The 72,089-nt window shown below is 42.6% G+C and overlaps 1 protein-coding gene and 1 pseudogene across 1 annotated transcript; both read left to right on the forward strand.

Moving 5' to 3' along the window:
* The first annotated feature begins 924 nt into the window (after positions 1–924).
* Positions 925–33,214, forward strand: LOC120063515 (annotated as a pseudogene).
* A 2,448-nt stretch (positions 33,215–35,662) lies between these two features.
* LOC120062666 (aquaporin-3-like) lies at positions 35,663–44,429 on the forward strand. The gene is made up of 6 exons (XM_039012711.1): positions 35,663–35,770; positions 42,876–43,002; positions 43,175–43,312; positions 43,457–43,572; positions 43,679–43,896; positions 44,180–44,429. Exons 1-6 carry the CDS (start codon positions 35,663–35,665, stop codon positions 44,367–44,369), a joined length of 897 nt encoding a protein of 298 aa, XP_038868639.1. The 3' UTR covers positions 44,370–44,429.
* Positions 44,430–72,089: the final 27,660 nt, after the last annotated feature.

Genomic DNA, 72,089 nt, shown 5'->3' on the forward strand with positions numbered 1-72,089 from the left:
CAGTTTGATTGCATAATTTCTTTACATTTTTTATTTATTTATTTGCCAAGTATATTATTTATTCGATGACATCCTCAAATTAATTGTGAGAGCCTATAATATAATTTCCCTCAAATGCAGTTTTGGAGCGAAATGCAATAATAAATAGTCAAGATAGGCAGAGTAGGCTCTTTCAACAATGAGACCAACGTTGAGGAAGGTGGTCTTGATCGCGCTGTTGGGCCGGGACCAGCCCCGCCGAAAGCTAGCTAACGCTAACTAGCCACATCTAGCACAAGCTCACTACTAAACTGACCTGGCAATCCTACTATCGTGGACACTTGTCTCCAAGCAGCATTTTTTGTGTTTATGTCCCTGTAGCTGTCAGCAGTTGTGTCAAAAAGACACGGTTTTGAGGATACTGCGAAAATGATTCTCTCCTCCCTGTGTCCAACCGCATGCGACCATTTGCAAAAGGTACCTGCATCAGTATAGTTGCCTAGCTGCGCAAAATGTTATGCAGCAGTGATGCAATGACGCAGTCGGTGTGTTCGAAGCGTAACGGTCCTATCCCGCCAAAATGCGAATGCCTTCAAATCAAAAGGCACTCCTTCCATATAAAGTTGTTTTTGACACAAATGAAAACGTGTTAGTTTGTCACTTTCACGAGGTTGGAGTAATAACATGTTCAACTACTTAAGACATTGGCTCGAATCTAGGATGCGCTTTTAGATTTCGAGAAAACTAACAACTAAGGAAGAATTGTAATATTTGTCAATCCCAGCCTGGGCTGTTTGGTCTGTTTCGCAAGTGTTCCCGGAAGTCCCGCGATATTAGTCCTCTGGCTTTAAAAACTCTGCATCAACCCAAGGTTTATGGGAGGAGTTACATAGAAACGAGCCAATGTTAAAGCTGTGTTGCGCTGACGTTTGACTGGCCCTGTCTACATGTGATAATTGTGCCGACAACCAAATGTTGTCATATGCATTGAATTAAAGCTATTTCTTATTGTCTGAACTACCAATTACGAAAGAAAAATGAAATCAACAGTAGAGGAGCAGGTACGTTACCTTATGTACTTTTTCTTCTTTGGCATGTGGGTAATGGCAACGTTAGTTGGCTAACTAACGGGTACATAGCTAGCTACCTGCACATACTTAGCCTAATACATCACTTTTATATCAATACTTGATATATAGTCTGAAACATAGCAATGCAAATCAAGTCTTCTTTACAAGCCAGAATGTTAAACGCAATTAAATTTCAAATTACTTTGCCGTTTGTCTGTGCGGTTGGTCTTTCAGTGTATGACATTTGAGACAAAATATCGATAGGAAAGTATTGTTTACCCGACTTTAGAGCACCGTTACTGCCATTCAAATGTATATCACATGTGCAAAACCTTGTAAACGCCTGCAGACTTCGGTTACATGCATGTTATTCCGTCTTGTGCATATGGTCACAAGCAAACCATCTTGACGAGCACTTTGAAGTCGGGATAATTGTTCCTAATTAATGTGCACTGTAAACACTTAACGGGTGTTAACATTATCTGTCTAGTCTATATAACTGTTTGCTGAATATTAAATACATGAGTTATCTTTAGTATTTTAAAGGCTGTTGGAATTTGGGTTATGACAGTATTCAGTGGTGTTAAGTACTTAAGTAAAAATACTAACCTTAAATGATATTGTCAAAACTATACGATATATTTTCAAACAATATCCCAATGAGTAACTATCGAACCCCCCCCCCCCCCCCCCCCCCCCCCCCCCAAATCACTATACCATACCAAATGTAATATATCAAAATAATTTGAGTGTCCCGTTTACCTTGTTACGTCTACCCTTTAGTCCAGGTTGAACTACTCAACTCCACGATTTACGATGAAGTTGAGCAGCGACTAGTGTGGGCAGACTGGAGATCCGACTTCACATAACTATGTTATTTCAACATCCAAAGAATAGCACGCAATTTCTGAAATCTGTAGTCTTTCATAAATTCTATGTAATGGGACGTCGAAGCTCCAGTCCGGCTCACCGTAAATCGTGAAGTTGAGCAAAGTTGGCTAGCTTGCTATATTTTACACCACAGCATAATCAATATGTGTGTTGTATTAATCTTACACATCATGTTTCTCACGTTTTTAAAGATGGAGCAATCTGAGTCTAACCATTGTGAGGAAGATGAGGGCCAAAAGGGGTAAGCCCGAGGTGGTCCAGGAAGGGGACTGGTTCCTCAGTCCCGTGTGGTGATCTGTACAAACCTCCCACCGCAGAGGAACTGAACCAACTGAAGGAGGCAGAGAGCCTCTTCCACTGCAGCCTGCTCAAGATGCAGGTGAAACCAGGGTTGCAGTCGGGTGGGAGTGTAAGGAATTGTATTAGATATTGGTAACTTGTTTTAACAACTTCTCAACATTAGCTATGGTTGACACAATATACACACTCCCTTTTATATTGGACATAAGCTGGACTCATTGGACAAATGCACGACACCCACAACTCCCCTCCCCCATGACAATCACTCAGACACACACAACTCAGGGTTGGAGCTCCAGACAAAGAACTACCTCAGGAACCAATGGAACGTGGACACCAGGCCTGTACAGGACTACCCAAGACCCAGATCGTCCAATCGGAAGGCCAGACTCGCAGATCAACCTACTTTGCTTGTTGTCTATATATAAAACTGTACTACTGTGGAAACTCTCTCTTTTCCTGACGACCCCATACGGATCAGATAGAAAGAGCCGTGCTGCACGCTTTGCATAATATTTTTACACTTGAATAAACCTGCCTTATTATAAAATTATCCACCTCGTCCTATGTCTCCACTTGGTCTCCTGTCTCAAGTAAAACGAATTATCAACAGACTTGGTAGCAGAGGATGGTTAAAACATATTTGAATTCGGCCCAATAGAAAATTCATCGGACAGGAGACGAGAGGGAGAAAGATTCAAGAAGGAGAGGTGACCCGCTCGAGGGAGACGTCGGCGATTCAACTCACCCAGGAAACTGATCAAAGAGCTCGAAAATATTAAGGTAAGCAGAGCCGGTTTAATCAAAATCTGCATATTGTATTATAGCCAATATCTAAATTTAATGATCAGAAGTACTGAGGTGAGTGAATTGTTGCTAAATTTATGTGGAATTGTTTAGAATCTAAGGCATTGTGTAAAGATATTTGCGAAGTATAAAATCAAGTCGAATTAGTAATCTGGAACTAGTTGAATTATTCTTCAACTAGGAGTATCGGGGATAAATCTAAGCTTGAGGCTGATCAAGTCGAATTAGTAATCTGGAACTAGTTGAATTGTTCTTCAACTAGGAGTATCGGGGATAAACCTAAGCTTGACGCCGTTCAAGTCGAATTAGTAATCTGGGACTAGTGGACATGGCACACCACTAGGAGCATCGGGGATAAATCTAAGCTTGATATAGGAGTAATGGTATTAAACTTGAAACTCAAAGTGTTGAAATGTAATGTAGCCTGTTCAAGTCGTATTAGTAATCTGAGGCTAGTGGATATGGCACTCCACTAGAGGCATCGGTGATAAATCTAAGCTTGGCGTATTGGGATTCAAGTCGCATTAGTAATCTGGGACTAGTCGAAATATTCTTCAACTAGGAGCATCGGTGATAAATCTAAGCTTGAAATAGGAGTAAGGGTATTAAACCTGAAACTCTCCAAATTAATGAGAGTGATTGAACGTTCCACGAGACCGATTGCTACTAATTAGCCATATGCTAGGTTGAGGCTGTGTTTAAGTGACCGCCGAGTGATGTTGTTTAATGATGGGGTTAGTGTACAGGCCACAATCTCATAAGTCTCGTGGAACGCGCCAATCAAATGTATGTGCAGGTTTGAAGTTGATTTGGGTTAAAGTCCTGCCCCTGGCGTTGCTGGCCATGATAGCCTCTCCAGGTGCAGGCACCCATCTCTCTCCTCATGAGACAATGGCTGGAGGAGTCATGCTGGGTTCACCAAGGAAGGGAGGTCATATGCCCGCCCTTGATGTACAACAAATTGTAATGTTTGATAATTGACGGAACTTTCTGCAGCTCTCTCCACACAGATTCACAAGGTCCAACGGGGAAGCAGAAGGGAGATCTGGCACACGGAAGGTAAAAATTGGTGACTGGGTGGGGTTAATGTCCACAAGAGAAAGTGGCTAGAACCCAGGTGGACTGGACTGTACGAAGTGGGGGAGGTTACTTCACACTCAGTCCAGGTCAAAGGTAAATCAGGCGCACCTTGGCACCACCTCACACATTGCACTCCAGCCCCAATCCCTTCTAGAACACTGACAGAAGTCAGAGCTGATTTAAACAGCTTAAATTCGATTCCAAAGGAAGACATTCCTGACTCAGGTGATGCGGAATCAAACTCCGTCTCCCCTGATAAAGGAACCTCGCCCAGTTAGAGGGATATTTCTCCCTCCCTGGGCAAGGCTAGGGATATCTGGCCCCTTATTTGTGATATTCCTACTGATATTTGGGGTGTCCCTGGGCACTTTCACATGGTTAATAGAATAACTATAACCGGATCCCCATGGATGTATGTCACGGACACTCTAGTCTAACTAGGTAATAATAGATTAAAAAATTAAAAAAAATTAAAAAATTTAGAAAACAATAGTTAAAATAAGAAACTAAAATGGCTCAAATTGAGAAGGTTGAATAAGAGTGGGTGGAGAGCTGTGCAGAGAATGGACAGAAGATGGCAGTATTGCAGCACCCAATGGTCTCCCAGCCGACTGGTTGAATGCTGGTGACATAATTTTGTTTTTTGGAGTAAACATTAAGGTTAAGGGTTTCCGTGTACCCAGAGATAAGATATCTTAAAAGAATACACTCATATGGGAATAGGAGTTTTACTTTCTGAGTTTTATTTAGGCAAGGGACTTTGAGAAGATAAAGGGTTCTTTTGGTATGTTTAGATATGGAACACGAATGTAGGTGTAACATTTTGACCTGTTTTCTGTTTCCATTGCATTTTCCGGCGACTTGATCACTCGCGGGGAAATGTGGTGAGAATAATGAGATTGTGTCATTTGGGATACTAGTTTTGAGGTAAATTGATTATAATAGAGTTTATAACTCTTGACCATAAGGTAAGCATTTGTATTGGCCATTAGAAGATAGAGATAGGTTAATTAAGGTTATGTTAGGACTTTAAAGGTTGACACTATAAGACCTGTTGTTATTTTTAAATCCATGCAGATAAAGTCAAAACAGTGAGACACTTAGTTAATATTGTAAAGGAACACATAGAAAAAGGCAGACAGATGGGTCTACCCCGCACTGTTGAGACCTTGAAGGTTTGAGAGCAGAGTGGGGAGGGTGGACCAGGAAATGAGCAAGGTGGGCTGTGAAATAAGATAGGAGGGAAATGGGTTAACATATATAAGCAGCACAGATACATTTCAAAGTAGAAAGGTCACTTGACAGAGAATTGGAAAAGAATAGATATGGATGTGCGCCCAGGGGAGAATTGGATATGCGGGGAATAGAAGGGACGTTCCTATAATATGATGTACAAGGTTATTATTTAGAGTAGGTAAGGTTGATACCTGGCCAGAGCCAGGTATCAAACGAAGGAGGGTACATTGTGGACTGGGAAAGGATGGGGCCCATTGGATAATAAACTTATTTAAAATTAAACATTTATAGCTAAAAAATTAGGCATAGAAGTTAAATATATAATCAGAAAGAACAAATGAGGAACTGTTTGTTAACCAAACCTGTATGTCCAAGAGTTTATACATTGCAGGTGAATCAAGGGAGAAGGTGAATCACTCGACCTGGGGGCATATCGCACTTGGAGGGTGAGACACACTGACACTGCCGAATGAACACAGAGTTAAGGAGAAGAACCGTTGCTAATAGAGCTCGGGGATCAACTCCTTAATGAAGAATCCCTGACCCTGACCTCTCAACCCTGTGTACGTTCATAGAAGTGAAAGTGTTGCTTGATCTCTGGCTGATGATGTGTTCTCTGGGAGAGGGTGGGGTTTTACAGGACTGCTTGTAGTCCTGAGCTGTTTGATCAGGATACGATGGGGATGTTACCATCGCGGTGCTGCCAGAACCACCACCAGTTCCAACGGACCAGGGTTCAGCCGGTCTCCTCCACCACTTCAAGACCAAGTCCCACGCCATCACCTAAGCTCTCCAATCTGGTACAGATAATAAATATAAAAGACATTTCAGATAGTGAACATTTGGGGACTGAAACTGGTTATGAGGAAAGGGAGAATATGTGGTTGGCCTACAAAACACTTAATAGAAAGGACTGTGTCGTATGTGGACATGCCAGACCTATTCTGGCTGCTCACCCATTTGTCCTAAGTAATGGGGAAGGTTGGATGTGCATATTGGAAAAGTTCAAGCCAAATTCAACCCTGTGTAAGACTCTGAGTCTTGTGTTCCCAGTGGTCCCTCCCCAGAAGGTACCGTGGGGAGTTAAGGCATATGGGGGACATAACAGCTGTATCACTGGTACAGGTAGAGGTATAGACTATGGAAGGCTCCCTGCTACTACCTGCATCACTAATACCACTATTAACTAGAGGTGTTGCTGATGTATGGTGGATGTGTGGACCTGCCAGGCGGTTGACCCTATTTTTGAAAGGAAATTGTCGTTGCTCATGTGTTTTGGCCAGTCTGATACCACCATTGCCTATTATTATAGCTAATCAACTTCTGGGAGCTACACAGGACACAGAGGCTTGGGACCAACCCAGGAGACGGCAGAAACGTGACGCTCCTTGGTCCGAGGGTACAGATAACATGCACACCAACCTGTTGGGGGTCCCAATAGGGGTCCCCCACGAATTCCAGACATTAACCAGGAATGATGGCCTGTGGCATCTGATGCCCATCATTGGCCCAGGTATTGTTGATGCTAAAACAAAAGGTCTGGATCAATTATATCTACTATAATTAATGATGATTTGTCAAACACACCCACACAGGACTTACAGGGATGGCTGAACAATTGGATGCTGCCTCACAAACCAGTAGACACAATAGACTAACACTGGACATAAGTCTGGCCAACAAGGGAGGTGTAACAGTGTTGCACGTTTGTTCCTAACAATACTAGTCCGGATGGGAGCATTTCAAAAGCTCTGAGTGGGTTGGCAAGGTTATCAGTGGAGATGAAGGGTCTTGCAGGTGTGGAGGAGAGTGGACTGTTCCCCTGGCTGGGTGGTTGTTTTGGTAAGTACACTGCAAGGACGATTACTGGATTTCTGACACTAGTTGTGGTTTTTCATTTCTGTGTTGCCTGTATCATACCTTGTTTGAAGAAGTTTGTTACAGATGTGTAAGGGGCCTCTGGTTGATGCTCCAGTTGGAGAGGCTGATACGAAAACGAGCCTCCGCAGGAGAGTGGGCTGACAGAGGAGGACCCTTGGTTTGCTGTAGATGATGTTGTTGAATGAATAAAAAGTGATGTTTGTCCTCCCTGTTGTGAAGGTTTGAAGTTCCCGGGTGGCGACGAGCCCACCTGGTACAGGTTGTATAGAGGGATGGACCGGAGGGTTTAACATATTCTCGTTTTTTGGTTTACTAATGTGTGGTTGGCCACTCCAGGGGTAGTTATTGGAGTGGTCTCCTTTTTGGTCCTTGCTCATTTACGACTCAACTTACATTGATGCTATTGGTGTCCCTAGGGGGTGCCAGATGAATATAAACTGGTGGACCAAGTGAAAGCTGGGTTTGAATCTTCTGTCTGTTGGTGGTGAACAGTTAATAAAAATGTGGACAGAATTAACTACATTCATTTTAATGTCCAGAAACTGGGCAATTGGACTCAACAAGGCTTCGAGGCGGTCCATGGACAATTGGCAGCTACGTCCCTGATGGCATTTCAAAATAGAATCGCGGTTGATATGTTATTGGCTGAACGGGGGGGGGTCTGTGCAAATGTTTGGTGAACAGTGTTGTACTTTCATTCCCAATAACACAGCTACGGATGGGAGTCTGACTGTAGCATTGGAGGGACTTCGTACCCTTAATGGTAAGATGAAACAGCATTCTGGAGTGGACACTACTATGTGGGACTCATGGATGGATGCTTTTGGTAAATATAAGACGCTGGTTTCCTCCATCCTAGTTTGTGGATGCTGTTGCATTCCATGTGCGCGCACGCTTGCTAGCCGTGTTATAACTGCAGCCATAGACCCTATTCAGGAAAGGGCCCAAATGTTCCCATTGCTTGATGATGGGGAAGCTGGACCTGTCTATCTATTTGAGGACTAAGATACTTTTATGTCACGTCTCTTGTGAGACGTGAAGAGAGGGAATTAAAAAATTTGTCTTCTGACAAATTTTATCCCTTAGCTTTGTCTTTTTATATACTTTTATGTCACGTCTCTTGTGAGACGTGAAGAGAGGGAATCAAAAATTTGTCTTCTGACAAATTTTATCCTTTAGTTTTGTCTTTTTATATACTTTATGTCACGTCTCTGGTGAGACGTGAAGAGGGGGATTTGTAAGGAATTGTATTAGATATTGGTAACTTGTTTTAACAACTTCTCAACATTAGCTATGGTTGACACAATATACACACTCCCTTTTATATTGGACATAAGCTGGACTCATTGGACAAATGCACGACACCCACAACTCCCCTCCCCCATGACAATCACTCAGACACACACAACTCAGGGTTGGAGCTCCAGACAAAGAACTACCTCAGGAACCAATGGAACGTGGACACCAGGCCTGTACAGGACTACCCAAGACCCAGATCGTCCAATCGGAAGGCCAGACTCGCAGATCAACCTACTTTGCTTGTTGTCTATATATAAAACTGTACTACTGTGGAAACTCTCTCTTTTCCTGACGACCCCATACGGATCAGATAGAAAGAGCCGTGCTGCACGCTTTGCATAATATTTTTACACTTGAATAAACCTGCCTTATTATAAAATTATCCACCTCGTCCTATGTCTCCACTTGGTCTCCTGTCTCAAGTAAAACGAATTATCAACAGGAGTCATGTTTTTTTGTGTGTGTTCAGGCATGCATGATCAAATCAAATGTTATCCGTCATGTACACAGTTTACAGACGGTATAAAAGGTGCAGTGAAATGCTAGCGTGCTAGCTCCCTCATCATTTCAGTACAATGTTAATCAAAAATAACAAGTCATTAAATGAAGTTGGTATGCACAGTATAAATGATGAATGTGCTATATCAAATATGACTTTGTTACAAATATAAAGTTAGTGTCTTGGTCGAACAGTTGAATAAATATTATTTAATAGAACAATAGACACAAGCACACACAGTTAACGCTAAGGGTTGAATGTATGGAGAGTCAGTGAAAACAGTTGTCCATGCCTGTATTTACACACGCCAGCAAATTTCGGGTCACTGAAATGTGACAGCTACCACAATGGTTCTATGCATATACATGTGTTAAAGGGCTACTGCACTTCCTGTTTTGGCCTCGTTTTAGATTTGGTTCATTATGAAATTCTAGCTGACAGGACTGAATTCAAACGTAAGTGTGGTTTGATGTGGGTGTCTATTGTGTGTTCACAGGTGGGAAGAGTTGGCCAAATTATTTAGCCAATTAGCTTCAGCCGACTAGTGTGACATGGCAAAGTTGGTTTAACTTTGGATAGCATATATCCGGGCTAGTTATGCACCGTCAATAAATTGCACAATGTAAATTAGATTATTTTAGTTTGCTCATTAAATGCTTTCAATATTTGTATTTGCATTTTTACAGTTTATAGTTGTTTTGGGGTTAAGCCATTGAAATTTGGAGCTATTGGAGTTTTTACATAGTCCATTGTATATTGTGTAATTTATTGATGGTCCCTAACTAGCCACATGGGGATATCCAAAGTCAACCCAATTTTACCACGGGCATTGCGATTGGGTCACGTGCCGCTGCACTCCAAATTGATGATTACTTGTGTGCTGCCAGCTGTGGGCAGGATTCAAACCAACCCAATCTTCCCAAATGTCACAACCACAAAACTCTGTTTTGGGGCGAGACTGACTTTATGACCAAATGAGAAGTTTAGGGGCAGTAATCTCCATCTTGTCTCTTCGCCAATGCCAACAGATGGAGGAACTGCAGATGGAAGAACTGCTGAAGGAGGTTATCTTGAGTGAGCGCAGGAAGCATCTGATCGACTCTTTTGTCCAGAAAGTCACTGAGCAGCTCCACACTGTACCACAGACTCCTGAGGTGTAGGAGGTATGTTAGTGACACTGTTGTCCAGGGGATTAGAACTAATGGCAACGTGTTGTATTTGGTCTGAACTCAGTGACCTCCATAAATGTTTCAATGCTAATCTTTCTTTATCTCCAGCTGAGGGACCTGTCATGGTTGTCAGGAGGAGTAAAGGTCTCCTTTCTCCTGGTGCCAAAGGCAGACAAAGGCAAGTTCCACATGGCACCCCCCATCTCTGTTACCATCATGGGCATCTACCCACTGGGGACTTGCACCAAACCAGACATCTCAGTCGATCTGGCAGTCACTATTCCTGCTGTACGTAACTCCACACTATTTACTCTGAAACATGGCAGTCATAATTCGATCATACAACAATAATAACATGCATCTATTCATGTTTTCCTTCCAGGATGTCCTGCACCCTAAAGATGCCCTAAACCAGAGGTACCCACGGAAGAGGGCACTTTACCTGGCAGGGCTGGCACAGCATCTTGCCTCCTCTCGCGACGTTGGGACCATGCGGTTTTCATGTCTCCATGGCAACCACATCCGCCCCTTCCTGTTGCTTACCCCTCCAGGTACCTAGCAACATACTGTAGTACTACACTGTAGCATCTGTTACAGAAGGGTGGTATAGGAATGGAGCCAAGTCATGTAGTCTATTTCACTGTTTTCGTTAACTCAAAGTCTAGGTTTGTTGGCTTTTGCATGCAACCCATATGTTTGTTAGCAAGTACCTATTCAGTTAATTGGTTGTGTGTCAATGATGATTCAATGATATGACTATTTCTCCATGGAAAGACTCCTCCAGTTTCCTCTTGAGGCTCCAACCCTGCCGTCCTCCGGGCTTCTTCAAGCCCAGCCGCTTCCACCCCCAGAGGAACAACATCCGCACTGACTGATACACTGGCTTGGAGAGCTCTCAGCCAGGTGAGGGGCACTACCCAAAGCCAAGCAGCTTCGATATATTGTTTCCTGTTACAGTTCCATTCTGATCTGGAACGTTAATGTACACAGATGGTTACGGGATGAAAGCTCCTTGTTGATGGAGAGTATTCCTTTTCTGTGTGTTTGTGTAGATACGAGTGAGCCGACCACTCCCCACTACAACAGCTCTGTTCTGGGGGACATGCTCCCCAGGAACCACCTGCTGTTCCTGACTGCTGTGAGCTGCCAGTGTACTGCCTTTGCAGAGCGAGTAGCCCTGCTCAAAGTGTGGCTCAGACAGAGGGAACTGGACCAGGTTTGGGCCCCTGCGCCATCCGCTCCCTCTTTATCAACACCGTTTTATCAGGCTGAACCCAGCTCTTACACTACTCTCTCTCCCGTCCCCAGGGAGCAGGGTGTTTCAGTGGTTTCCTAGGCTCCATGTTGCTGTTCTATCTCCTCTCCTCCCGCAGAGTCAGCAACACTGTGACCGCCTACCAGCTGCTCCTCAACAGCTTGCACTTCCTGGGTAAGACGCATGAGGTCTCAACCTACCTGTCTGTTTGCTCCTACAGTTGGAGTAACATTGCATGTACCATAAATACTGTGCCAGACTAAGGAGGAAACAAAAACAAGAATGGAAAAGAGGTTGATGTGTATAATTGAGTCTGTGGGGGGGTGGGCTTTAGGAGGGAGTGAAACATGGTGATGAACTCTGAGTCACGGATGGCTGCAGGGAGAGAGTTCCAAAGTCTTGGAGCAACTTTGGAGAAGGGCCTGTTGCTGACGCTCTGAAGGGTAGACCTGGGAACGGCAAGTTGGCCTGCTGAGTGAGCTTGTGGGTTGGTAGGGGAGACGAAGGTAAGAGGGGGCAAGGTGGTGGGTGGTGGAGAGCTTTGTAGGTCAGTAGGAGGTTTTGATGCGGTGGGAGCCAGTGGAGTTCACCTAGGATGGGTTTGATGTGCTGCCAGATCTTAGTGTGGTCATGTCATTATGTTTCTATCTTTTCTCCCCTCTCATTTGTCATCCCTTCTCTTCCTCAGCTTCCACCGACCTGACGGAGAATGGAATTACCCTCGCTGAAGACCCAGATTCAGCAGCGGTGAGCCAGGCTTAATCCAAATGTCCTTAATGGGGGGATGAGTGCGCAATTTCTCCATTATGGATCACAATCACATTTTATTCCTTTCTTTCCCTCAGCCCTCTCTCGCCGAGTTCCACAGTGCTTTCCAGGTTGTGTTTGTCGACCCCTCTGGATACCTCAACATGTGCGCCGACATGACCAGCTGCACCTACAATCAGGTGAGCGCCCTGTGCCAAGATGGCTTCAGATTGGCTGGTTGGCAGTAATGTTTCCTCTGATTGGTTAACTGTACCCTATTTGGCTCTCAGGATCAGTACGAGGCGTCGCTGTCGCTGCAGTTTTGGGACGACCCCACTGTGGATGGATTCCACGCCCTACTCATGACCGCCAAGCCCATGATTAGGACCAGTGACCATGTCTTCCAGTAAGTACATTGTTCAGATTCACACACTTATCGTTCTCTCCTCTTATGCGTCAACTTTCTATATATTTTTTTTTCACTCCTGTGTCGGTGATCAGGCTGTGTGTGCTGGTGAAACTGCAGTCCTGCTGTAAGAAGCTCGACCTCCTCAGTGAACTCATGGAACACAGCGGAAACTACGTCCTCACTGCGCTCCCCTTTATCCTCTCCTTCCTGCAACAAGTACTAGGCCAAAGGGTCCGCCTCCTCTCCCACTCCCTGACCCCTGAGGTGAGCATTCTCCTGCCTGTAGGGCTGTTGACTGGAACAGGCCGATTCAGTACTTTTTAGAGAACTGTTTTCTTGATAAAACTCTTGAGTGGGTATTCTGGCCAACGTGTGTAACAGTGGTCGGTAAAGCTCTGAAGCACAAGGCCCAGCCACCCCTGTCCTTTGGCCTGCTGCTCAACCCAGAACAGAATGCCTCTGTACTGGAGAGAGGACACCCCCAGCTGGCAGCTGTACGTACCTCAACTCCTAATCACTGATCTGGGATCAGATCAAATTGTGTGTTGTGGAAATTCATTGTGAGCTATTCATCAACATTTCTGCATCTACACTTTTTGAATGTAAAGCCTCTTTGGTAAATGTCCGCTATCTCTACCTTATACGATGTACTGTTTAAAAATGTTTGTTTTTATTAGCCGTATGGACGTGGATACACACGGTATACACCATCCAACGACATGCTTGCTTGTAGGTTTCTTCTCAACAATATGGACATAATAAAATATAAGAATGCGAACATAAAGTAAATGGTACAATATAATAAACATTTTAGCATAAGTATAATACAATTTTTACACATGTTTTGTGGAAGGGGGGTTTGGAGGACAAGTGTTTTTAAATTATGCAGTATTTCGCGACCATAATAAGAGTCTGGTAGCATCAGTAGTAATGTGGCTGTCATGACATTTTGTCAGCCAGTGATTTTCTTTCAAATAACTGACGGTCTCATGGTAATTTATCGATTTTAATAAACATAAACAGGTTGAGCAATTCCGGCTTCCACGCATAGCCTACAAGCCACTGATGAGGACATTTGGAACATCTACGTTTTGATTCTAAAGAATCAATTTAATATAGCCTACACCATCACAATAAATCCATTATTTTAGGCAGGTCTAAAGATACATTATGATATGACATGTAGCTTATTTCAGAAGAATGGAATAGCACTTTCTGAGTCGTGTATTCGGACCCAGCAGTCAGACCACCTTGACTGTTTGCACATTTTGTTATGTTACAGCCTTGTTCTAAGTGATTAAATCTATACACTTACCCCATGATGACAAAGCAAAAACAGATTTTTAGGAATGTTTGCAAAGACTGAAATATTACATTTACATAAGTATTCAGACCCTTCACTCAGCACTTTGTTGAAGCACCTTTGGAAGCGGTTACAGCCTTGAGTCTTCTTGGGTATGACGCTACAAGCTTGGCACACCTGTATTTGGGGAGTTTTTCATATTCTTTTCTGAAGATCCCGTCGCTCTGTCAGGTTGGATTGGGAGCGTCGCTGCACTGCTACTTTCAGGTCTCTCCAGAGATGTTCAATTCCAGGCTCTGGCTGGGCCACTCAAGGACATTCAGAGACTTGTCCCCAAGCCACACCTGCGTTGTCTTGGCTGTGTGCTTAAGGTTGTTGTCCTATTGGAAGGTGAACCTTCGCCCCAGTCTGAGGTCCTGGGCGCTCTGGAGCAGGTTTTCATTAAGGATCTCTCTGTACTTTGCTCCGTTCATCTTTCCCTTGATCCTGACTAGTCTCCCATTCCCTGCCGCTGAAAACGATCCCTACAGCATGATGCTACCACTACCATGCTTCTCCATAGGAATGGTGCCAGGTTTCCTACAGATGTGACGCTTGGCATTCAGGCCCAAAAAAGTTCAATCTTGGTTTCATCAGACCAGAGAATCTTGTATCTCATGGTCTGAGAGTCCTTTAAGTGCTTTTTTTAGCAAGCGGGCTCTACCATAAAGGCCTGATTGGTAGAGTGCTGCAGAGATGGTTGTCCTTCTGTAAGATTTTCCCATCTCCACATAGGAACTCTGGAGCCATGTCAGAGTGACCATCGGGTTCATGGTCACCTCCCTGACCAAGGCCCTTCTCCCCCGATTGCTTAGTTTGGCCCGGCGGCCAGCTCTAGGAAGAGTCTTGGTGGTTCCAAACTTCTTCAATTTAAGAATGATGGAGGCCACTGTGTTCTTGGGGACCTTCAATGCAGCAGACATGTTTTGGTAACCTTCCCCAGATCTGTGCCTCAATACAATCCTGTCTCGGAGCCCTTCGGACAATTCCTTCGACCTCATGGTTTGGTTCACTGTCAACTGTGGGACCTTTTTATATAGACCGGTGTGTGTCTTTCCATATCATATCCAATCAATTGAATTTACCACAGGTGGACTCCAATCAAGTTGAAGAAACTTCTTTGGTGGGAAAAACGGTTTTCGCTTTGTCATTATGGGGTATTGTGTATAGATTCATATTTATTTAAAACATTTTAGAATAAGGCGGTAGCATAACAATGTGGAAAAAAGGGAAGGGGTCTCAATACTTTTCGAATGCGCTGTATACGCTTAATTTAGTCATTTATGCAACTTTAGTTGTGATACAAACGTTAGCCTATATGTTTAGATTTTTAATACCTTCCGAGGTTGCATGATGTGACTAAGGATGATTTGATAAGAGGTGCACAAAAGGCAAGCGTTCTGCTCTATTTCTTGCGCATGCTGCACACACTTCGTTCACAATATGACAAGCACTTGAAAATATTCTCATCCATCAGACTAGTCTCAATTTAATCTGGTTTTTACATAAGCCTGCTAATACGTGTGGAATTTTTATTTCATTTAGAATGGCGTCATGTCTGGAATGGCAAACGGAGGTTACGTGCAGTTACGTTTTTAATATGCCAGGTAGGCTACACTGCTTGTAAAGCAGATGAATGTGTTTTTAATTTAGAAAGAGTTGAGCAATAAATATAGCAGCACGACAAGGTCGTATCCTCTTTTTATTTTTTATTTTTTATAGTGGCTGGCCAAAAATCTGTGTTCACACGTGATTGTGCAATGACTGGGTTTATAAGAACACATGTTTCACTAGGCTATGGACTATCCAACTGTGTTCCAGGGGTCTTGGATCTTTAGACTATAGGTTATTTGGCCACTTTAGTTGTGGTACAATCCTTATCAAAACATTTAGGCCTACGGGCTAGGCTACATGATGCATGCGGCTATGATTTGAAAAAGTCCCCCCAAAAAATGCATGTTCTGTTTTTTGCTGGGCATCATTCACAGTTGATATTCTCACCTGTCAGACTATCATTTTAGTCTTCTCTTTACATATACTAAATAATATGTGTGAGAATTTTGTTTTGATTTACATTGGCCATTATGCACCTGTTGGAACTTGGGCAGGGTTAAAAAAAATCAAACATGGCATCCATATGCACTTGAATAGCGACTGGAGGACGGTTTTCCCGCGTTTCATTTTCATGCCAGTCAGGTAGGCTACTCTGATTTGGTAAAACAAAGCAATGTGCTTAATTATTAGGACATTTTGAGACATAAATATAGAAAGCGGATTGAGATCCTCTTTTTAATAGAGGCCATCATCTGTTTTCTCATGCAATTGCATAGCCTATAGAAACACTTTTTTATTTAATTCCATGAGGAGCTGGCTCTTGCTGCACAACAGGCAGTGGTGGAAAAAGTAGCCAAATGTTATACTTGAGTAAAAGTGTAGATTCCTTATATACACATATTCCTAAAATAGAAAGTTACTCAGTAAAATACTACTTGAGTAAAAGTATTTGGTTCTAAATATACTTAAGTATAAATAATTTCAAATTCCTTACTAATCAAAGCGGACGGCGCCATTTTCTTGTTTAAATTTGTTACGGATATCAGTGGAACGCTCCAACACTCAAACGATGCATTTGTGTTTAGTGAGTCCGCCAGATCAGCGGCAGTAGGGATGACCACGTGTTCTCTTGATAAGTGTGTGAATTGGAATATTTTCCTGTCCTGCTAAGCATTCCAACTGTAACGAGTTCTTTTGGGTGTCAAGGAAAATGTAGGGTGTAAAAAGTACAGATACCCCAAAAAATGATTTAAGTAGTACTTTTTAAAGTATTTCTACTTAAGTACTTTATGCAACTGACAACAGGTGATCCTATTCCACTCAAACTCTGAATGCCAGGGCTCTCATGAAATGTTTGATTTGCTTTTTGATTTGCATATGCATTGATGTCAGTGATTTAGAGGGACATTATAAACGGGGTGGTTCGAGCCTTGAATGCTGATTGGCTGACAGCCATGGTATATCAGACCATATACCACGGGTATGACAACATGTATTTAGACTGCTCTAATTACAGTGGTAACCAGTTTATAATAGAAATAAGGCACCTTGGGGGTTTGTGGTATATGGCCAATATACCACACCTCCTCGTGCCTTATTGCTAAAATAGAGCACTGAGAACTGGCCATTAGCAACTGGCAGCAAGTTTGGTAGGCTACTAATGACCATCAGCGGCATCAGAGCACAGTTTTGGAGAAGCCTAGTTACCGTTACTCAACGGCCACGTGGAATTTGACTGGTTATGATTTGTAACAGGCTCCTTTCTCCTCTCCTCAGCCATGCAGATATACCAGAAACCTGTGTGAGGTACATTGTAAGGATGCTGGATGAAGTCCTCAAAGTAGGACATGAGGTTGGTCAGTTTTTCTGTAGTAGTGTGTCTTACCAGCAGAGGATGCTGGTGTGGTTTGACGACTCCCTCCATCCAAACCGTATCTGAAACCTAAAGCTGTGTTTGTGTGTTTTGTGTTCGTGTTCCCCAGGTGTGCAGGAGGAGAGTCTGAAAGTGGGGCAGTCCTATGATGACTTGAGCAGGAAGCTGTGGAGGCTGGAGGGGCTGACTCTGTCCATCACCTCAGTGCAGGGGTCCCACCCAGCCCTTCGCTACACCCAGGTGACCCCCCATTTAGACACACTCCGGGGTGTAGTTTCCCCTAAGTACAGATCTAGGATCACTGGATTGGTCACTCAGTCCTAACCGTGATGGTGGGGGGAAATGCAAAACTGACCCAGGATCAACTTCAGACACAATCTACAGGCCTCATCTCCTCTTCAGCTTCATACAGGAGATGGTCCATCATTTAAACGTTTGTTTTGTACATTCTTCCTCCATCACACAGGTGTTCCCCCCGAGTGCCCCTGAAGCTGGATTATTCGTTCTTTGACAGAGAAAAGTTGTCCTGGTTGCTGGTGCCCCAGGAGGGCAAACCATGCCCTGTGTACATCGCAGTTGTCAAAGGTACCTCACCCCATGGCTTGTCTGCTCCACCAGTGTGTGTTCTGTGCTATACAGGCCAAATAGAAATGTGTTGTTGTGGATCCAGATAAGGTATACTTCTGTTTTTTTTTTTGTGTGTGTGTGTTTTCTACTATGAGCCCCTCTCTCGTCGTCTCCTGTTGTAGTGATCTTCCACATGGAGGGCAATGAGAAGTGGCCTCATGACCGGGTGGCCGTCCGTCACATTAAAGCAGCCTTCCACATCGGCCTGGGAGAACTGCTGACCAAACACCACCAGTCCAGCCCCACACACCTGGACGTGTGGAAGGTAGGGGCCCTGCTTTCTGTCTGTCGGGGTGGGAGCTGGCCTCGACATTAACGCTTTTCCGGGACAAGTAAATAGTCTGAACAGAAGAATATAGATTCAAGTTGTCAGGGACTGGACAAGTAAAAAAATATATCATCACAATCTTCAACAATTACTCTGCTCAGAATTGGATCAGAGAGGCCAACATTGTAAATAGATTTGAATATTATTCCAAAGTACATAAATGAAAAAAGCCGAAATGTGAAGGTGATATGCATAGGCCTGTTGGCTACAGCCTCATGTATAAACTGATGCTGACATGAGGGAGGTGCCAGAAAATGTAGCCAAACGTTAATGGGACTATTAATCACATAAAAATAGACTAATCGGAGAGGGTTGTGACCATTTGCGCATCGCACATCACCCACCTTGAATCTGAGCGGAGGCGGTAAGCATTTTGAAATTATTTAACCATAAACTTGGTTGTTTAAAACAAGTTTTATGTAATTTTATGAAGCATGTTTTAGCAGTACCTCGTTTTAAAGTGGCCTAGCCAAAATACGACCACAGAAATGTTAAGATACTTATTCATATACTATTGAAACTAGTTATTTTTTTCAATGTTATTTTATTGTCCAGCAGCCAAAGGCCAAGTCCTAGTCAAATTAGTAGTAACCCATGTTAGTTGATGCATCTTTAGATCTCCCTGATTTCTTCATTTCTAAAACCGCTCGCTTGTGCAGTTCGCTTTTGAGAACGATGTTTTCACGCTATTTGCATTTTGGAACATTTGCGTGTAGCTTACAGCCATGTGCACATCGCTGAGTTTATACTTATTAAGAGGGGGAACTTTATCAACATTTTAAGCTAAATTGTTTGATCTGCCTCATTGCTTTAATTTGTGCAGCGGCTTTCTGTGGAGGGAATTATTTTTTAGACTTAAATAGTATTTGGTTGTAATTGTAATGTTACAATATTTTATAGGCTACCAAGGGTGGCCAACCATCCTCCGGGAGAGTCTTTTTAAAGGGGCGTTGTTGTATTTTGAGTAATTGTTGTCTGATTCTCTATGGTAAAAACGATAGTAATGCATTTTATTTTGTGAAATGGTTCCTTGCGTCATACAATGATGTAAAAATGGTGTTACTTGAGCTTGAGAAAAAAATGGTCCTACTGGTCCGACAGACAAGTGGCTAAAAAGTTAGTCAACCACTAGGGTCTGGGTGTATTGTTAGAGGTGATGTTCATTCATGACTAGTATAGGTAAAGGAAAGCATAGGCCTAATGGACAAAAATGGATGGCAACTTATTGCCAATGGGCGAACCATATACACAATCGCAAATACCACTCAAATGGGCTGCAGATGGTGCAAAACATATTGCTAATGGAACATGGCCAATGCCGGGTGTAATAAACCAAAAATCCAAAAGGTGGCGATCGCGCTCCACCGTCTAAAAACCATGTCCAGATGGCTTATATGATGACCAAATTATATAAACTCAGCAAAAAAATAAATGTCCCTTTTTCAGGACCCTGAATTTCAAAGATAATTTGTACAAATCTAATTAACTTCACATATCTTCATTGTAAAGGGTTTAAACACTGTTTCCCATGCTTGTTCAATGAACCATAAACAATTAATGAACACGCACCTATGGAACGGTCATTAAGACACTAACAGCTTACAAGAAGTAGGCAATTATGATCACAGTTAAGAAATCTTAGGACACTAAAGAGGCCTTTCTACTGACTCTGAAAAACACAAAGAAAAGGCATGCTGCAAGGAGGCATGAGGACTGCAGATGTGGCCAGGGAAATGAATTGCAATGTTCGTACTGTGACACGCCTAAAACAGCGCTACAGGGAGACGGGACAGACAGCTGATCGTCCTCGCAGCGGCAGACCACGTGTAGCAACACCTGCACAGGATCGGTACATCCGAACATCACACCTGCGGGACAGGTACAGGACGGCAACAACTGCCTGAGTTACACCAGGTACGCACATTCCCTCCATCAGTGCTCAGACTGTCCGCAATAGGCTGAGAGAGGCTGGACTGAGGGCTTGTAGGCCTGTTGTAAGGCAGTTCCTAACCAGACATCACCGGCAACGACGCCGCCTATGGGCACAACCCACCGTCGCTGGACCAGACAGGACTGGCAAAAAGTGCTCTTCACTGACGAGTCGCGGTTTTGTCTCACCAGGGGTGATGGTCAGATTCGGGTTTATCGTCGATGGAATGAACGTTACACCGAGTCCTGTACCCTGGAGCGGGATCGATTTGGGGGTGTAGGGTTCGTTATGGTCTGGGGCGGTGTGTCACAGCATCATCGGACTGAGCTTGTTGCCATTGCAGGCAATCTCAACGCTGTGCGTTACAGGGAAGACGACCTCCTCCCTCGTGTTACCCTTCCTGCAGGCTCATCCTGACATAACCCTCCAGCATGACAATGCCACCAGCCATACTGCTCGTTCTGTGCAAGACAGGAATGTCAGTGTTCTGCCATGGCCAGCGAAGAGCACGGATCTCAATCCCATTGAACACGTCTGGGACCTGTTGGATCGGAGGGTGAGGGCAGGGCCATTTCACCCCGAAATGTCTGGGAACTTGCAGGTGCCTTGGTGGAAGAGTGGGGTAACATCTCACAGCAAGAACTAGCAAATCTGGTGCAGTCCTTGAGGAGGAGATGCACTGCAGTACTTAATGCAGCTGGTGGCCACACCAGATACCAACTGTTACTTTTGAGTTTGACCCCCCCCCCTCTTGTTCAGGGACACATTATAACATTTATGTTAGTCACATGTCTGTGGAACTTGTTCAGTTTATGTCTCAGTTGTTGAATCATGTTATGTTCATACAAATATTTACACATGTTAGGTTTGCTGAAAATAAACGCAGTTGACAGTGAGAGGATCTTTCTTTTTTTGCTAAGTTTATATCACTGTGTTAAGCCCTGAATCAACCTAGAAGGTCTATTTGTCATGTTTGATTATTGGAAGTCAGAATTGTTTTGTTGGGGTTGGTTCTGCATGTCCATTTCGTAATGGGAGGTCCTTATTGATATACAGTTGAACTCGAAAGTTTACATACACCTTAGCCAAATACATTTAAACTCAGTTTTTCACTATTCCTGACATTTAATCCTAGTAAAAATTCCCCCTCTTAGGTCAGGTAGGATCACCACTTTATTTTAAGAATGTGAAATGTCAATAATAGTAGATAGAATGATTTATTTAAGCTTTTATTTCTTTCATCACATTCCCCGTGGGTCATAAGTTTACATACACCCAATTAGTATTTGGTAGTATTGCCTTTAAATGGTTTAACTTGGGTCAAACGTTTCAGGTAGCCTTCCACAAGCTTCCCACAATAAGTTGGGTGAATTTTGGCCCATTCCTCCTGACAGAGCTGGTGTAACTGAGTCAGGTTTGTAGGCCTCCTTGCTCGCACACGCTTTTTCAGTTCTGCTCACACATTTCCTATAGGATTGAGGTCAGGGCTTTATGATGGCAACTCCAATACCTTGACTTCGTTGTCCTTAAGCCATTTTACCACAACTTTGAAAGTGTGCTTGGGGTCATTGTCCATTTGGAAGCCATTTGCGACCAAGCTTTAACTTCCTGACTAATGTCTTGAGATGTTGCTTCAATATATCCACCTAATTTTCCTTCCTCGTGAAGCCATCTATTTTATGAAGTGCACCGGTCCCTCCTGCAGCAAAGCATCCCCACAACATGATGCTACCACACCCGTGCTTCACGGTTGGGATGGTGTTTTTCGGCTTGCAAGCCTCCCCCTTTTTCCTCCATACATAATGATGGTCATTATGGCCAAACAGTTCTATTTTTGTTTCATCAGACCAGAGGACAAAAAGTACGATCTTTGTCTCCTTGTGCAGTTGCAAACCATAGTCTAGCTTTTTTATGGCGTTTTTGGAGCAGTGGCTTCTTCCTTGCTGAGCGGCCTTTCAGCTTTCGACAATATAGGACTCGTTTTACTTTGGGCGTTGTTTCTTTTTGTACCTGTTTCCTCCATTATCTTCACATAGTCCTTTGCTGTTGTTCTGGGATTGATTTGCACCAAAGTATGTTAATCTCTAGGAGAAGAACGTGTCTCCTTCCTGAGCGGTATGATGGCTGCGTGGTCCCATGGTGTTTATACTTGCGTACTATTGTTTGTACAGATGAACGTGGTACCTTCAGGCGTTTGGAAATTGCTCCCAAGGATGAACCAGACTTGTGGAGGACCTACAATTCTTTTTTTCTGAGGTCTTGATTGATTTCTTTGGTTTACACAGTCGCTGCTGTCAGACCGAGCGAGCTACGGCCAAGTGGGGAATCTCATTGAATTCGGATTGGCCTAGAGACTATAGCGATGTTTTGTTTGCCGTTCAGTGATTTAAAAAAATAAAATTAAAATAAAGACATTTGCATGTCCATTTGGTGATGGTAAATCCCAAATTACACATATTGGAAATGTACGCTGTCCATTTGCAATATAAAATATGGACAATGCCAATATATTATACTGCAACTAGGACAGTCAGCCATCAGTCAATAAGATATCATGTTTCTCGTCCTGAGAACCTCCTAGAGCTACATAACTCACGGTGCACTACCACTCTAGAACAGGTTTATAAAGTTTCAGAGCTCTAGGCCTGACAGTTCTTTGATGGTTCGTACGCCGGTAACATCTTAGCTGTGTGTGTGAGTTTTTCTTTGAGGTCTGATGGGCAGTGTGAACACTTGTCAGGCTAGAGCATGTCTCTATGGGTGCTGTCTCTGTGTCCTGGGCTTATGGGTTTATTTTTTGGGGGGGTTCTCAAAATAATACTTGAAGTACACAGGGCTGTGTGAGTCTGTCCAATTGCAATATGAAATATTGGCATTTGCTATTTATAATATGTAAAATGGACACTGTCCATATGCAATATGAAAATGCACCTAACTTATTGAAGATGGACAAACGTCATACAGAAAATCGCAGAAATCATTTAGAGCTCCGAAACCTGCCTCAACTGGATCTATAACTTTTTTCTAATCCCAGAAAATGTGCATTAACTCAGAGCGTTGTGGCTTCGACGCCGTCTTGTTTCTGTGCTAAAAGTACATTTGGCTGCGCCTCTGCTCGTGAGTTTCATCTTTGGAGTCTGTTCCGTTTGAGAAACAGCCATGTCCATTTTTTGGTGATGAAATGGCCATTTGCCATATAGTCAGTAGGCCATCTGGTGGAATTTTCTGGTACAGCAGAAAAGTCAATTATATTCATTTTTTTAATATCTCAGAAACTGAGTGTCCTGGAAACAATTTTTTTTTTGACTTTTTTTTTTGACAAGACCGCGCCTTGTGGGGCAACCTGAGGCCGTCGCCTATTTTTTTTTTGCGCACCCGTGGACGTCTCATAAGGGGCCGTCCATTTGCCATGTGAAATTTCTCAACCATATGGCTATGTTCATACATGACTAGTATAGGGAAGCACTCTTATCAGGCACCTTGACTAACTGTGTGTGTGTGTCAAGGATGGCTTGGCGTTCAGGATACAGGTAGCTTACCACCGGGAGCCTCGGGTCCTGAGGGAGAGTGTGTCCAGAAGGACTCCTCATCGTCAGGGACAACGAGGAGGCTCAAGCCCTGGAGATGGCAACCATGCACCGGCCCCTACTCACCTGCACGGGTCAGGCACTACCTTTACACTGGAGCGCTCCTTCTATCAGCTAACATTAGCTCTACATATCCTCTCCCCCGCTCTCTCCACATCACCCCCTTTCAGCTAACACTTTAGCTTTACACATTTTTGCTCTCACTCAAACGAACACACACATCTTAATGTTTGTGGTTGTGTGTTCTAGGCTCCAGCAACTCCACCCGTACTTTGGGGCGATGTGTCGCCTGGCCAAGCGCTGGCTGGGAGCTCTTCAGCGATGACATAACAGAGGATACTGCTGACCTGCTGGTGGCGTCCCTCTTCCTGCAGCCGGCCCCCTTCACTCCTCCAGGGTAACTAGCTACCTGCATGTCAGTCCATCGCTGACCCTTTCCCTCTGTCGTCACCTTGATGTACCACATGACTGATACAACCCCTCTCTCTCTCCCTCTTTTCTCTTTGTCCATCTACCCCTTCTTTCTGTTTTAGGTAATTAATGGTAATAAATTGCAATTATCTTTTTAGGTCTGAAACCGAGGTTGTAAAGTTCTGGTTTAAATGAAGCAGACAGAATTCCCATCTCACAATTAGTCAGATCCAATTTTATTTGCGAGAGCTCTCCCGTGCATATACAAAAACGTTCCTTTTTATACTATTCTCTTAACCTACACACATACATACACACTAATATTTGGATTTTCTCCTGAAGTCTCACCACAATTTATTACCACTCAGCTGACAGTTCCAGTGTCCCCCCCCAGATACGGGAAACCTGGAGGGGCTCTCCCTGTCTTGTCTTATCCCCACAGAGTTATAGCTGGATAGGTTCAAACATAGGTTAAGGAGTCTCTTGTTTTCTTTCGGCACACACATACATTCCTTTCTTCCCAAATGGTTATCAGCTTTAATTACCCCTTGTCCATGCTACGTAACCTCTAATCCTAATGGTTAAGTTTCCGGGGAGAATTATTTAATCATTTATCTTAAACGCTGATAAAATATTTTAACATTCTCGCTGTCTCTTGTTCACTCTTGTCTCGCTTTGCTCTCTTGCTTTCTTTCTCTCTGTCTCCATGTCTCTTTCTCTCAGGTCTCCTCGGGTGGGTTTTCTTTGCTTCCTCCAGCTGCTCTCCTCCTTCGACTGGAGAAACAACACCCGGTGGTCAACCTCAACAACCAGCTCACCGGTGAGCACACACACACACACACACACACACAATGTGGATGTATATTGTATCTTTTTAACATATTTGTATCTTATCATATTCGTGCATTACAAAAAATAACCAATGGGGTGTTCTCTCTCTCGCTGATGTGCTTCATGTGTAGACTCACTTTTCCCACTCTCTCTCTCATCTGTAGCTGCTGACTACACTGAGATCAAGAATGACTTCATCGTCTCCAGAGTTTCTGCCTGTCATGTTCATTGCCACGCCCAAAGACAAGAAGCTGTCAATCTGGACCAAACAGGTTCCATCTGAACAGGTTAGAACATGGGCACACATCCAGTACAGTCACCAGTACAGTCACTAGTACAGTCATCCAATAGCATTTTATTTGCGCAGCCCATTGTACACAACATAGTAACCGACTCAGACTTGAAAGAGAAGAAATTGAATACAAACTTTTCAAATGATTGAACTGCGGTGTACCAACTCTCACACTGTCAAAGACCGGGGGGGGGGGGGGGGGGGGAATCCTGTCTGTATATTAAGTAGTATAGTCAAGGCTCTAAAGTGTGACCATTTTGGTCGCATATGCATGTAAATATTTTGCTGTGCTACCTACAATTGCAATTTTGGAGCACCTACAAGAGAAATTACTCAGATAATAGTTGTTGTAATGATTATACTTCACTCTACTGTTGTTTCCGAGTGCCCTAGAGAAACGATTGAGTGAATATTCGTTAGCATCATGGTTGTACCATTTTACTTCAGCAAAAAATGTATTTTTTCTAACCCTAACAGTTCAGAAGATATGACCCATATTACCCGCACAACATTTTTTTTCTTCCTATAGGGGATTAGATGTCTGCGTTTTTACTTTCATAAACCATGTCTCGGGCCATTCTTAAGCTACTCATGGGCCATTCATTTACGCCTTGTTCAGTCATGTTACCTCATTAGCTAGCTAGCTAACAACCGGATAACTTTACCAGTATATTCAAACATTTGGGGGCACAGAAAGAAAGGAAAAGGGATATATCTTTTTCAGGAGATCAATGATCATAGTAATGAATGACTGATCTCTTGCATGTCATCACACACAATGTTCTTAAAGGGATAGTTCACCCAAATTGTAAAATTAATAATTGGTTTCCTTACCCTAATGTTTTAGCATTTCTGGCACAAATCCCATTTAAGTCATGGGGCCGATATGACATTTTTTCGTGCATCATGTCCAAATCATCCGAAAGTATCTAAAATCGATTGTGAAGCTCAACAAAGTAACTAGTAGATGATTTGAACATGAAACATGCTAATATCATTCCTATGCCTTTAATGGGATTTGTGCCACAAATGCTAAACCGTTAGCATGTGGAAACAGTGCCAGGGAAACTAAACCAAAGCATGGATGCTGTCATACCTTGTCCATAGACCGCTTACAGGGTAAGGAAACCAATGTCTTTTGGGTGAACTAAAATTGTCCATGTAATGCATCTCAACAAGAAAATTGTGCTTTTATACAATGTTGAAACCTAATATTCTACAAATGCCATTTCTGCTTTTTATAATTAACAAATATATTTACAGGGTTACATATTCATTTCTAGGGCACAATGTGTGCTTCAGATGTAGCTAGAATACATGTAGGCCAAATGCAGGCTTTAGCAAAAAAATTTTTTTATTTTTTTACATATTTCCGGTGCTCCTAACTTTTAGACGTTGGGAGCACCAGTTTTACCAATTAAAAAAATGTTAATTTAGAGCTGTAACTATAGTAAATCTAAAAGTAGAGGTGCCATCATAAACAGCGGAGCAGAAATTAATTGCATGTTCTTGTTAGTCGGCAGTCACAGTTACCCTATTCTTGGACCCTTCCTCAAGGCACACGGCTCTCCTGCGTCACACTGTTAGAGGATCCGCTCATATCATTAATGATAAAGGTAATGCCATGCACATTCCGTTTGTGATGTTATAACACCAATACAATATTACATTCATTCAAAATGGCATTAAGAAAATCTTACCTCACCAGTTCTACCTCAACCACTTGATTACAATGCTCAAACTAGCTGTTCTCCATACCTGGCATCTTTTTATGTGTTTCTGTCAAAGAGCTTTGAATTCAATAGGTCTACTGCGTGACGTGCAGAAGAAGCAGAATTGAGAGGTAGATTGAGCCGAGAACACAGGCACACGTATCAATGGAACAGCTATTAATTGTGCTCGGTGCACATTTGAAAATGTACCAGATCTTTTATCATGAAGTCGTCATCTGACCTGGGGTTAAGACAACGGAGAGCGTAGTCATAGTGATTCAATGGAACGCCGAAACAATCTTTAGTGACGATAGATGAGGAGACTTCCGAATGAGGAGTTTAAACACGGACAACCAACAGGTTTTGTAGGGTTATTATAATGGCTAGTGTGGGGGTGTGGTATAAATGTGTGTTATTAAATGGTGTCTGTTTTTCTCCCTGGGTGCTCAGATACTTCAGCGTGTGGTGATGGTGGCCGCAGAGAGCCTGAAGGTCCTGGAACCTCAGCTGACGGACGCCAACCGGATACAGGACGTCCGGGTTAGTCACACACACACTTACCCACCATTCTATCAATCTATTCCCACGCACTCATAAAACTACTACATGCACACTTACATTCATGTTAGTATGTTTTTCTTCATTTACAATAACTGAACTGCTTTTTTGTAATACACCATTCCATCATTAACTTTCCCTTCTCTTCCTCTGTTCTCTCGCTCTGTGTGTGTGTACAGGTGGGCAAGTGGCCTCCTTTGGATGCCTATGATGTCCTGATCCACCTTAGCCCCAAGCAGATGCCCTTACTGAGCTAGGCAGTGGACCCGCCTCATGCCATCTTCAGCGGGGGCACTACCCCTCATCGACTTCAGCCCCGTCACCCACTACCTGGCAGAACGGAGTGAGTACTTGTGCGTGTGCATGCCTGCACGTGTGTTGGCGATAGATAATTTTTGCCTACATAAATGAGGCTCAGGCTAGATGGGTTTTTATAGAAGCAAAAAGGCAATGTCTGCGTTTTCTCCTGACATGCAGATTTTCATTGGCTCCATTTTTAAACCGGTGTCTCCTCCCGTCGTTCCCAGGATGCATTTGGAGACCTGGCTCTGTTCTTCTGTGACCCCCTACGGCGTTACTGTGATCGCAGTGCTATGGAAGACCAAAGCCATCAGCCCATTGCCTTTCAAGGTAAAGACAGAAAAATTTAAGAAAATGTCTTTCTGCTTATACATTTCTTTGTGTACCCCCACGGTCATGTGTCTCGCCCTCTTCCAGACCTCACAGATGGTGGCTCATCGTGTTGAGGTGAGTGGGGAGGATTCTCACACTGTCCCCAACGTGGAGGCCATCCTGGAGGACTTCAGGGTCATGGGCCAGGGCCTGGTCAAGTCAGTGGAAGCAAGGACCGGTGAATGGGTGGTGTGGACTGAGCACGTGCGCAAACCCACACGCTCGCACACAGAAACACGTACGGTAATTGTATTTTAACTTAAACAATCCCATTTTGAAATGGGTTACCCCATAGCCAGCAAAACATGTCAACTTGTTGACACCTTTTTGTCAAAATGAAATCAACATGTAACACAGTTAGTCATTGTATATCCAATTGTGTGCTAAATGCAAGCCATGCACATTTACTGGATAAAATAAACATTAAGAAACTAAGCATGTGAAGTCTTTGTTTTCGCTGGTGCTTTAACCCTGTCTGTGTTACTGTTTTGTACGCACAGTGTGCTCAAATGTGTTGGGATAGTGACACATGTTTTGTCTATACTCCAGCACTTTGGATTTGAAATGATACAATGATCATGACATTAAAGTCATTTTAGAAACTACACCACTTTTTATACATAGTCCCCCTCATTTTAGGGATCAAAAGTATTGGGACATTCACTTGTGTATTAAAGTTTTAGTTTTTGCTCCCATATTCCTAGCACACAATGATTTATATTAAGCTTGTGACTACACTTTGTTTGGTTGCATTTGCTGTTTATTTTGGTTATGTTTCAGATTATTTTGTGCCCAATAGAAATGAATGGTAAATAATGTATTGTGTCATTTTGGAGTCACGTTTTATTGTAAATAAGAATAGAATATGTTTCTAAGTAAGATGGATAACTATTGAAAGATGGCTGATATGCAGTTTTCTACACGGTGCAACCTTTTGGTAGCATTTGTATATCATAGGAAAAGACACCACATTTACACACATTTGCATGAAGTCCAAATATATCATACTTTGACAAAAAAAATGACATTGACTTAAATTGTTGTCGAACCAGGAGAGGAACACCATGTAGTAGTACATCCTAGCCATGCCAGGCTCTCTGTACCAGTGGAAGCTGCTGAGGGGAGGACAGCTCATAACAATGGCTGGAACAGAGGGAATGGTATCGAACGCATGGAAACCATGTATTTGATTACATTCCACCAATTCTGTTCCAGCTATTACCACGAGCCCACCTCCCCAATTCAGGTGCCAACAACCTGTACTCTGTACATAGATTTTTTTTAGACTAGTGTAACCAACACAGGGTACGAGCCCAGGTCTCCTGCGCACCAGAAAAGCATAGGCCTGCTAAAATGAAGCCTAGGCATTGACTCTGGGAGACAAAGGGTCTTAGGTAAGGCCTACTGTGGCTCAGTTGGTAGAGCATGGCGCTTGCAACGCCAGGGTTGTGGGTTCGATTCCCACGGGGGGCCAGTACAAAAAAAAAGTATGAATGTATGTACTTGTAAGTCGCTCTGGATAAGAGCGTCTGCTAAATTACTTAAATGTAAATGTACTCATACATGTGTGATAAGTGAACCACCTCTGTTACAATTCACCATCCTTTGACCTCTTCACATTGACCCATCTGAGCCACAGCATAAATATGACTGACGGTTCGAACAAGGGTCTTCTGCACATCAGAAGAGCACATAAGCCCGCTTAACCAAAGCCTACCCTCTGGGCAAAAACTGGTTGAATCAATGGTTTTTTCCCCATGTCATTTTGAAATAAAAATATGATGTTGAATCAGTGGGAGATTTTTTTTATTTCACCCTTTAACCTAAATCCAATGAAAGGGTTACTTTAAAAACACAATTCATGTTGAGTTCTCTCTAGTTGACAATTCAACCGACTGTAAATCCAAACTAGAAATGGAACTGTGCCCAGTGGCTATAGCCAATGCAACTCTTCAGGTATCAGACATAGCCAATGCAATTCTTCCGGTATCAGGCAAGATTACTCATTATGCGACTAACTAACCGGAAAGAAGTGGTTTGGTGACCACAAAGATGTGATGAGTAACTTTGCCTAGTGTTGAGTAACTGCCTGAGACCAGAAAAACAGCATTGGCTCCCCAAGCTAAATGACCTAAGAGTTGGTTTAGCAGGCTAAGATGCTCTTCTGGTGTACATGACGCCAGGTTCAACCCCCATCAGTTACACTAGTCTAATATCAATTGGCATAGTGTGTGACATGGCTAGGATATCACTGCACTGTGGTGTCATGTTGCTCTCCTGGTTCACGCCTCCAGGAAGCAATTTGCATACAGTTTGAAAATGAAAAGAGAAAATGCTAAATTGGGCAGTTGGAAAATAAAAACACACACTCCATTTCACTTTGCACATTGCAGTTACCGTTTTCTGTTAACCTTTTGACATTTTATTTACCATTTGCAATTATCCATTTTCATTGCAATTTCATTGTGGCATGAATCATGTGCACTTATATGAAAATATAATTTTTCACATTTCAATTGAGCATTTAAGCATTGCATTTTTGAACTGGCCCTGACTCCCCTCCATATATGCCTGCTAAATGTATTTTCATCTTGAAACTTTCTTTGGAAAATGGTCCTTGTGATTGGGATTCCTGCTAGAGCTATGTTCAGTTTAGCTCACTCAACTTCATTATCCCGCGGCGGATATCCATTTGGTCATCACATTGTCGCTTTTCAATGTCTGTGTACAATCACCATGAATGTATGTACAAATGTGTTGACCATACTGACTAGATGTTGAGGAAATTCCAAGGAGAGGCGATGTGTTATACCTAATCAAGCTCCATTGTGTCCATCTCCCACATAATCATGTCACAATGGACAGATAATTGTCCGGACTTATTTTGTCCTCGCCCAATGTTGTTAGCTATCTAATTATTACAGGATTTCCTGCTCAAATCGTGACTCCTCGCACGTTGGGAATTATCTGGTTACCTGGTTCAACCTTTTCAACAATTTGTCTACTTTATTTATCGTGTCCCCACAACTGCTTGCCTAACCAGCTGTAACTGAAGTTTGAACTCTGTTTTTATAGTAATAGCTTCCTTTTGACTTGACTGTTGGATGTTTTATCACTATTCATCAGTGATTTATGTAGTTTTGTCGACATAAACACTTAGAATGTTAGATCTCCCCTGAGTATCCCTTAATTGAACAAATACTTTGGGGAAATGAGCCCATCTGTGTGATGCTGAAGTAGTGAGAACTGCTGAAGTATAGTGTTGTCCCTAAAGACTTGAACAGGGTTGGCAGTGTGCCATATATACCAGCTCCTAAGAAGCTATTTCCATCATCGGTCTAAACGATTGCGTTACAAAAACACGTTTCACAAAAATGTCAACTATTCCAAAACAGGATGTGTGGCCATGTGAGCAACGACACAGACACGCTCGATCTCAGGTTCACCAACCCTGCTATAGCTTCTTAGAAGGAGCTGGTCTATCTAGCATGTGTCTATGTGTAGTCAAGGTGAGGAACTCTATAGTTTTACACTGTCAATGCAAAAGCTCCACAGCTGTTAAAGTTGAGGCTGAGTTTTTTTTAATGAGATGTATTTTTCTTATGGTAAATGCTATCCTAGTAAAGTGAGTATTTGTACGTGTGTTTGGATTCTAACGGTTTATGTTAACCAGTTTACTCAGTCATTCAGAGTAGGCGACGCAAACTACTCACCTGCAGTGCCTCACGTGGCCATACATCCAGTTTTGGAATTAGGTGACATTGTTGTGAAATTTGTTTTCGTAAAACATAATGAAATTGTTTACGGATTGCACAAAATTTTAGTGCTATAGTATCTCATGACAGTGTTTGGAAAAATAGGTGTTTGATTGTCAGGCCAAATCAGGGTAAGAACTCTTCTGAATGTCACTCGGGGAGAGATGGAGGAGTAGCCTTGTCTGTATGAATTAATTATATATCAAATCAAGGTCACATGCACCGAATACAACAGTTGTAGACTTTACTGTGAAATACGAGTCCTTTCGCAACAATGCAGACTTAAAAAGTAAGAACAATTTGCTAAATAAAAAAGGAAATAGTAACACAATAAAATAATAGTAACGAGGCTATATACAAGAAGTACCGAGTCAATGTGCAGGGGTACGAGGTAGTACGAGGGTAAAAGTGACTAGGCAATCAGGATAGATAATCAACAGCAGCAGTATGTGTTTCATCAGTGTGTGTGTGTGTGTGTGTGTGAGCATATTTAGTGTGTGTGTGGGTAGACTCCAGTGAGTGTGCATATAGTGCAAGAGTCAGTACAACAACAAAAAAGCGGTCAATGCAAATAGTCTGGGTAGCCACTTGATCAACTGTTCATCAGTCTTATGGCTTGGATGCAGAAGCTGTTCAGGTGCCTTTTTTGTACCGCAGAGAGAACAATCTATGACTTGGGGAGGTTGGAGCCTTTGACAATCATTTTTATCCAATACCGCCTGGTATAGAGGTCCTGGATGGCAGGGTGCTCGGCCCTAGTGATGTACTGGTGCATGCACACAATCCACTGTAGCACCTTGCGGTCAGATTCCAAGCAGTTGCCATACCAAGCAGTGATGCAGCCGGTCAAGATGCTCTCAGCTGTATAACGTTTTGAGGATCTGAGGGCCCATGTCAAATCTTTTTGCATGATAGGTCCTTATTGATGTGGACACCAAGGAACTTTTAAGTTCTCGACCTGCTCCACTACAGTCCCATTAATGTGAATGAGGACGTGCTTGGCCCTCCGTTTCCTGAAGTCTACTATCAGCTCTTTTGTCTTGCTGACGTTGAGGTAGAGTTTGTTGTCTCTGACCTACTCTCTAAAGGCTTTCTCATCGTTGTCTGTGATCAGGCCTAAGGGGCAGCCGTGTTGAGGGTCAGCATGGTGGATTTGTTGTTGCCTACCCTCACCACCTCCAGGGTGGCCCATCAGGAAGTCCAGGATTCAGTTGTAGAGGGAGGTGTTCAGTCCCAGGGTCCTTAAGTTAGTGATGAGCTTGGAGGGCACTATGGTGTTGAATGGTGAGCTGTAGTCAATGAACAGCATTCTCATGTAGGTGTTCCTAGGCTCTGCTTGAAACATGGATATACCAGACTGGGTCAGGGAAAGGTCAAATGTCAAGTTAGACACTTGCCAGCTGGTCGGCGCATGCTCGAATTACATGTCCTGGTAATCCTTCTGGCCCTGCGGCCTTATGTTAACCTGTTTAAAGGTCTTACTCACATCGGCTATGGAGAGTGTAATCACACAGCTGTCTGGAACTGCTGGTACTCTAATGCATGATTCTGTGTTGCTTGCCTTGAAGCGAGCATAGAAGGCATTTAGCTTGTCTGGTAGGCTTGCATCACTGGGCAGCTAGCGGGTGGGTTTCCTTTTGTAATCTGTGATAGTTTGCAAGCCCTACCGCATCCAACCAGAGCCAGTGTAGGATTCAGTCTTAGTCCTGTATTGACACTTTACCTGTTTAATGGTTCACCGGCGGGCGTAACAGGGTTTCTTATAAGCGTCTGGATTAGTGTCCCTCTCCTTGATAGCAGCAGCTCTAGCCCTTAGCTCAGTGCAAATGTTGCCTGTAATCCATGGCTTCTGGTTGGGATATGTACGTATATGTCACTGTGGGGACGATGTAGTCCATGCACCTAATAATGAAGCCGGTGACTGATGTGGTAAACTCTTTTATGCCGTCGGATGAACCACGGAACATATTCCAGTCTGTGCTAGTTAAAGTCCTGTAGCTTCGCATCCGCTTCCTCCGACCACTTCCGTATTGAGCATATCACGGGTACTTCTTGTTTGAGTTTTTTTTGCTTGTAAACAGGAATCGGGGATGGAGTTGTGGTCAGATTTGCCAAATGGAGGGCTAGGGAGAGCTTTGTAGGCGTCTCTGTGTGGAGTGAAGGTGATTAAAAAAAAGTGCGTCTAGTTGCATGGGTGACATGCTGGTAGAAATGAGGTAAGACAGATTTCAGTTTATTGCGTTAATATCACCGGCCACTAGGAGTGCCGCCTCTGGGTAAGCATTTTCTTGTTTGCTTATGGCCCTATACAGCTTGTTGAGTGTGGTCTTAATGCCAGCATCAGTTGTTTGTGGTGGTAAATGGTATGGTCTACAGCTTATAATGAGGTATTATAACTCGGGCGAGCAGAACCTCTAATATTAAGGAAGTCTTGAGACTTAAGTAGACTACTTTCACTCTGTGTGCTTTCCTACTTCAACGAAATGTTCTATCGTGTTGCAATCAGTGTTGGAGTTGTGAACTACACTTAGTTCAACTAGAAATGTATTTACATTTTACAGTAGCTTGGTAGTAGTCTTGGTATTGTTTTCAGTAGTGAATCACTTTTTTTGCCATGTAGTGGTGTAAAGCACATGCTACTTTTTTTGCAAAAATAAAAAGAATTAGACCTGCCTAATTCTCACTTGAAACACTTTTTGTGTGCCTAATTCTCACGTTTTGTCTTTAATTGTCTCAACTTACATTCTGTTAACATCTGACTCAAGAGTGACCTGTTCTTGCAATTTGTAGTCTATGACATTTCAGATTTTAGATATGATACATTTTTGACAAAGTAGTTTGTGCGTCGTGAACTACTTTTTCTAAGTAACTTCAGTTAAGTAAGCTATCTTGTTCTTAATAATTCCTCTTAATGGTAACTTTAGTGAAGCTTACTTCTTCTAGTGTGAAGTCATTCATAGCTTGGTAAACTATATATATTTTCAGAGAAGCTTCCCCAACACGGGTTGCAATATAAAATACAGATAACAGGAAAAAAACATGAAGGTAGATCATATTTGGTCAAGAAGTGAATGCAATCTATACTGTCGGAGTCAAGTAGAATGCAATGTACTCCAGTGCCTCAACAGAATAGACAAAAAGTTATTGATGTTAGAAGCAAACCTTTTGAGCAGTTATGGGGATATAATGACTCACTCCTCTATTCAAACCAGACAAAGCATGAAAAATACATGGTGATAAAGTTTCAGGCAGAGAGGAATAAAACAGGATGGACGAAAAGGAGAAGAGAGTGAGAGACTGACAGAGAGAGAGAGGCTGTGTTTGAACCAGTGAGGATGTGGGAGTTACGAGGGAAAGAGAGAGACGGAGGGAGTGAGAGAAGGGAGAGTGAGTAAGAGCGAGAGAGTAGGGAGTGTTCGAGGGGGCTGGCTTTGGCAGGAACCACAGGAGGTCCAGGTCCTATAAGAGGAGGCCACTGCATTAGCCATCACACACACACAACAGTAGGACCTACATACCTGCTGTCACCCAGTCATAATACAGGAGGTTAGCTGAGCAGCACTGAACCATGGGAAAACAGAAGGTATTCATGGACAAGCTGGCACAGACTTTCCAGATCCGTAACTTGCTGCTTCGCCAGGCCATGGCAGAGTGTCTGGGTACCCTCATCCTGGTGGTAAGAGCATTGCCATCTTTTCACCTCACTGACATCCTAATTTACCATATCGATGTTCAAGTTATCCTCACTCAAGCCTTTCTCAGATGAGTAGATTGTATGTTTTGCTGTGATGATTCGTTGCCACAAGAAATATTATTTTGTGCGTATTCAAACCTGGAGACAAAATACTACTGCATTAACAAGAACCTGTGTATCGACTGTTGTTGTTATGCCAAGATGTGAGAGTGATGGATACTGGTAAGTGAAACCAACGTCAGTGAGCTGCTCACAATAGATCTTCCTCCACTGTCCATGGCCCCATACCGGTCTCGAACCAGTGTTCTTCTGCTCATAAACACGTGACAATCCTCCTTGACAACGTAGCAACCATTTGAGCTATACAGAAGGTACCAATTGGGTTGCTCCATCGGCAATATTTCAAGCTAGATGTGGAGTGAACGTACGCCACGTTCTGTACACCATTAGATAAGTTCAGCATGGCTTTACAGCTTGTGCTAGCCTTTCCACTTGACCTCAAATTCTCTGGGGTCGGGAATGTGAGCCTCATATAGGCACCTGTAAATTACACTCCTTGAGTGTGTATGAAAATATGATTGCTCTTGTTGACAAGAACATGGACACATGATCTTTGCTCTGCATAATGATCCAGGACTCACCTTGCAACCTCGTGCTCTTCTGCTGTTGTATTTGAGGGATGTGCATGTTTACAGTCGCTAATGAAATATTCTTTCACATTTTTCTGCCTTAAAAAAAATTAGATTTTATTTTCTCTAGCGTTATACACAACCTACCCTACATTTTCAAAGTCAAAGAAAATTATAAAGTTACATTTTCAGGAGATTTTGCCAGCTTTTCCTCTAACTTTTTACCTGAGCTTTTCTCCTTTCTGTGGATATGGCCAGTGCAGGTAGTCAGTGCAGATAGGCCAAACAGATAGTACGGGTAGCCATTGATTAGCTATTCAACAGTCTAATTGCTTGATAGAAGCTGTCTCCATGCATGTTGGACTTACACTAGAAACATTTTGGCACCATGATGTTCAAATAAACATCTTTATTTTAATTTATTTTTAGCCTCAGTTTTTGAATTATTCCTGCAATGTGCGGGTCTCGATCTCTTCCGGTATTCTCATTTTGATTCCTACGCACCTGGAACCGAAAATATTTAGTATAATGGACGTTATAGTAGCACAGACGGTCTCCTATCATTTACATTCAACTGGTAAAAGTTGATTGTGATATGATTAAGTCTTTGGCAATTGTCTGGGCCTTTCTTAGACACCGCCTGGTATAAAGGTCCTGGATGGCAGAGAGCTCGGCCCTAGTGATGTATTGGACAATCCGCACCACCCTTTGTAGAGCCTTGCGGTCGAGGGTGGTGCAGTTGCCATACCAGGCGGTGATGCAGCCAGTCAAGATGCTCTCAATGGTGCAGCTGTAGAACTTCTTGACGATCTGAGGTCCCATGTCAAATCTCTTCAGGAGGAAGAGGCACTCTTCGAGACTGTGCAGGTGTGTGTGGTCCATGTTAAAGGGATAATTCATCCCAAATCTATATTTGGATAGCATTTCCCATAATTCCCCTTGAGCTATGTCTTAAGGCCCATGGTGACAGAATCCACAATAAACCATTATTTACTTGTGGCTATAACCTGGAGTTAGCATATTAGCATCGTCAGATTTCATGAATGTAATCAGACAGACCGATGTTAGCAAAGCTGTACCGCAAGCCAAAATGTTATCAAATACTCACAAAGAACCTGACCATGTTTAATTCCCTTCGAGACTAGTTATTTCTGCAATAAAAGTCACATTTTCGAATGTTTGATACCTTCTATGTTTACTGTTCAGTTTTGTTCACACCTGGTAATCAATCCATGTCTATTTCCTGCCCCAGGGGGAGTGTCTTTACTCGCATCACTTTTAGCTAGCTACGCCCCATTTTTTGGACATTAGAACCTTGTTTGTTAGGGAGAGATAATAACCGAAAGAACTGAGATATGCCTAACTGCTTAGAGGAAGAGGCAGAGCCCTCCTGTTTCCTGTAGTCCACGTTCAGCTCATTGGTCTTGCTGACGTTGAGGGAGAGATTGTTGTCTCTGACCTCCTCCCTGTAATCTGTCTCATCGCTGTCGGCCTACCACCGTCGTGTCATCGTGATGGTTTTGGAGTCATGCGTGGTTACGCAGTCGTGGGTGAAAAGGGAGTACATGAGAGGGCTAAGCACACACCCCTGTGAGGCCCCCGTGTTGAGGGTCAGTGTGACCAGAGGTGTTGTTGCCTACTTGTAGCTTGGAGGGGACTATTATGTTGAATGCTGAGCTATAGTCCATTAACAGCATTCTCACATAGGTATTCCTCTTGTCCAGGTGGGAAATTGTCATCTGTGGATCTGTTGGAGCGGTATGTGAATTGGATTGGTGTGTGTGTAGAGCTTTAAATTGGCTTTAATGGAACTGACAGATTAAATCTTCCCTCGGTTACTGACAGACCTTAGCCATCCGCCATGTTAAATAAACAAACAAGACAAACTAAACAACCCCTGCAATTTTTTCCTTTATCTTGCTCTAGCAGTAAATGGCCACTTAAGAAAATGGGTAGTAGTACTTTAAGCAACTACCAGATAATACAGCCAGTATAGCCTACAACCTGCAGGCTTTTTAGGCAGTTAAGTTTCACTTTTTTGCTCAGAGAGAAAGAGTTGTTAAAGAGATGACTCAGTCTTACTCATGGTCACAGGCTCTCTCACACCTGTTTTTACAAAGCGTTTCTTCATTGCTTAATGTCATTGCAGTACATTTTCTCATGCTGTGACAGGATCTCTACAATCGATGTCCATCTAGAAAAGCCTTGCATTGGTTCGCTAAAACAGGACCAACTTTCAGCGTCAGAAAAGTAACACAAGCGTCAAACTTGTTGCACCTGTTAAGCGTTGTCTTTAAAATTACTATTTATTATAAGATTGTAAATAGACGTAGACAGGTGTTACACTGCTAAAAGAAAAATTATGTAAATCTCCAGCAGGAGCATGGATGGAAAAGCACTATGTATTAAACCTGTTACGTCTATGTCTAAGGCACTAGTAGCAGGTGTGGCATGTCTATTTAATAAGTGCTATGTCAAACATGGATTGCAGTATTGGGAGTGACAGCAACAGCGCAATGGGTGAAACCTGAACATGCCAAATATATTCACGCCCTCCAGGACATATATAGACGTCACCTGTCTTCAAGATATACTAATGACTGACTAATGTAATGACTGCGTGAACAGTCAGGCGCTCTTGACTGATACTCAGGTAAAGGGAGGCGAAGGAAGGAAGGAAGGAAGGATGGGCAGGGTGTGTTTATGTGTGTGTTTGTCATGCACAGAGGTATACCCCTGCATATGGAGAACAGATCTCCGTAATGGCAGGATTTGGAAAATAGGCAAACTGAACGACAGTCGTTGATTAGACACAGCTGAATGGCTGTGGTGTCCCTGTGGACATGTCCTTGTCCAGGTGGTCGAAGGGGAGACCACGGGCACTATTTGTCCCTGAAGGTCAGCGGGGTGACAGGTCTTTCCCGAGATCTCCCACTGGGCAAGAACTGGTTGAATCAACATTGAATTACATGTCATTTCAGCAAACAAAATCATTGTGATGACGCTTAATGAACATGGAAAACCGACTGGATTTACAAGAAGTAACGTACATGGGTTTTTTTTTTCAAGTTGCTTTTTCACACACCTTTTAACCTAAATCCAATGACATAGTGACATTAGTTGTTGATTTCATGTAGAATTCACCTTAGTTGACAACTTAAACAAATGTAAATCAAAACTAAACGTTGAACTGACGACTGTTCCCAGTGGACTAACTGTGTCACCTTAGTGTGACAGGTGGTTGGACACATGTCCTTCTGGCCCCAGAGATGGTGTGCATGTGCACCGTCCCGGGAACAATGCAGTCCTTACATAAACCGAAGAGCTAAGGGGGGGGGAGAAAACAACAGCGATAAACCTTCTCTTTATATTACAGCTCCATCTATGAAACAGTCATTGTGTGCTATTCTTTGCTTAAATTGAAGGGATGAGAGACCACATGCTGCCACACGAAACCATGGCTTACCACCCCAAATCATGACTTCCGTACCATGTTACTAGGAGTGACGCTCCACTGGGAAAAGTTTGACGACTTCTTCACACAGTATTTTATTCACACACTTCACTCTTCATTTCCTTTTGTCCCAATATAACAGTTTTAATTTATATGGATGTTGGAAAAGACTGGCGGCATCAAAAGCTACCCCGGAATTTCCTCTCCCTGTGACTACTTCCCTCCCTCCATTGCTGTTCACTAAAAGGGAGCGCATGAGTGACCAGGTGTGTCGGTAGAAACTCCGAATGAGGACACAGCATGAACTGCCTGACAGTCTGGGGGAGTAAGTGTGCAATGTAGTCATGTAATGTCATGGCGTAATGCTGTCATGACATGCTGTCGCTATCACCACCAGGCCACTTAGAGAGCTGTGATTTAATTTAGGTCACTATCCTGTTAGATGCTGTCTTTTTAAGTCATTTCTTACGGCATCATGAATCTTAGTGAATAACCTTTTGGTGGAATTTGAGCAGGCTAATTCAGTTGGCATTTGGCTCCATACTGACATGTTATCAGATGCTTCCGACATTAAGATCCCTTTGACATTTAACTTCATGTCTAACTAAAGATGGGCCCCTCTGAAGATATGGTGTTTTTCCAGCCAATCGGAAGCATGAGGCCCGCGGGGCTAATCAGGAGCCAGAGTTTCCACTGACCCCAGTGATGTTAAACCATCCACTAGATGCCAAGCCCTCTGTTGAGACAGTTCCTTGCAGCTCATCTCAACGAATGTGCCCTGTGGTCTGAGAGCAATGCATCTGCTTCAGGGGGCCTTGCGAATGGCTGTTTCAGCACATGCAACACACTACTGTTATCCCCATAGTAATGGACACACACACACGTGCACATATATACAAGTCGGCGTGCGAACACACTATGCGGTATGACCACCTTGGCAACTCTATAGCTAATTCACAACCATGACAGCAGCTCCCGAAACGGACTTCCTCTCACTGCATCAATCCTTGTTTCCATTCTAGAGCATATAAAACAAGGTGTTTCCTGCCAGCATATTCATATCAGGGTGGAAATATGTAGTACACTTGTTTTATCAGATACATCGGTATCTGAAAAATGCCCATAATTTGGACTGGGACAATCAAATGTCAACACGGACAACAATTTCACAATTTCCTCCCCTTATACCTGTTAATACACAATAGAGCCCATTAAAATCATCACGGCGACCAGCTTCACTGATAATGATTGTATCCCCTTTCTGACCTGCACATACCTTCAGGGATGAAAAGTAGTAAATCTAGGATATCCATTTGTGTAACATGTATACTGACAAAGCCTCTTGAGTGACTTTTATATAGAGTGGCTTGCGAAAGTATTCACTCCCCTTGGCATTTTTCCTATTTTGTTGCCTTACAACCTGGAATTAAGAGATTTTTTTTGGGGGGGGGGGTTGTATCATTTGATTTACACAACATGCAACACGATGCAAAATGTTTTTTTTATTGTGAAACAAACAATAAGACAAAACTAGCCACTGGGATTTTTGCACATTCTTCAAGGCAAAACTGCTCCAGCTCCTTCAAGTTGGATGAGTTCTGCTGATGTACAGCAATCTTTAAGTCATACCACAGATTCTCAATTGGATTGAGGTCTGGGCTTTGACTAGGCCATTCCAAGACATTTAAATGTTTCCCCTTAAACCACTCAAGTGTTGCTTTAGCAGTATGCTTAGGGTCATTGTCCTGCTGGAAGGTGAACCTCTGTCCCAGTCTCAAATCTCTGGAAGACTGAAACAGGTTTCCCTCAAGAATTTCCCTGTATTTAGCACCGTCTATCATTTCTTCAATGCTGACCAGTTTCCCAGTCCCTGCCGATGGAAAAACATCCCCACAGCATGATGCTGCCACCACCATGCTTCACTGTGGGGATGGTGTTCTCGGGGTTATGAGAGGTGTTGGGTTTGCGCCAGTCATAGCGTTTTCCTAGATGGCCAAAAAGCTCAATATTAGTCTCATCTGACCAGAGTACCTTCTTCCATATGTTTGGGGAGTCTCCCACATGCCTTTTGGCAAAGACCAAACGTGTTTGCTTATTTTTTTTCTTTAAGCAATGGCTTTTTTTCTGGACACTTCCGTAAAGCCCAGCTCTGTGGAGCGTACAACTTAAAGTGGTCCTATGGACAGATACTCAAATGTCCGCTGTGGAGCTTTGCAGCTCCTTCAGGGCTATCTTTGGTCTTTGTTGCCTCTCTGATTAATGCCCTCATTGCCTGGTCCGTGAGTTTTTCACTCTCTTGCCAGGTTTGTTGTGGTGCCATATTCTTTCAATTTTTTAATAATCGATTTAATGGTGCTCCGTGGGATGTTCAAAGTTTCAGATATTTTTTTATAACCCAACCCTGATCTGTATTTCTCCACAACTTTGTCCCTGACCTGCTTGGAGAGCTCCTTGGTCTTCATGGTGTCGCTTGCTTGGTGGTGCCGCTTGCTTAGTGGTGTTGCAGACTCTGGGGCTTTTCAGAACAGGTGTATACGTACTGAGATCATGTGACACTTAGATTGCACACAGGTGGGCTTTATTTAACTAATTATGTGACTTCTGAAGGTAATTGGTTGCACCAGATCTTACTTAAGGGCATCATAGCAAAGTGGGTGAATACATATGCACGCACCACTTTTCCATTTAAAAAATAAATAAATTCACTTCACCAATTTTGTTTTGTGCGTGTCCATTACATGAAATCCAAATAAAAATCACAGGTTGTAATGCAACAAAATAGGAAAAAACGCCAAGAGTGATGAATACTTTTGCAAGGCACTGTATGTTAACTGTATGTGTTAACATAGCAATGAGTAAATGTTTGGCTCTGCTCTGGCTTTAAACACACCGAGTACTCCTCATATGCAGTCATTACAATCTTCTTTTTTTTACAGGCAATGTTGATGATCATTGTTTGTTGGTACCCATGTTATTTTTTTTTGTTTCTTCCCTCTCTTGACAGATGTTTGGTTGTGGTGCAGTGGCTCAGCTGGTGCTTAGTGGAGGATCTCATGGCATGTTCCTAACTGTCAACTTTGCTTTCGGCTTCGCTGCCACCCTAGGGATCCTGGTCTGTGGCCAGGTATCAGGTACAAACCTCTAATTAGCAATACATGCACATTAATTAACTCACCAACATGTTTAGGCGTAGAGGTTCTCCTCGAGCAGATTTGTTACCATGAGTTGTTCCAAGGCCGAGTCATGTCGTGATCCTGTCTGTCCTGCTTTAATGTTAACAATCTGTCAACGTGTGTTTCCTAGGAGGCCATCTCAATCCAGCAGTAACCTTTGCCCTCTGCCTGCTTGGGAGAGATCGCTGGAGAAAGTTCCCAGTCTACTTCTTCTTCCAGACACTGGGAGCTTTCCTGGGCTCCGGGATCATCTTTGGTCTGTACTATGGTGAGTCCTCGGACCTGTCCAAGGATGGACAGGAAAGCATCTGTTGGAGTCAACTCTTTAAAAAGTCTTAACTTAGCCATAAGGTTGAATCTGTGTATAGCGTAACACCTCGTTACAGTTGATGTTATATCATAATCCTCTCAGACGCTCTGTTGAACTATGCTGGAGAACTCATTGTTACCGGACCCAACGCCACCGCTGGCATCTTCGCCACCTACCCTGGCAAACATCTCACATTGGTCAACGGCTTCTTCGACCAGGTGAGCCCCTTTCTTCCGCATACAACCCCCAAACTGGTTGGATCAGGAATTAGAACTACTAGTATATTCGGAATTCTCCATGTTAATGGAGGTATCTCTATCCCAGACGATTGGCACTGCAGCATTGATCGTGTGTATCCTGGCCATCGTGGACCCCCATAACAATCCCATTCCCCAGGGCCTGGAGGCCTTCACGGTGGGCTTCGTGGTGCTGGTCATCGGCCTGTCCATGGGCTTCAACTCTGGCTACGCTGTCAACCCTGCCAGGGACCTGGGGCCACGCCTCTTTACCGCTCTGGCAGGCTGGGGCACCGAGGTCTTCACGTGAGTCCTCCCAAAAATCCTCTTTCTCTCTCTGCATGCATCTGGTTCTCTCTTCCGCTCTCTGCTTGTCTCTACACATGTATTCTACCACTATACATCTACCACTCGGTATCCATTTCCTGGTTAGAGGTTTGTACATTATTGATATAACGATTTAAACAAAATGGGAGATGGTGATGATGGATCAAACAGGTAAAAGCAGAGGAGGCAAAGATTAAGAAAATATCTTCTCTCTCGCACAACTTTTTGGATTTGTCTCACTCTCTCGCTCTCTTTCTCTCAGTGCTAACAAGTGCTGGTTCCTGGTGCCCATCTTCGCCCCATTCCTGGGCGCCATCATTGGTGTGGTGGTCTATCAGCTGATGGTTGGCTTTCATCAGGAGGGAGAGGTTCGTGACCGGAAGAGCCAGGAGGAGAGAGTCAAACTGACCAACATTAACCCAAAGGATGCTCGAAAGGAAGAGATGTTATGAGCCTCAAAACCTCCAGCATCCTCCATCCTCCACCACTACCAAGCATCCTATACCCCTAAACTCAGCCTTAGTGAGGTACAGTATGGTCTCCTTGAGGGCCGGTGGGTCCCTTTTCACTCTTAACTCTGACAGCTGTGTGTCTGTTAGTCTGCAAGGAGACAACTACAGTAAGCACACACATTATGGACCTCAATCTTTCGCTATAATGTTGCCACAGTATATCTATCTCTAGGCGTCCTTTGTCTTACATTGTAGCTGCATAGTGTCTTTAAGTAAGAGGGGAGAAAGTAAAGACTCAAACACAGAATTATATTAATTCAAAATGTTTGGAAACAATCGAAGTTTATAGCCTAGTGTCTTTAGCTCTTCTGTTTGGACAGTATTTTATGTTTTATACTAACATAGCGTTTTAATGATTCCGTTGTATTTATATGCTGTGGACAGATTGTACATGTGTCCCGATCAAATGAAATGTGTACGTTTTAGTGAGTCCATGAATTTCAATGTCAACCAGAGGCCTCATGTCATAAGATTTTTATACTTTTTAAAATGTTTTATTAATTACTAAACTTAATTTTTAAGCCCACGTTTTACCAGAATTATTTATAAAAAGATCTGTCCGTGGTTTTCTCCCTAGGAAGCGGTTGCTTCCAAGGTGCAGACACCTGTGTGTCTTTTGACACTATATAAACGAGTCATCCCGCAGTGTTTGTGATCATACCCTGATGAAGACAGCTTGGCTGTCGAAAAGTTGGATATTACATTTTTTGCATCTGAGCTCCTAGAGTGTGTGGCTCTCCTTTATTTTCATGCTTCCAAGGTGCACCATGGCGCAAAGATATGCTTGTCAGGATGCTATATACTCTAATGTCTGCAGACTGTATCGTCAGTGGAGGAGGAGAGAGAATGTTGAGTGACACACACACAGATTTGATTTCAGCTGCCGGTGAGGGGCAGGACTTGCAGGAGGTAGGATTGTAAATGAATTTGATCAAGTTATGTAACCTATTGATTCCTTCTTGATGAATAAATGAAACCGTTTTGTTGTGTCTCTGTAATACTAACCACCTAGCAATTGTATTAACTTGCTTTAGCTAGCCAGCTAGAAAGGTTCACAATCTCCCAACCCCATAACTAGCTACCAAGCCATTTCAGGCTATCAATCAAGTTAGAGTAGCTTGTCTGTCTTAGCTGGCAAGGTTGCTAGTCTTTAGGGTTGTAATACTGTATACCAGTGAGGCAGTTGTACTAAACTCCTAAGGCATAAAACTTCTTAACTTCTTAATAGGTGGTGCTGTTTTCACTTTGGGAATAAAACGTCTTAAGGACTCAATGAGCATCATTCATTAAAATGGCAATTGAACAGGTAAAGAGTCATGCTTAGATAACCTATGCAGAACAATATACATAATATACATATTTTGTTATTATATTTTTATATAGAATTAGGCGTAATGATTATGGCTCTAGGTTGCAGGAAAAAGCGGTTTTAGGTGTTTGAAAGATGTTGTTGAGCAGATGTTATTGCGGGTGTAGCGAAATGCTTGTGTTCCTAGTTCCAACAGTGCAGTAATATCTAATAATACACACAACTCTAAAAGTAAAATAATGGAAGTAAGAAATATATAAATATTAGGATGAGCAATGTCGGAATCCGGAATATGTGTATATATACAGGGTTTGGGAGTAACGGATTACATGTAATCCGTTACATGTAAGGGACCACAAAAAAAGGTAAATGTACCAGTGAAAAGTTTGGACACACCTACTCATTCAAGGGTTTTTCTTTATTTTTACTATTTTCTACATTGTAAAATAATAATGAAGACATCAAAACTATGGAATAACACATATGGAATCATGTCGTAACCAAAAAAGTGTTAAACAAATCAAAATATATTTGAGATTCTTCAAAGTAGCCACACTGTGCCTTGATGACAGCTTTGCACACGTTTGGCATGCTCTCAACCAGCTTCATTAGGTAGTCACATGGAATGCATTTCAATTAACATGTGTTTCTTGTTAAACGTGAATTTGTGGAATTTCTTTCCTTCTTAATGTGCTTGAGCCAATCAGTTGTGTTGTGACAAGGTAGGAGCGGTATACAGAAGAGAGCCCTATTTGGTAAAAGGCCAAGTCCATATTATGGCAAGAACAGCTCAAATAAGTGCCAATAAGTGCTGGTTCCTGGTGCTCATCTTTGCCTCGTTCCTGGGCGCCATCATTGGTGTGGTGGTCTATCAGCTGATGGTTGGCTTCCATCAGGAGGGAGAGGTTCGCGACAGGAAGAGCCAGAAGGCGCGAGTCAAACTGACCAACATCAACCCAAAGGACGCCCTAAAGGAAGAGATGGTATGAGCCTCAAAACCTCCAGCATCCTTTACCCCACCAGTATATGTTGGAACTCCTTCAAGACTGTTGGAAAAGCATTCCAGGTGAAGCTGGTTGAGAGAATGCCAAGCGTGTGCAAAGCTGTCATCAAGGCAAAGGGCGCCTACTTTGAATAATCTCAAATATGTCATATATTTTGATTTGTTTAACACTTTTTTGGTTACTACATTATTCCATAGGTGTAATTTCATAGTTTGGATGTCTTCACTATAATTCTACAATGTAGAAAATAGTAAAAATAAAGAAAAACCCTTGAATAAGTAGGTGTGTCCAAACTTTTGACTGGTACTGTGTATATATATATGTGTGTGTGTGGTATTTTTTCTGCATACCTCTTTACCTGTCCAATTATCCTTTCAACGAGGGTATCATTCTGACTTTTGTGAATCACACATCTCAATGTACTGCACGAACATGACTAGGATATTACATCCAAATTGGAACACAGTACATGGGATCATAACACACATCAATACATCTAGTATATATCATGGCATCATAATTAATACACAAATATCATGATATTATCATAAGGTGCCAGATTACATTTAAACAAATTATTTTTCTGAGCTCTCTGTATGTTACCTATCCTCTGTATGTGTTATTTCATAGTTTTGATGCATTATTATTCTACAATGTAGAAATAGTAAAATAAAGAAAAATCCTGGAATGAGTATGTGTGTCCAAGCTTTTGACTGGTACTGTTTATATATATATCCATTGATTGTTGAAGAATATAACTTATGAGCCTCATGAGCTTAGTTCAACTGTCACACTCCATGAGAACCCAAAACATAAGCTTGTTTAACGCCAATGTTTGTAAACATTGTAAATGTAAACAAACACTGTATAGCCTCATAACATGGTTAAAACTATACTTTTTATATAATGGATGGCCAGTCCTTGCATCCATAGCTTTGTCTGTGGTTATATTTCTCCAGGCCCATCCCTCATCTTTTCACCAAAACAGAGGCGGGGTGCCCGTTTTGTTATTGTTTCTTCTGTGGAGTTTCCCTTTAAACAGCTGCATATTATCAAGATATCAAAGTGTCACCAACAAAAAGGTAAACAAAAGGCCAATAGCAAATGCAGCATATGGCATTAATTTTTCACATGTAAATAGCACTTTTCAGTAGTGCTCAAAGCCATGCCATTCCATGAGCGCAGCATTTATTTTTCAACTTGAATCAATGAGCCCAATCAGTCCTTCATGACAACAGAGTTGGGTTGGCTAATAAATCCTTAGTTTTGGGGTCATGCTCAGGTAAAACAATTTGGCTAATCTATACTTCCATATTTCCAAGTGGTATAACATTTATTGGGCATCATTTAATCGTATTATTATATGTAGTAGAAAGTGATGGGTTAGAAGAAGCCCACATAACCAACCCATAAAGTACAATGTAACATCCTTATATGGCCAGCTATGTAAACTGTAACATTGATTTATCCTGCCATAGATGTCGTTCAATTGGTAACGTACATTTTGTCTTCTTCTAACGCCTCTTAAGGGGAAAGTAATCTAAAAGTAACAGAGTGTAATCAGATTGCGTTACTGAGTTTGGGTAATCAAAAAGTTACGTTACTGATTACACTTTCGGACAGGTAACTAGTAACTGGAACGGATTACATTTAGAAAGTAACCTACCCAAACCCTGTGTGTGTGTGTGTGTGTGTGTGTGTGTGTCTATATATAGCGTTCAAGCAGCATCCTTTGATTGTTTCATGGCTACACAGCCCTTTGACATCTCATGGGTCAGAGAGATGATTATCACTCTGTTCCGTTCCTTCATCAGCCAAACCTGATGGCTTTCCCAACATATGAATACAATTGAGTTCATTGGGTTCGGTTGCCAGCATTCTTTGCTCGTAAATATTTGCAGTATTAAGACATGTCAATAAAACCATTGCCATGTGTCAACTTTACGTGTACTGTTTTTTGTAGTTTCATGTGGCACTCTACGTGTACTATTTTTACAGTCAATCAGTTTGTGGTCAACTGTTGATTTCTGTCCTCTGAAAGCAGAAAACACATGACCTGTAACTCTTATTCTGGTTCTTGGTTTCCGACTGGAGAATCTGTGCCTTGTGTATCACTCTGCTATGGTGCTAAATGCCTGGCCATTTGTATTTTGTTAGTTGGACCAGGGATATTTTTTTTTACTGTCATTATAGTAAAGTGATTTTTATCATGTGTAAATGTAGGTAATGGGATGAGGTTTCATGTCTTGTCCTGTTCTCTTCTTATTTTCCTTTCTGACGTCGGGCACTCACACATGACTGTCTGCTCACTCTGCTGCGTGGCAGACAAAGATTGTCGCTTTTCGTCTCAACTCACCCGACATCCCGTGTTTCTTCACTGTCTAGAAGTATAACACTATTCCATGAACATCCATTCATTTCAACGTCATTTCAATTGAGTGAAAACTGTAGTTTGCTGTGTCAAACCAAGTAAGTCAACTACCAGTTCCCTCTTACTGCAACACAACTTTTTATCCCAAATATCCGTAACAGTAAAGCGACTGGTTATACCCTGCACTTCATTCATACAGGCACTTCCATCATCTGTGCTAAACTGATCTGAATACAGATATTACAGACATATCCTTTCCCAAAGGGCAACGGAAGATGACATGGTTCCTGTTAACTCTTTACTACATTCCAGCTGAGCTTAAGTTCTCTATAGAAGTGGCAGTAAACCGTAGTATGCACCTTGCTGTTGTATCGATGAGGTTATTTGTTGGATAACGAAAAGTGCTGGGGAGAAGAATATAACCCCCCTGAATTTGTATGGTTGAGGTTTTGGCTTGGCAGCAGGTCAGAATCATGGTATAACTCATCAAATGCTACAGGTCTGAGCAGAAGCAGATACTGTGATGTTATCGCAGATGCAGCGAAATGCTTGTGTTTCTAGCTCCAACTGGGCAGTAATACCAAACAGTACACATGAATCCCAAAAATGCAAATAAAGAAATTAACAAATATCAGAACGAGCAATGTCAGAGTCCGGAATGTTTATGATGTACATTATATGAATAGAAAAGGTGTGTACAACTGTAGATATACTATAGGATGAGCCTTGACTAGAATACAGTATATACATATGAAATGGGTAAAACAGTCTGTAAACATTATTAAAGTGACCAGTCTTTAATACATGGGGCAGTAGTCTCTAAGGTGCAGGGTAGAGTAATGGGTTGTAGCCGGCTAGTAACAGTGACTAAGTTCAGGGCAGGGTACTGGGCGGAGGCCGACTAGTGGTGACTATTTAACAGTCTGATGGCCTGGAGATAGAAGCTGTTTTTCAGTCTCTCTGTCCCAGCTTTGATGCATCTGTACTGTCTCCGCCTCCTAGATGCTAGCGTGGCTCGGTGGCTGAGGTCCTTGATGATCTTCTCTGCCTTGCTGTGACACCGGGTGCTGTAGATGTCCTGTAGAGCAGGCCGTGTGCCTCTGGTGACGCGTTGGGCTGACCGCACCACCCTCTGGAGAACCCTAACCATTACAGTACCAAAAGTGTTGCTCGTCAAAAGATCAAATTCTCTTTAAAGTCTTGCTCATACTTGGATTTCTCCCCTGCTTATTGTTGACCTACAAAGACACAAAGTATGTTATTGTAGAATGGGATCTGTGCTGTTACATTTTAGTGTTGGTAAATCCGGTAAATAAAACAAACAGCAAACTGTAAATAAATTATATAGAATAAGAGGAAAGCGGAAGTAAGTGGCTAATGAGCCAACGACTCAAAGATGATCAAATTCACTTTAACATTTCCATCTCCATATCTGTGATATGTTTTATTGTATTTGTTTGGGGCCTGCTGTGTGATGCACAGGTGTGGAATAAGGACAATAAGCCTGATCTATTTCTTCCTCTGTAAATGCTGTTATAGTAGAGCAGCAAACACACACACACACACACACACACACACACACACACACACACACACACACACACACACACACACACACACACACACACACACACACACACACACACACACACACACACACAATCTCTCTATCTCTCTCTCTCTTACATGACAGACACACATATTCGGGTCAATAAGTCTGTCATCTTTGTGGACCGCATTTGGACTGAGCCATGTATCAAATTAGCTGTTCACTAACAAGATCCCTAACATATGACTTGATGGTAATGTGTAGTAAACTGTGGGTATGATACAGTAGTAGTTCATTGTGTTGCATGCCATGTATGCCTTCAGGACGTCTCAAACAGGCATATCAGCTGAGCTTCTCTTACTAACCTCATATCACAGGTGACTGGTGGCACCTTAATTGGGGAGGATGGGCTCAAAGTAATGGAACAAATGTAATGATATCAAACACATTGTTTCCATATGCTTGATACCATTCCATTCACTCCATTCCAGTCGTTATTATGAGCCGTCCTCCCCTCACCAGCCTCCTGTGCCTCATATTATATTTATGATCTCTTCTCCTTTTGGTAAATGTAGCCCGCCACCTTTCAATACAGTGTATCCCTCATTCTCTCGCTCTCTCTCTCTCTCTCTGAGATGTGAGCTAAGCCCAGCAAACCCGGATCCATCCACTAACCGACTGCTACAGTAACTGACTGCCTGTGGTGGAGATGTGTTCTCCATCAAAAGCAGCATTTCCCTCGGATGCATATCTCTGACTAGATAGGACTCATAACAGTGTTACGCATACCTCCGACTAGACATCCGATAGGAGTCGTAACAAATTGTGTGTGACTGCAAGTTACATGGTCATCCAGAGGTGGAGCTCTTTGTGGCCGATGATTTTAATGCAGGAAAACGGAAATCCATCTTACCTCATTTCTACCAGCATGTCACCTGTGCAACTAGAGGCTGAAGAACTCTATATCACCATTACTCCACACGCAGAGACTCCTACAAAGCTCTCCCTCACCCTCCAAATCTGACCATGACTCTATCCTCTTGATTCCTGCTTGTAGGCAAAAACTCAAACAGGATGTAGCAGTGGATTCTAAACTACAGGACTGTTTTGATAGCACAGACAGGAATATGTTCCAGGACTCAGCCGATGGCATTGAGGAGTTTACCACACCAGTCACCGGCTTTATTAATAAGTGCATCGATGACGTCGTCCCCACAGTGACCGTATGTACATATTCCAACCAAATGCCATGGATTACAGGCAGCATCTGAGCTGAGCTAAAGGCTAGGCTGCCGCTTTCAAGGAGCGGGACACTAACCTGGATGCTTATAAGAAATCCTGCTACACCCTCCGACAAACCATCAAACAGGCAAAGCAACAATACAGGACTAAGATCACATCCTACTACACCGGCTCTGCCGCTCGTCGGATGTGACAGGGCTTGCAAACTATCACAGATTACAAAGGGCAACCCAACCGCAAAATGCTCAGTGACACAAGCCTTCCAGATGATCTTAATGACATCTACGTTCACTTTGAGGAAATCAACACCGGACCATCTGTGAGAGCACCAGTTGTTCTGGACGATGTGAGAAAGACTTTTAAACACGACACATACCAGGACTACCAGGACGAGTACTCAGAGCATGTACTGACCAGCTGGTAAGTGTCTTCACTGAAATGTTCATCCTCTCCCTGATCCAGTCTGTAATACCTACATGTTTCAAGCAGACCACCATAGTCCCTGATCCCAAGAATGCCAAGATAACTTGTCTAAATGACTATCGCCCCATAGTACTCACATCTCTAGCCATGAAATGCTTTGAAAGGCTGGTAAAGGCTTACATTATCACTATTATCCCAAATACCCAGACAGATCCACAGATGACACAATCTCCATTGCACGCCACACTGCCCTTTCCCACTTGGACAAAAGGTACTCCTACGTGAGAATGCTGTTCATTGACTACAGCTCAGCATTTAACACCATAGTGCCCTCCAAGCTCACCACTAAGCTAAGGACCCTGGGACTGAACACCTCTCTCTGCAACTGGACCCTGGACTTCCTGATGGGATGCCCCCAGGTGGTGAGGGTAGGCAACAACACATCAGCACCACTCAGGGGTGCGTGCTTAGTCCCCTCCTTTACTCCTTGTTCACCCACGACTGTGTGGCAGTGCATGACTCCAACACCATCATTAAGTTTGCTGACGACATGACGAAGGTAGGCCTGAGCCCTCAGAACCTCAAAAAGTTCTACAGCTGCTCCATTGGGGCTATTTTGCCTCGCTGATCACCGCTTGGTATGGCAACTGCTTGGCATCTGATCGCATGGCGCTACGGAGGGTGGTGTGTACGGCCGATGCTGGCACTTCTGTTGTTCATGTACCCTCAGTTTACAGTAATCAGACCCTATGTTCACCTCCAGTGCAATACAATAACCTTAGCTTGGGCTTGTATTTCCCTTAGGCCAGGTTGTACCAGCCAAGGAGGTTGTCTGATCAAAGAATTTGCACCTGGCCCAATGTCAGCATTGTACAACACGTTTATAAGCCAAAGAGATTGTGGGAAAAACGTATATTTTTTAAATGTTCTTCAAGGTGGCTTTATTTCATCAATCAGAGCAGAAGAAATACATGAAGACAGACGCTTTCCCACCTGAGAATGCATTGTTCTCAAACCTCTCCTATAAATGTCTCAATGATTCACTGTAACCTTTCACGCCAAAGCCATTGTCCTGGCAACTGTAAACTCATATCATTGGACAAGTTCTATGAAATGCGTTTGTTGGAAGGGGGGGTGGGGGGGTGGGGGGGGGGGGGGGGGGGGGGTGGGGGGTCCTACAGCGCAACCTAGTAGGTTCTCCTTCCTGATTTGAGAAGATTTGCATCAATGTACTCAGACAAGAATGCGCCCTTGAGACAGGAAATGAACCATTCAGTAACAGCGGTATGTGTCTTTTAATAACCTGTGTCAACAAGTCAGCGTACGTGTACACAAAAGGGCTTGGCCTTTGGGTTTGGCATGCAAGCATTAACAGTAATACTTTGGAAAGCAGCACGGAAATACTTTCCCACATGTGTTCACTGATATATAGAGTGTGGTGTTTTGTTTGCCTGAGAATTCTGGGCAATTCCTGTAAGTCCGCAAGTGCAGTCTAAATTCGCCTTTTTACCATGTGAAGAACTCGGCTCACTGAGTAAACTGTCTCTCTGTGGTGTACTATAATCTTAAATTCCTCAGAGAGATCGATCCTCTCTCAATATGAAAGCCCGATGTGTCCTCCGCACTGTATCAAATATGGTGCCTTCCATCATTGTTCTTATGAGAGGGACCTTTGAGAAGCACATACTTTCCCATAGCATTTTTGTGGGGTCTGGTCGTCAAATTGGTAAAAGTCACACAGATAAGATGTAGGTAAACCACCAAGAACAGGGGCAACAGTTAATTTTCCTTTTGCATTTCTCTGAAATAAATCTCACCTGACAATTCCGTTGTGTACCTCACAACATTGCACAAGCTACAGGTCTTGCTGAATGCTACATGTCTTGCTCACTGAAGTAGTGAAATGACCAAACCCTGTGAGACCAAACCCTTATTCTCTTAGGGGCTGATTCCCACTTAGGAATTTAAGCCTTTCTTACAAATGCCTTTGCCATGCACTTCTCAGTATTTGGTATTCAGACTTACCTTATTCAGTCATGTAACACGCTCTGCAGGTGTGGCTACCTTGCGGGCTTGGAAGAAATTTCATTCAACCACTGAAAACATATTTTCTCGTGGAGTTTTCATTCAATAGGGTTTTCAGTAGATTTATCTTAAACCATCCCTTTAAATATGTTTAGTTCGAATTTTGGCGACGGACTCGAGAGAACGGTTTCAGAATATTAAGGACCAATGAAAGAAAGGCATCTAAATATATGCATATTCGTCTCCGGTTCAGCACCAATAGGTCGATTTCAAAAATACTCTGATCTTGTAGATTATTTAGGTTTAGGGAAGTATTTATCAATCATAAAAAAACAGGTTTGGTGAGCCTTTACGCACAAAATCAAGAAAATGGTAGTTTGATTAATTCAGTTGTTCAACCCATGGTAATGTGGAGAGATGAGTCTACATACAGTAGAATTATAATAGGGAGAATAGTGTACAAAAGGAGGCTATACCACAGAGTTTCTAAACCCAGAGGAGCAACATCGCGAGACTTCCGGAAACAGACCAAGCAGACCAGGCTGTTGTTTGGGGTTTGAGACTTCAATGAGAGAAGTGAAAAATGATTCCTTCGTTTTTAATTTTCTCAATCTGAAGGCACAACCTAGATTCGAGCCAATGTCTTAAGTTTTTGAACATGTTATCACTCCAACCTCGTGAAAGTGACAAACTGACACGTTTTCATTTTCCACTGCCTGCACTAACCATAGAATTGTGTGATGACATGGCCAAGTATCGCACCATGTATTTGTTGTTATATTATCAACCGTTACTAATGATCCTCAGCAACAACCACGCCGCCGTGACGGCGTTTACAGAGGACGGAAATGACGATCAATTAAAAAATGTCATTAAATGTAATGATAATGTAAGCTATACCAACTGAAGGGAGCTAACAGTAATTGGCAGTTGAATATGTGTTGTCATTAGGCCTACTGACGGTCAAGACTGATAGTGGCTAATATTTAACATGACAGAAATAGGAAACAGAGAAAGTCAGGGTAGGCTATAATTAAGACATTCGAGAGTGCCCGTCCCTGCAAGTTAAAAGGCTGTACAATTTTAATTCTGCATAATGGCACAGGATTTCAACCTTGAGGTATAATGACCAGCCTACCGAGTCAGACATTGTTGGGCACTATGCTGACGTGCTTCAGTTTGCTGCCATTAGTGTCATTCATATTTACACTTCCTTATCCAAATGGTTTACTAATTTATCTAGCTCTTATCAATAGCTCTTATCAAGTTGGAAATTACAGTGCATGGAGAATGGTGTTTTTTCTATTGAAAATAATAAAGTAGATGCTCTTTCCACGTGGAACCGGTAGGTTCACGAGACCTTATTCATGGTTTCCTCGCGCACAAAGGTGATGGAAATATTAGGGAATTAAGTCAAGGTCAGAAAGGGCGTATCAGTAGACACACCTCGGCCACACCTTAATTTATTCAATCTCCGCACCAAATGAATTATGGGTGAATAGCATGCTATTCTCATGATTAAATTCAAGGTCAGAACACGCAGAGAGAGAAAAGTGCATGAAAAAGGAGTTATGTTCCATTTGCGTGCTCTTAACTTGGGTCAGAAACGGGCCCTTTAGTGACCATCTCTAGACCGTGCTGCATTATGTGTTTGATGGGAGGCCCTGATTGTGTAAAGAGACAGAGACGGTCCCGGGGAAAGATAAGAGGGTGAAGCAGGGAGCAAGGAGGAAACGAGACTCCATCCACCTCCAGTCACGTCCACACTGACTAGACCTGAAGTGAACTCAGCAGCCCAGGTTAGAAGCAGTCAAAACGAATAACTAATCACACTGACTGTTGCCTGGCCTGGGGACTGGACATGCTCCTAGAGGACATTTTGAGGAGAAGGGGGAAATTAAATTGGGATATTGAATAAGTGAGGCCATCTTGGGGAGTACTGAAACAGGCTGACGTCAACGACCAGCCTTGTCCACGCTTTTCTCAATCAGATAGCCATTCAGCATAAACTCTTTGGGAGGAGATGTTTACAGTTCATTGGCAAACTTAAACTGAATCAGTGAGTGGGGAATGATCCAGTTTCAGTAAACGCATATTAGCAATAAATGCTTGCAATGACTTGACATTTTCTGTGATTTTCATGATAATTATGTGTGAACAGAAGTTGTACGGTGAACAGACTTTTTTTTTAGTGCATAAATTAAGTTTTACAAACGGGAAAGTGCCCAACAATGTCTGACTCGGTAGGCTGTTCATTATACCTCATGGTTGAAAAAAACTAAAAAACAAGACTGAATCTTCCTCATACACCTTAAACACATAAGTGCCACACCTCTCTTCCCCAGCTGGAAGCACATGCTAAAAAACTGGGGGTGTGCAACCTAAGACAATATACTCAGTGCATATTGAAACAGCAGGAGAGAAAAGGGACATCGGGCATCCCCAAAGTGTTACTGTGCTTTCTCCACCACAAGGTCAAAGTGCACCGGGGGAGTACAACGTCAGAGGTGGTGATGATGGAGATGATACCTACTTCTGTGGGAAAGGACAAACACATTCCAGCCGTAACATCTACAGTATAAAATGACATGTTGGGCTCAGAGAACTCCTCTTTTCTGTGAGCATTTTTCAATTTCCTAGAATCAATGCTTACGCCTTTAAGCCCCGCCCCTCATTCCTCAGTAACGCTAATTATGAACACAAATGATTCAATATTAAAACCTTAAACTTCGACACCTGCCTCTCCCAAAACAACAAACAACAACAACATCCTCCTACTGGGAGGAGCTGGGAAACTTCCGTGCCACTGGGAAACACACACAAAACACACACACACACAGACATAATCTCTCTCATTCTGAGAATCGAGGAAGTTCTGCGGTGAAAATGGGGTTGAACTCAATATTAAGAAGGTGTTCCAAATGTTTTGTACACTCAGTGTATATTGAAACAGCAGGACGGGCATTCCCAAGGCATAACTGTGCTTTCTCCACCACAAGGTCAAAGTGCACCAGGGGAGGAAAACATTGAAGGTGGTGATGATACCTACTTCTGTGTGAAACGACAAACATTCCAGCTGTGACATCTACAGTATAAACATTCCACAGGGAAATACACACACACACACACACACACACAAATCAAATCACATTTTGTTTGTCACATGCGCAGGTGTAGACCTTACAGTGAAATACTTACTTACAAGCCCTTAACCAACACTGCAGTTAAAAAATAAATAAGTGTTAAGTAAAAATAGATAAGTAAAAAATATAATAAAAATAGCAGCAGTAAAATAACAGTAGCCAGGGTCAGTTATAGGGTGTTTTTTTTTTTTTTCAACCACACTTCATGCCTCTTGGGCTACTCTTTGCTATATTTTATTGTTTAGGTAAACAACTCACTTATACATATGAGTATGTATACATACATTAATATACTAAGCACTGTTAACGTGCCACCTCTTATTCTACTCGCTCAGCATTTATATTAAATGATCTCTACTTAGAATCAGCTAAATGTTTTGTTTTGTTTTATGTGTCAATGTGCGGGGGCACAGGTTAGTTGAGGTAATTGAGGTAATATGTATATGTAGGTAGAGTTTAAGTGACTATGCATAGCTAATAAACAGAGAGTAAGCAGCGTAAAAGAGGGGGTGGGTGGGGGACAACACAAATAGTCTGGGTAGCCATTTGATTAGCAGTTCAGGAGTCTTATGGCTTGGGGGTAGAAGCTGTTAAGAAGCCTTTTGGACCTAGACTTGGCGCTCCGGTACCGCTTGCCGTGCGGTAGCAGAGAGAACAGTCTATGATTAGGGTGGCTGGAGTCTTTGACAATTTTTAGGGCCTTCCTCTGACACCGCCTGGTATAGAGGTCCTGGATGGCAGGAAGCTTGGCCCCAGTGATGTACTGGGCCGTACGCACTACCCTCTGTAGTGCTTTGCGGTCGGAGGCTAGGCAGTTGCCATACCAGGCAGTGATGTAACCAGACAGGATGCTCTCGATGGTGCAGCTGTAGAACTTTTGAGTATCTGGGGACACATGCCAAATCTTTTCAGTCTCCTGAGGGGGAATAGGCTTTGTCGTGCCCTCTTCACGACTGTCTTCGTGTGCTTGGACCATGTTAGTTTGTTGGTGATGTGGACACCAAGGAACTTGAAGCTCTCAACCTGCTCCACTACAGCCCCGTCGATGAAAATGGGGGTGTGCTTGGTCCTTCTTTTCCTGTAGTCCACAATCATCTCCTTAGTCTTGATCACGTTGAGGGAGAGGTTGTTGTCCTGGCACCACACGGCCAGGTCTCTGACCTCCTCCCTATAGGCTGTCTCATCATTGTCGTTGATCAGGCCTACCACTGTTGTGTCATCGGCAATGCAGGTAGTCCCAGGTTGACGTTTAATGCAGGGTAATCCCTAGCCTGGTTGACACGACCCACTCGTTTGGTATTAGCTAGACGAATGTTAGCTATAGGGAATCCCATGTTTTCTTCACAACTGATGACAGAATTTAGTTTATATGAAAGATACCTAGCTAGATACCAGAGGTGGGACCAAGTCGTTGTTTTACAAGTCACAAGTAAGTCTCAAGTCTTAGCATTGAAGTCCCAAGTCAAGTCCCAAGTCAAGACAGGCAAGTCCGAGTCAAGTCTCAAGTCAAGTCTTTAACTTTGAGTTTCGAGTCCTAAACAAGTCATAATGTGCTCTTCACCAAATGTAATACCATTTCATATTTTTAACAAGAGTAATAGTTTGTATATTACATTTACGCAAGTCATGAATGCTTTTAAAATATCTATATATTTATTACTTTCCAAATAAACGTTATATTTCCATGGAAATACATGGGTAGCCCCAATAGTGATCGACTATCGAGGATCGCTATGGGGCGCAATCGGGCAATGTAGACTTGTACACAATCACCCAACCACAATCGCCCAACCTTGTTTTAGGAACATCAGGCAGGATTTAGGCTACCAACTGCCTAGCCAGTTGTAGCTCAATCTTGGGTGCAATGATCACGTTCCCGCACTGACTGATTGTGTGGAGGCTCATTGATTTAACGATACGCTAGCCTACATGATACACTAGTAAAGTAATAAAATATATAGCTGTCGGCTATATTAGCCACGACTTGCCGTTCTTTGTGCAGCTTCAAATGTCGAACAAAGTTGGAAATTGTTGCGCCTCCGTCTGTAATTTTCTTCCTGCACGTTTTGCAAGTTGCAATCCGTTTTTTGTTGGTACAGCGTCGTCTTTATATCCGAAAATAATAATTTGGGGTATCATCTTTCCAAGGGCTCCATCTGAATTCACCCGCCGACATTCCTCTGCACTGCCACGCACTATTTTTTCTCAGCTGGCACAATTTCATTGACTGCTGTCCAATTCAAACTGTAATCCGTTAAATGAAGAGTTGATGCACTGCACACTTTTTTTAAAAGCATATTTTTAAATATTTGAGCTTGAGGAGGGTATCAAGTCAGATCGAGTCATAAGGCTCAAGTCCAAGTCAAGTCACGAGTCATTGGTGTTAAAGTCAAAATCGAGTTGCAAGTCATCATATTTGTGACGCGAGTCTGACTCGAGTCCAAGTCGTGTGACTCGAGTCCACACCTCTGCTAAATACTACTACTTTCAACCATTAACTAACTATTAACTACTACTAATCCTTTCTGGATGGTAGCCTATTGCTGTCATTTTTTTGCTGTCTAATTACTAGAAGAATAAGTAATCAGAAACAACATTAGGCGATTAGCCTACATGTCGTCATTGAAAAGACAGTGCTTTTAAAAAATCCTGTAATGTTCTGTATCCATGGTCTATGCCAGGAGTACTGAAATACTATTTGAGACGGCCCGTTCACACAAATTTTCTAGGTGGCAAAGGTCCGGATGGATAATAAAATTGACTGCCGTAGTACCAAACCCCCACCTCGCAACCCATGCGACCCAAAATGTTGCATTTTAAAGCTAATTTCCTGCAATTCTATGCATCTTTCCATGTTTTATGTGTGTTTAAATGATACCAGGGGTCGAAGCCCAACCAAATCAATACGGACCCCTCCAGAATGGGTTCCGTATTGACCTCGTTCTGGGTCCGCCGTCCACCAGTTGAGTATGGAGAGTCTATGTCTTGTAAACCACTAATGCATTTCTTTATTTTTTCCCCAGGTGGCCCCAGAAAGAAGAAGCTCCAGATGGCAGTGAGGGAGGTGTGGTCCATGGTCACAATGCACTTGGAGGAGTCAGAGAGGCGCTTCTTTGAGGAGAAGTTGAGGAGGGACGCTGAGCAAAAACCATGGGAGAGAAACCTAACAACGACTTACTGTATTCACAGAGGGAGATGCTAATGCAGATGGGCACCATGCAAACAAACATGGTGCTAGAGATGCTGAAAGGGATCTTTCAATGACCAGCACAACTTCAACCACCTACAGCTGAAGTCAGAAGTTTACATACACCTTCGCCAAATACATTTAAACTCAGTTTTTCACAATTCCTGACATTTAATCCTAGTAAACATTCCCTGTCTTAGGTCAGTTAGGATCACCACTTCATTTTAAGAATGTGAAATGTCAGAATAATAGTAGAGAGAATGATTTATTTCAGCTTTTATTTCTTTCATCACATTCCCAGTGGGTCAGAAGTTACCATACACTCAATTAGTATTTGGTAGCATTGCCTTTAAATGGTTTAACTTGGGTCAACGTTTCGTGTAGCCTTCCACAAGCTTCCCACAATAAGTTGGGTGAATTTTGTCCCATTCCTCCAGACAGAGCTGGTGTAACTGAGTCAGGTTATTAGGCCTCCTTGCTCGCACACGCTTTTTCAGTTCTGCACACACATTTTCTATAGGATTGAGGTCAGGGCTTTGTGATGGCCATTCCAATACATTTTTCCACAACTTTGGAAGTATGCTTGGGGTCATTGTCCATTTGGAAGACCAAAATGCGATCAAGCTTTAACTTCCTGACTGATGTCTTGAGATGTTGCTTCAATATATCCACATATTTTCCCCCCTCATGAAGCCATCTATTTTATGAAGTGCACTGGTCCCTCCTGCAGCAAAGCACCCCCACAACATGATGCTGCCACCCCCCTGCTTCACAGTTGGGATGGTGTTCTTAGGCTTGCAAGCCTCCCCTTTTTCCTCCAAACATAACAATGGTCATTATGGCCAAACAGTTCTATTTTTGTTTGATCAGACCAGAGGACATTTCTCCAAAAAGTACAATCGTTGTCCCCATGTGCAGTTGCAAACCGTAGTCGGGCTTTTTTATGGTGGTTTTGGAGCAGTGGCTTCTTCTTTACTGAGCGGCTTTTCAGGTTATGTCGATATAGAACTCGTTTTACTGTGAATATAAATACTTTTGTACCTGTTTCCTCCAGCATCTTCACAAGGTCCTTTGCTGTTGTCCTGAGATTGATTTGCAGTTTTCACACCAAAGTACGTTCATCTCTAGGAGACAGAACACGTCTCCTTTCTGAGCGGCATGACGGATGCATGGTCCCATGGTGTTTATACTTGCGTACTATTGTTTGAACAGATGAACGTGGTACCTTCAGGCTTTGGAAATTGCTCCCAAGGATGAACCAGACATGTGGAGGTCTACAATTTTTTTTTCTGAGGTCTTGGCTGATTTCTTTAGATTTTCCCATGATGTCAAGCAAAGCGTTACTGAGTTTGAAGGTAGGCCTTGAAATACATCCACAGGTACACCTCCAATTGACTCAAATGATGTCAATTAGCCTGTCAGAAGCTTCTGAAGCCAGCACATCATTTTTTTGAATTTTTCAAGCTGTTTAAAGGCACAGTCAACTTAGTGAATGTAAGCTTCTGACCAACTGGACTTGTGACACCGTGAATTATAAGTGAAATAATCTGTCTGTAAACAATTGTTGGAAAAATGACTTGTGTCATGCACATCGTAGATGTCCTAACCGACTTGCCAAAACTATAGTTTGTTTAACAAGACATTTGTGGAGTGGTTGAAAAACAAGTTTTAATGACTCCAACCTAAGTGTATGTAAACTTCTGACTTCAACTGTATGTACAAGGGGCATTTACCTCCCCAGGGCCCTCGCTTCACTCTGCCAACACCCATCCCCACCCATTTCAACATCCAAATGACCACACAGGAAGAGAGGAAGAGGCGCCACAACTGTATTTTCATTACTTAACAAACACAACATGGAATACATGTACCAGTACTTAAATAATAATAATTCTGCTGTTCAATTGGTTAATATTTTTTCTATTTTTTTTTTATCGTTTAACGTTACAAGATATAACTATTTTTTTTTTTAACTATCTGAAAATAACAATAAAAACATGAGATGTACGAGTAGCTTCAATTTATAGCTACAACTTAAGTAATCAATCATCCACTGTTCTAATTGTTTTTTAAAAATATTTAATGTTACAAGATATTTCTAGATTTAATAAAACGAATGAAACGAGACAATGTGAATATTTTATCCTGGAGTGCTTCTCAAGACACAAAACAGTTCATTTCAAATAAAAATGATTAAAAGGAAACTATTACAGTGTGTGTGCAGGCAGAGGGCGGGTGGAGCATTCCAGCAGCTGTGTTTACTGGCATCTCTTGTTATGTGACTGACCACAGACTCACAGAGACATCAATGCCATTAGGCCCTTTCTAACATTTGTTGCAGATGATGTTGCGTTGTCAGGTGCGATATAAGCTGGTGGCTGCTCAAATCCCTCCTGTCATTCGATCCTCCTTCGTTCCTCATCCCAGGGATTAAGGTATTCGTCCCATGGATCTCACAAATGTTTTGGAGAACACAACATGCCTGAACAATTTCAGAGACCAGAGCAACATTCACATCTACCTGCTCCGTGACGCGTCGCCACCTGCCTTCGAGCTAACCAAAATCATTTTCTACAAACACACGTGGTTGAAGTCCTTCTCCGATTCGTTAGATGGGAATCCTTTGGTAAGCCACCTTTTCAGTGGGCAAGCTGGATCACCAATGATGACCATGGGGACCTCAGTCCCACCAACAATCTGTGATTTCTATAAGTAACACATGAAACGAAACAAAACATGTAATAAGTAAGCTGGCTACCCCATGAATTTTGCTTAGTGACTAGTTATTTTCAGGTAGGCTACCAGTCCTCCCCCATTTAACCCCCTCAAAATGCATGCTATATTGTCCATTGGTTAGAACGGGAATTTGTCTTCTGCCTTTCCCAACACCCCTAGATATGAGGGGTTAAATGTCTTGCTCAAGGGCACAAAGGCAGAAGATGATACGTGGGATCAGAGACCAGCAGTCTAACTAGGCTACTACTTGTGCACGTGGCATTGTACTTGTGCATGTGACATTAAAACTTCAAACTTATACAGTAAGCACAAAGCCCAGTAATAATCCCCTACCTCCTGTGGGAAAAGGTAACTGTGGCGATGTTCCTCTGCCAAAATGTACAAGTCAGAGTTAAGAAGCACTGTTGCACCGTGGGTCTTGCCAGGCCATCCAACATGGGTATCTGTGAAACTGATATATTGTATACAATTACAGTTGTATCATTGTAACATAGGCTAACCTTGCAAAATCTTTTAACATATATATTAATCTTTCAATGTTTAACAATTTGCAATTTGATTGTTGTATGACTATTGTCATTTTGCCAATGTGACTCAATATGAATGAGTGTGATTGATATGGTTATTAACATAACCAGTAATAACATTCTGACAGGCCTATTGTGTATCAAGTGAATAATAGTTGCTTACCAATATGCGTGAGTACGATTGAGTGCCATCCTTTTTTGTTATAATAATAATAATCAGCCTGATTTTCTTTAGGGGCAATAATTGGTATGTTTTTGCCATCTATAGTACCGGCACACATAGGAAAGCCTCTTCTCTGGAACCCTACTATGGTTCTATCAAGTTGGATACCCGTTGGCAATTTGATGTATGCTTATTTAGTTTTTTTATTTACCCCCTTTTTCTACCCAGTTTCGTGATTACGATCTTGTCTCATCGCTGCAACTCCCAAACGGGCTAGAGATAGACGAAGGTCGAGTCGTCCGCCCTCCCGAAACATGGCAAACTCCAAGCAGGCTGTCATGTACCTTTTACTGAGGAGTGGCTTTTGTCTTGCCACTCTACCATAAAGGCTTGATTGGTGGAGTGCTGAAGAGATGGTTGTCCTTCTGGAAGATTCTCCCATCTCCACAGAGGAACTCTGGAGTTCTGTCAGAGTGACCATCGGGTCACATCCCTAACCAAGGCCCTTCTCCCCCGATTGCTCATGGAGGCCACTGTGTTCTTGGGACCTTCAATGCTGCAGATATGTTTTGGTACCCTTCCCCAGATCTGAGCCTCGACACAATCCTGTCTCGGAGCTCTATGGACAATTCCTTTGACCTCATGGCTGAAATCTTATATAGACAGGTGTGTGCCTTTCCAAATCATGTCCAATCAATTGAATTTATCACAGGTGGACTCCAATCAAGTTGTAGAAACATCTCAAGGATGATCAATGGAAACAGGATGCACCTGAGCTCAATTTCGAGTCTCATAGCAAACGGTCTGAATACTTACGTAAATAAGGTATTTCTTTTTTTATTTTGAATACATTTGCAAACATTTCTATAAACCTGTTGTCATTATGGGGTATTGGGTGTAGATCGATGAGGAAAAATATTTATTTAACAGGGCTATAACGTAACAACATGTGTAAAAAGTGAAGAGGTCTGAATACTTTTGCGAATGCACTGTATATGAAAAGGGTATCAGTTAGAGGGAAAGGCTGTTTGTCCAGTTCATCTGGGGTTTGTACTATAACGTAACGATACTTCAACCAGGCCCAGCTATATCTTCTGGCAGGACTTCTTTGCTACCTTTCATCTCAGTTTGGCCAGATACTTCTGAAGGAACTCAGTGCTTTCCAGACATTCCATGAGGTGTGTGTGTTGAAAATGTAACATAACCACCATGCCGACTCACATCAATAAACTTCTTGTGGAATCGAATATTGAAATGCAATGCATTGAAATGTGTGCTCTCACTGTGCACCTCTCAGATTCTACAATAGATTCCCTTTGTTTCTCTTTTTTTTCACACAGGCACAAAGACACACACACGGACACAGTTGTCCTTCTGTCAGCCAGGTAACAGTTGTGGTCGAACAGCGGGGTGAGGGTACCATCCTTCCACTCGATCAGGATCTCTCCGCAATGTGGGGATTGAGAGTGCGCCGGCTGCATGGGATGCTACGTTAGCGGGGCTCTCTCGCTAAGCAAAGGGGACCCCGGCTGACTCATCACCCCCGTAGGAGTGTAAAACTTCAGCACACACTTCTTCTTCCTGGGAGATGGAAACCATGTATTTGTAGTTACACACACACACAGACACAAGTCACACCGATTTTTCTTCATGAAAAATGACCATCTAGTTCTCATTTGTAATTTTGCAACTGAGTGTGGGCAGTTGTGGGTATAGTAGTTTTAAAAATGAGTTTGTGATGCAGTTGTAGTTCTGGGTTATTTAAGTCATTTGAGAAAAAATCTTACTGACTACAGGGTCATCAACAATCTTTGGAGCATAATTCACATTCAGGGGGAACTTAGACAATTCTGAAAGGAATTCAGAATGTAGTAGGGCTAATACTGTTTATGGATAGGGTTACTGACAAGCTACATTTCCATTAGGCCCCTTGTTAGTGGACCAGTAGTGGTACAGGGGAGCAGACAGCAGTGTGCAGGTTCTCACCTGTTGTGGTGGATGTTGAGGATGAATATGACAGTCCCAAGCGCCAGAGCCAGGGAGCTCATCACCAGCGCGGTCACTTTCCAGCCAAACTCTATACAACACACACACACAGATGGACAAACTCTCAGAAAACAGTTCAGACTCAACAAACATTTTTAAACTCTAGCAAACCTCTGGACCCTCATGTAAAGGTCTTTCGAACTCTGGGATTCTCTTCTCTAACGCCACCCTATGGTGGATAAGTGACATAGTAGAAGGCCCCACAGTCAATCTGGGCAGAGAGATGTGTTTTTTTTATTTGAAGGTATGCTAAATGCAAACCCATAAACATTATATCTGACTTTCAAGATTTTATTTCACGTGAAATGGTCTCAACAGGTTTATAAAGGCAGTTATTGTTTTCCTTCCACACCCTTCCCGGAAGGCTTTGTTTTTCCCATTTCTGTTTTGAGGTTGGACTTCAACACGTGTAGCACTTTAGCACGTAGGGCGCACCGATTGGTGTCACGTCGTCAGTCAGTATGTGCTTCACCTGTGCTGGTTTTCCATCTCATTAGTGGGAACTGGCCTACACACAATACCCCATAATGTCAAAGTAGAATGAGGTTTGTTTTACAAATTAATTAAAAATGAAAAGCTGAAGTGTCTTGAGTTAATAAGTATTCAACCCAGTTGAATCAACTGTGCTGGTCCAGGTGCTATTTAACAGTGGCTGGCCCAGTACTCCAGTTGTCTTGAGAGATGTGGAGGGTTAAAACCTTCCTTTGTATGGTTTTGTTTTGTGCCACTTTTTTGGTTCGCTTCCTGTCTTTAAGCTTGGTGAGGGTTTTTCATTTGTTTGCCTCTTAGTGGGCAAATTTTGTGGGCGCACATGGTGGGTGTCTTTTAGGTTCCACTTGTTGCTAGTCAACTTTAAGTGGACACCCCCATGAGTGTCTTTCAGAACCACTCCTAAAACCCCACCTGCTTTCGTTTAGGTTGTTTGTGACTTTGTTAGTTTCCTCTTCTGTTTGAGTGCCATTTTTGGTTTTCTTGCTGGGAATGTAACATTTCCCAACCCACCATACTCCACGGTGAAGAATGTGATTGAGGGGTCCTCAGGGTCCGTGGCGCTTTGAGACAGATGAGAGGGCTCTGTCCCAGGGTCCATTTCAGTAGTGTTAGGGGCAGCCACACCATCCCCTGGAACTGGAGGGGAGAAACACATCAGCATTAGAGTAGCAAGGCTCAAGCCACGCTCACCTTAGAATACACCTCTCGTTGCCATCATCATCACGATTGCTTTGAAAATAGAAACGGCCAGTATTCATACGATTACCTGTGTTTTATCTCTAAACACTCAAAAGTTGGTTTCTCCACTGACTGTTTGATAAGGGGAACCACGGGGTGTTGACAACACTCGGTGGAGACGAGAGCTTTGACTGCCAATGTGTTCAGCCTGAGACATGCCATGTCATTATCCTGACACTCACACCTCACCATTGTTACAGCCCAACCTTCCTTTGTCACAGACCCACTGAAAATATACTGAAAAATATCCTGAAAAACTCCCCAGTCCTTATGTCTATGACTGAAATGACACCCACCCTGCATTTAAGAGCATGCTGTGTCAGTTGCGTCTCAACCGATGGCGGGCACAACACAAACACCTCCATTATGCAAAATAGGGCCTACACTACAACATATGCAAAACTTCTATATTATAATAGACGTTTATGAATTGTTTGATAATTGATGTTAAATTATATAATAGTTTGACGACCCCTGTTCGTAAGCTTTTAAATGATATCAAACACAACCTTTTATATTTTACCGTGATGATGACATGGATATCTCATGGTAGGGTGGGGTACGGGAAATGGGTCAACTTTAAGCCCCTCTACCTCCTAAATGTTTTGGCATTAGGTCCAAAAAGCTACTTTTCTGTGGAAAAGTATATATCGTTTTTTTACAACTGAACTGATTTAGGCTTGGGTTGAATACTTATTAACTCAAGACACTTCAGCTTTTCATTTTTTATTAATTTGTAAAACAAACCTCATTCTACTTTGACATTATGGGGTATTGTGTGTAGGCCAGTGACACAACATCTACATTTAATCCATTTTAAATTCAGGCTGTAACAGAACAAAATGTGGAAAAAGTCAAGGGGAGTGAATACTTTCTGAAGGTGGAGACAAATGGGTTGTGTGTGTGTGTGTGTGTGTGTGTGTGTGTGTGTGTGTGTGTGTGTGTGTGTGTGTGTGTGTGTGTGTGTGTGTGTGTGTGTGTGCGTGTGCGTGCGTGTGTGTGTCGGAGGTAAAAAGTATGTGCAAAACAAACGGCCATCAATCTAATGATCTAATACACTCGTTCAAACAGGCGTCACTGGGCACGCATGCACGCTTATCAATCTAATGATCTAATAACTTGTTCAAACAGGTTTCAGTACACACACACACGCACACACACACACACACACACACACACACACACACACACACACACACACACACACACACACACACACACACACACACACACACACACACACACACACACACACACACACACACACACACACACACACAGTTTCCCCCTGGCAACTTCGGGCATACACTCTTCCAACGTTATGAGCAAGCAAACAAAAAAACTATCTTGGCACTCTCACTGACTCCGAAGAGACCTGGGGTTGAGTCCCTGTCAGTCTGCCCGCCGAGTTCATTACAATGTTTTGCTGCGTAGCGTAGGCAAACGCCTTGCATAGCCTACATACACTGGGTACCAGTCTTTTAGCTAACAATCTGCTCCTTGCCACTCCTGTCTTTGACAAATGACAGGAGTGGCAACGAGTGTAATGTGGTAGCTGAATAGTGATGGCAAAGCTGCCATACATCAGGTTCGAGAATCTTACTGCATATGGATGATCAGAATATGAGGGAACAAAAAAATCTGTGAATAATGACAACTATTAATGAATGACTTTATCCATAGTGCTTTACTGAGAGTAGTTTAACCCCCCGATGACAACTATCATAGGCTATCTTGGGATCCTGGAGACCAGGGACTATGTGTGTGTATGTTTCCCATGTCAAGCTGCTTCCCAAATTTGCTACAACAACTCTATTTTGCAGTACCTTTAGCGGCCGACTGGATTGAAAACCCCAACCTGTAGGCTAATCGTACTCTATTGGGCAAGTCAATTATAGGCCTATCCAACCACTGCGGGAGGAATGAAGCAGGGATCTTACGCACATGTGTCTGTGGAAGGAGAGGCAACTCAAGAGGATCATTCCTGCTTGTTTGAATGTATTCATGGGGGGGATTCTCCCTTTTTTGAAATAATCATTGATTTATATATACTGACATTTTTTTAAACGCAACATGTGAAGGTTCCATGTTTCATGAGCTGTAATAAAAGATCCCAGTAATGTGCACAAGTTTGTTTGCATCCCTGTTAGTGAGCATTTATCCTTTGCCAAGAAATTACATCCACGTGTGGCATATCAAGACGATGATTAAACAGCATGATCATTACACAGCTGCACCTTGTGCTGGGGACAATAAAAGGCCACTCTAAAAGGCGCAGTCACACAACACAATGCCACAGATGTCTCAAGTTTTGAGGGGGAGAGCAATGGGCATGCTGACTGCAGGAATCTCCCCCAGAGCTGTTGGCAGATCATGTAATGTTGATTTCTCTACCAATGTTGTTTTAGAGATTTTGGCTGTATGTCCAACTGGCCTAACAACAGCAGACCACGTGTAATGAAGCAAGGCCAGAACCTCCACATCTAGCTTCTTCACCTGCGGGATCGTCTGAGACCAGTCACCTGGACAGCTGATGAAAGTATTTCTGTCTGTAATAAAGTCCTTTTCTCAGGCAAAACTCATTTTGGTTGGCTGGGCCTGGCTCCTCAGTGGGTGGGCCAATGCCCTCCCAGGCCCACCCATGGCTGTGCTGGTGCCCAGTCATGTGAAATCAATAGATTAGGGTCTAATTTATATTATTTAAATTGACTGATTTCGTTATATGAACTTTAACTTCTTTGATATAGGGGGCAGCATTTTCACTTTTGGATGAATTGCGTGCCCATAGTGAACTGCCTCCTACTCTGTCCCAGATACTAATATATGCATATCATTATTACTATTAGATATAAACCACTCTGAACGTGGAATAAAGTGTGATGTGGGGCCGGATGGGAGGTGTTTCAGTCATTGGTCTGGCAGATTGCCAGTTCTTGCTCACGCGCTTTCCTCATGATATCGCCATGCGTTCCATTACTTATAGAGACTGAAAAGAATGCTCCGGTTGGAATGTTATTGGATATATATGATAACAACATCCTGAAGATTGATTCTCTACTAAGTTTGACCAGTTTATTCGAATTGTAATATAACTTTTTGAAGTTTTCGTCCGACGTTTGCCTGCATCTGCGCGAGCGTTTGGACGCTGTACTACAAATGCTAGCAAAAGTAGCTAATTGGACATAAGTAATGGACAATATCGAACAAAACAACGATTTATTGTGGAACTAGGATTCATGGCACTGCATTCTGATGAAGATAATCAAAGGTAACGGAATATTTATGATGTAATTTCGTATTTCTGTTGACTCCAACATGGCAGAGAAATGTTGTTAAATCTGAGCGCCGTCTCAGATTATTGCATGGTGTGCTTTTTACGTAATTTTTTTTAAAGAATCTGACATAGCGGTTGCATTAAGACCAAGTGTATCTTTAATTATATGTAAAACATGTATCTTTCATCAAAGTTTATGATGAGTATTTCTGTTATATTTTGGAGGCATTTCTGAACATGGCGCCAATGTAAACCGAGATTTGTGGATATAAATATGTACATTATCGAACAGAACATAAATGTATTGTGGAACATGATGTCCAATGAGTGTCATCTGGTGAAGATCATCAAAGGTTAGTGATTCATTTTATCTCTATTTCTGCTTTTTGTTAATACTATCTTTTGCTGGGAAAATGGCTGTGTTTTTCTGTGGCTATGTACTGAGCTAACATAATTGTTTGGTGTGCTTTCCCTGTAAATCATTTTTGAAATCAGACATGTTGGCTGGATTCACAACATGTGTAGCTTTAATTTGGTGTCTTTCATGTGTGATGTCATGAAAGATTGATTTTTATAGTAATATATTTGAATTTGGCGCGCTACATTTTTTCTGGATTTTGGCCAAGTGGGACGTTAGCGTCCCACCTTTCCTAGAGAAGTTAACTCAGTAAAATCTTTCAAATTATTGCATGATGTGTTTATAATTTTGCTCTGTATAAATATAGGCCTAATTAGATCCATGAGGATGAAATGTCAATCAAATAATCACTGATCTGACATGACTTGATTGACAGCCAAGTTCACTGACTCTTCACACCTGCTTTTCAAGTGACTTTATGCACCTACTCCTACTCCCACTCACTCAACCACTCTTACATACAGTGCCTTCAGAAAGTATCCATACCCCTTGATTTATTCAACATTAGTTGTTACAGCCTGAATAAAAAATGGATAGAATGTTTTTCACCCATATACACGCAATACCCCATCATGACAAAGTGAAAACATGTTTTTGGAAATGTTTGCAAATTGATTGAAAATGAAATACAGATATCACATTTACATCAGTATTTACACCCCTGAGTCAAGTTAGAATCACCTTTGGCAGTGATTACAGCTGTGAGTCTTTCTGGGTAAGTCTCTAAGATCTTTGCACACCTGGATTGGACAATATATACACATTGTTCTTTTAACAATTCTTAAAACTCTGTCTAGTTGGTTTCCAAGCCATGCCATGGATTTTCAAGACAATTTAAGTCAAAACTGTAACTAGGCCGCTCAGGAACCTTCAATGTCATCTTGGTAAGCAACTCCAGTGTATAATTAACTTGTGTTTTAGGTATTTGTCCTGCTGAAAGTTTGAATTCATCTCCCAGTGTCTGGTTGGAAAGCAGACTGAACCAGGTTTTCCTCTAGCATGTTGCCCGTGCT

The sequence above is a fragment of the Salvelinus namaycush genome, chromosome 18 (genome assembly GCF_016432855.1).
Source record: "Salvelinus namaycush isolate Seneca chromosome 18, SaNama_1.0, whole genome shotgun sequence".
Lineage (NCBI taxonomy): Eukaryota > Metazoa > Chordata > Actinopteri > Salmoniformes > Salmonidae > Salvelinus > Salvelinus namaycush.

Bases quoted from the DNA above. Each gene is read 5' to 3' on its own strand.
- LOC120062666 (XM_039012711.1), top strand. From the start codon at position 35,663: ATGGGAAAACAGAAGGTATTCATGGACAAGCTGGCACAGACTTTCCAG. The intron at 43,003-43,174 runs GTACAAACCTCT...TGTGTTTCCTAG, and splicing joins GGTCTGTGGCCAGGTATCAG to GAGGCCATCTCAATCCAGCA. The intron at 43,313-43,456 runs GTGAGTCCTCGG...TAATCCTCTCAG, and splicing joins CATCTTTGGTCTGTACTATG to ACGCTCTGTTGAACTATGCT.